Raw genomic sequence first — 72089 nt, forward strand, 5'->3', positions numbered from 1 at the left:
TAGAGAGCCTCTGAATCATCTTTTGTTCCACTGGAGTCAGATCAAACTAACTTCCCTTGGTCAAAAAGATTTGAGACCGCTCACTTCAATGTCACTCATATTAAAAAAAGACAAAGTACCACGAGAATGCAGCTTTTATCGCCCAATTTCTTTACTTAACATGGACAGTAAAATCCTTGCCAAATTGCCTGCCCGTTGCCTTGAGACAGTTCTTCCCTTCATTATTTCACCCGATCAGACAGGATTTATAAAAAAAAAAAAAGTTGTTGCAGAAATTCTGTATCCCGAGATAATTTTTTTTTAGACACTTACAAATTTATGGAAGTGATTTATATCCAGATTTATATCCTCCAATTTGAGCCTGTTCCCCTCACAGCCCCCGGATTCACTCCTAGACTTTATTGTTGAGATTCATCCAAATGGTTTAGGTATTATAGGTTTGGTATATGTGTTGTTGAAAACATATAATAACAGCTCCCTGAGCCCCCTCAAGGGCCAATGGGAGGGGGATCCTCAATCTGTATGAGGCATGCTGTTATTCAATTTAAGATAGTCCACCGTTTTCACTGGTCCAAGGATAAATTGTCACAAATTAAACCTGACCTGGACCCTACATGTGACCATTGTAGAAAGGCTCCTGCCACCCTTATTCATATGTTCTGGGACTGCCCCAAACTTTCAAAATGTTGGTAGTCTATATTTGACATGGCTGGTTTGGCTCACTAAGGTAATTAATAAGCCCATAGAACCCTCAGCTTTTACTGCACTATTCAGGATAGTAACACAAGATATTATTCTTAACAAGAACCTAATAAGTAATCTTATTGCTTTTGCCACTCTACTGGCCAGGCGCCTTATACTTGGAAATATACGCCTCATAATGGAAAGAGTGCTCCCCTCCAACATCTACTCACTAGGTAAGAGAAGTGATGCAATTTCTTAAACTGGAAAAGATCAGCTACACAGTCAGAGGCTCAACATTAAAGTTCACTCAACATGGCAGCCTTTCCTCTAATGTGTGGATGAACTCAACTCTGATGACTTCAGTACCCCTTAATGTACATCTGAAATCATACTCTTTTTTGTGTTTTCCTTTCTTTTGCTCCCTTTTTTGTATGTATTATTTATTTTTATATATTGCATACATTTCAGTATATATGGTCCCAACAGGAATCAAACCCACAACCTAAGCATTGTTAGCACCATGCTCTACCAACTGAGCCATAGAGGACCACACTGAGCCACAGACATCACTGTCATTCTCCCAGGGGAAAATAAGTACCTTACTCTGTGTGAGGTGTACAGTCAGACTAAATAGAAAGATCCCAACCATCCCTCAATGCCCCCACCCTCAGTTGGCTCAAAATAAGCCAATATACATGTGGCCATCTCGGACTTCATGACACCTTCATAAGGTATTGTAGGCTTCGCAATGGGTGGTACTGAATTGGTGTCAATAAATATTTGATTCCATGAATCTTGTTAGCATTTTTTTCTTTGCGTTGACCTCCCTGTTAATGGCTTCTTACACATGATCAATCAGCTTTATTTGATGCACTATTAATCAAAAACTGTTGATAAGAACACAGGCCTATCCCCTAAAAACTGGCACTTTCTTTTATGTACCTTTTATCTAGCCATATGAGAATTCTATTTGTATGACTGTAACTTGTGGCTTTGTGTACTGGAATGATGTAACAGGTGAAGAAAAATATTGATGCCACTTGCGGGGTCAATGACTTTGCGGGGTAAAAGTCAATGAAATAAAAAAAATAAAAAAACAAGCTCTGCTCAATAAACTAGCCAAAATAGCTTTACTTGCAATACCAACTTGCTTCAACTTGTTGATATTTATGTTGTCATGGTTATGGTGCAATCACAGCCATATTATTATATATTACTGTAGGTACACACAACCCACATAACCCTAACCCAAACATGGAAAATGGGGTATGTTATTATTCATGTGACACTGCTCTCTTTGTGGACAGTAACAGCTTTGATAAGAAGTTCAATGACATAGTCTTGAATGCCATTTTTGAGTAAATCATTCTCTCGTTTTTTGTCAGAATTAAGTTCGACTGACCTTTTAGCTGAGCTTTTGCTCTTATAAGAACCCTATAAGAACAAATGACCATCAATGCAGAGCATTAAAAAACAGACACAGTAAGTTCAAGCATTTATAACCTATTCAGTATTCAATATTTTAAATCTGTGCTTATCTTCCATTAACTAGCGTAAGATATAAACAATTGACTGGTTGAGAGCAGAACAATTGACATTTACATTCACATTTTTGACATTTAGCAGATGCCTTTATTCAAAGCTTATAACAAGTACATTTGTCTAAATTAAGTGAATCATCTGTACATCAATCATCATAAGATGAACCTGTTACCTGTTATATTGTGTGCAATGTAGAGTAAGTTCATTAGGGTAGTGATGAACATACTATGATAAATGTTTATATATATATATAGAGTATATATGATAATAATGAAATTACCATGCAATTACATTCCCTGATCGCTAATGATTTTGCCCACAATTATTGGTGTGTTGGTGGTATTTTCTATATGGACAGAGCATAGAGCTAAAAGAAGACAAAATGCTTTCTCTTTCCATTACTTATGGAGAGCACTGTAAACAGCATGAGACCGAGCACGAGTGGAAAGGTCCAGAAAGAAAAGAAAGGACAATGTGCCCTGAGTGAGGTATCTGAAGAGACAAAACTGATGCCAGAGAGGTGAGAGCCGTGGACTGGTGGGCAGCAAAGCAGTTCTTGCCCACATTGCTTTTCTTTATCCATGGCTCCCCACCACCTCTGTGGATGTTGAGAAACTCTTTCCACAGTACCAGAAACTGTTGACTCAGCACAGAAGAGGTCTTACTGAGAAAAATGTAAAGATGCTTCTCATCGCCAAGTTCACCACCAGAGAAGATCCCCCCCCCCCTTCTCCAAGCACACACACACACACACACACAAAAGCAGATCAACATCAAATCTACCAAGACTGCTTTAACAAAACAGTTCAATACTAAAGCATGGAAATAGCTGGGGTATGACCACTAAATGTGACTCTGCTCTCTTTGTGGCTTCTTTCTTGACAGTAACAGCTGTGATAAGACATGGTACATTCTTGTTTGCCTTTTTTGAAAAGCAAAGAGTTGTTGGTCCTTTACAAACAAGAAAGGTCCTTTGCTCAGAGGTCAGTGGCCCCTTCCTCTCAGAGCTAAGTTCGTCCCCACCAATGCAGAGCATAGAAATACTGACACGGTAAGTTCATGCATTTATAACCAATTCAGTATTAATCATTTCATATTTTTCTAAATGTAGGAGAATGCTTCACATATTTTATCTGTGCTAATCTCCCATAACCAAAATAACACAATTTTTAAACAGAACAGAAAAATCTGTAATTGTAGAAAACTGGTTGAAAACCGAACAGAATCTGTTACATGCACATTGCATGCTGCAAGTGCGTGCACGTCAAGTGCTGCAAGAGTAAGTTCATTTGGGCAGTGATGGCAATACTGTGCTATATGTTTTTCAAACATGTGGTAATCATACAGATGGTTTGCTAAGATCACTCGATTTTGTGACCATAGAGTTTTTTATTTTGTATTATTTGTAATTGTAATATGTAATTATTTTGCAATTTAAAAAAAATAAAAAAATTCTCATCCTTATTTGTATTTTCCTTTAAAATCTACCATTTTGGACAACCACTAGTATACTAATCAGCTGGTACAGTAACTACTTCCTCATTAACAAGAAATATGAGTTTCTTTGTACTGTAATTGGTCTTCAAATTAATAATTACATTTTGATGTGACGTGTATAATACGGAGGCAGCAAATGTTAACATCACTCCTTTTCTCTATAAGAACGATGAGAGGAGCTATTTTACTGTTCCTGCTTGGAATTCTGGGAATTGGACGGTGCTCTGAAGGAGATACTACTTTAGGTAAATTCATTTCCACATCGACTTCATTTCATCGTTTTCTATGAGATTTTAAATGGAGAATTGTTAGTTCACAGATGAGCCTCGCCACAACAACAAAAAACATAATTTCAGACCTCTCATCCTTCTTTGTTTTTATAGACAGGTACACTGGAGACCCAGTCCTCCAGACATTTTTGGGCTACACTTTGTAACTCAAAATATAACAAAGATTGTTCTTCTCAATCTCTTTTGAATTTTTCACCAACTCTTTTTTTCCATTTTGTCTCACAGTGAATGTTGCTATGAGGGGCAGAGCAGACCAGTCATCTACTTACTCAGTGGTGACTGGTGACCCTATAAATGCCATTGATGGAAGACGGCAGTCCAATTATTACAAGGGCTCTTGCTCCCACACTAAGGGAGAGACCAACCCCTGGTGGAGAGTTGACCTAATAGGCATGTATACAGTCACTTCTATCACCATCACCAACAGAGACTCTCTCCCTGAGAGAATCAACGGGGCTGAGATACGCATCGGAAACACCCTGGAAAACAATGGCAACAGTAATCCCAGGTATGACATTTGTCGCCAAAATAGCTTCATTTCATAATTAAAGACACATGGATTTATTCTGCTGATTAAAGGAGTACCTTTCTCATTAGTCCACCATAAGTATGGTGCCAAAATATCAATATACTTGAAAATTATTTCTGTGTATACTTTACTTGATCAGTACTACTTTAATGACCATTTAAATTAATGATATTTAGCCATTAAATTAGGAAGAATATGACTTATCTGCGCACTGATCATAATTTTATCATAACAGAAAATATAACGTTGTTTTGTCTCATTGTTTGAGGTAATGATGCTTTATTACAGAGATTATTAGTGCCGACAACTGCGAAAGACCCTCCCCAGATGCTGTTGCCATCTTTAGCTTGCTGAATAAGAGCCTTTGGACAACATGAGGCTGAGAGGTCTGTCTGCACCTCCTCCCAGTAATTCATCTTGATATTCCATCCAGGTGTGCTGTGATCTCCTCCATTCCAGCAGGGGGCTCCACCACATTTCAATGCAATGGGATGCAGGGACGCTACATCAATGTGTTCCTCCGGGGGTACAAGCAGTACCTGACTCTGTGTGAGGTGGAGGTGAATGCTTATCCTACTCCTGCGGGTATGGACCTAAACATGATAAATACATTGACAACTTTTAAGTTTGATCCAATCACAGTTTTCCAGAGGTTTTCAGACCTCAAATTGGTGTTAATTGTGGCATCAGTTGATGTCCCATGACATTTGTTAATCTAACGGAGAACCTAAATTCCAAATGATCTAAAAAGACTCTAAAATGTAGATGATTCCCACAAAAATGTAGATGATGCCCACATTCCTCATGTATTTGGTATTGGTACTGTGGTTTCATCTATATGTTAGTACTTCTGTTGGCACCCTCAGATTGTTTGCTGTTTCTTAAAAAATGAGTACAAATTCAACAAATGTTTGTTCTTCCCATGTTTATAATTTAATGTACAATTGTACAAATAACTTGACAAGACAGATTTTCTTTTTTTTTTTAAATACTTTATTTGGTCATCAGTAAACATAGCGCTGATCTGCATTGCCAAAGAGCTCTGGATACAAAATTAGAGGTTATGGTACGATAATGTAGTGGGCTTTCACTGCTGCCTCTGGAACTGAAGGCCTTGAACATGTTTGTTCAGGGCATTTCAGAACAAAACGTTCAACCAGTGTCTGGGTCCCCGTCAATGTCAGGGACCATCCAGAAGGACAACGACCCCAAACATACATACATCCAAACATCCATCCAAAAGCAACCAGGAACTGTTCAAAATGAAACACTGAACAACTCTGGAATGGCCAGCAATGATTCCTGCTCTAAATCCCATCGAAAACCTATGGTGAATTCTGAAAACAGCACCTGGTTGAAGGAATTGGAGTGGTTTGCAGTTGAAGAATGGAAAGCATGGAGAAAATTGTCAGTTCAAGTTCAAATACCCCCACCCGCGCTGTTGAATTGCTATCTTTTCAATAACATAGCTGGTTAACGTCAGGTATTTGAGGAGATGGTCACGTGTGTTGGCAAGCCAGAGGTCGACATGAATCCAGACATGATCGACGGAGCCGAGATCCGCTTTGGAAACTCACTGGAGAACAACGGCAACAACAATCCACTGTGAGAAGCCACTTACAGAATTTCAAAAAAGTTCGAGGCTTGGTCAGAGCAAGTCGAATTGCAGGGCTATTGTTTGCAGAAAGCTAAAAAATCTGAGGGAGCCAACAGAATTGGCCACAACTGTATAGCATATGGTGTAGGACACACTAGACCATCTTAGAGTTGACAATGTGTGATTTTGGTTCAATAATGATATCCTGTCTTTTTTGAAGTTCCTCTCTATTGGTGTTGACTGCTCATCCAATATATACATATATCTCATTGTGTCCTTTATACAGCCGTTACACCAACAGAAGCTTCAGAACAGGATTTAATTAATCCAGATACAGGTAAGCCTATATGGATCCCGCATACTTATGTTTTCCACATAAATCAAGAAATAGGGGTGACATGTACATCATAATTGCATAGACCCATTGACTAGCATTATTGCTAATCTGTGTTAAACATGGTCATTGTCACAAATCAAAACGAACATAACTGTCCGGAAATGTACTTACATGCTTGGCCTGGTTATTTACTTCACTTCATTGCTCATATGTTGTCTAAATCACTCATTGGTCATGAAATGTTTTCTGTAGTACACAACTGGAGTTAATGGAATGTATCTGGTACAACACACGCTCTTTAAAGATTTTCAGATTTCTACATCCACACGTTCAGGGTGGAATCCTCACTCGAGATCTGACATTTGTTTCAATCTGGTATTGAAGTCAATGGGAAATTTGAGCGGTGATCCAATTTACGCTTGTGGATATCAAGTTAGGATTCCACCCTCACTGATATAAGTGATAATACACTGGTAAAGTGGAACGTCACTGGAGACACCCAAACCAACATTTAGCACTGCAAAACTGACATGAAAATTGTTTATACAGCTCTGGAAAAAATTAAGAGACCACTGCAAAATTATCAGTTTCTCTGGTTTTACTATTTATAGATATGTGTTTGAGTAAAATTAAATTTTTTAAACTAAACTACTGACAACATTTCTCCCAAATTCCAAATAAAAATATTGTCATTTAGAGCATTTATTTGCAGAAAATGACAACTGGTCAAAATAACAAAAAAGATGCTGTGTATTCAGATCTTGAATAATGCAAAGAAAACAAGTTCATATTCATTTTTAAGCAACACAATACTAATGCTTTAACTTAGGAAGAGTTCAGAAATCAATATTTGGTGGAATAACCCTGATTTACAATCACAGCTTTTATGCGTCTTGGCATGCTCTCCACCAGTCTTTCACATTGCTGTTGGGTGACTTTATGCCACTCCTGGTGCAAAAATTCAAGCAGCTCGGCTTTGTTTGATGGCTTGTGACCATCCATCTTCCTCTTGATCACATTCCAGAGGTTTTCAATGGGGTTCAGGTCCGGAGATTGGGCTGGCCATGATAGGGTCTTGATCTGGTGGTCCTCCATCCACACCTTGAATGACCTGGCTGTGTGGCATGGAGCATTGTCCTGCTGGAAAAACCAATCCTCAGAGTTGGGGAACACTGTCAGAGCAGAAGGAAGCAAGTTTTCTTCCAGGACAACTTTGTACGTGGCTTGATTCATGTGTCCTTCACAAAGACAAATCTGTCAGATTCCAGCCTTGCTGAAGTACCCCCAAATCATCACCGATCCTCCACCAAATTTCACAGTAGGTGCGAGAAAGGTCTCCATCTAACCATTAGATGACCAGGTGTTGGGCAAAGCTGAAAATTGGACTCATCAGAGAAGATGGCCTTACTCTAGTCTTCTACGGTCCAATCCTTATGGTCTTTTGCAAACCTCAGTATGGCTCATCTTTGCTTCTCATTGATGAAGGGCTTTTTTCTAGCGTGGCACTTCAGCCCTGCCCCTAGGAGCCTGTTTCGAACCGTCCTCACCGTGCACTTCACCCCAGCTGCCGTTTGCCATTCTTTTTGCAGGTCACTTGATATAATCCTACGGTTGTTGAGTGACATTCAAATGAGTTTGGCCGTCATCCCGGTTTCATTCACCCCATCATCCCAGAAACAGAGACATTGTGAAAAAATGTGCAGGTTAGAAGATGTATTTTCAAAAATCGATTTTTAGCTATATTAGCGAGTAGTCATATTAGCCATGTTACTTTACCAGTATACACGTCTCAAATATCAAATAAAAATATGTTATCACGTGGCCTGGGGTACACGTGATATTTGCACAGGCAATTTCCATCAGTCTTGTTTCTTACAGGTTTGCGTTGATTTCTCAAAATATTATTCCCAAATTCATTAGCTAAAACAAAATGTTTGCACATGCGAAGCAAGGTTATACAACTCTGGTTTCCGTATTAAATGATGCTGCATAACACCACACACACACACACACACACACACACACACACACACACACACACACACACACACACACACACACACACACACTGCCCATATTCAATAATAATAATAATAATTAATTAATTAATTAATTAATTAATTAATAATTAATTAATAATTCTTCTGTAGATGTATTTTTTAGAGAGGGCAATGAGACTTGTGAATATTATTGAGTAACATAGGAACTTGTCTGGTGTTTCCTTTCTGTGTGGTAAACCCCACTGACTGTTTTTAGCCATGATCACCCATATGAACAAATGTTCATACAACGCAGGTCAGTGACACACATACATTGTTTTAGGTTTATATGGTTTTGGACACTTTCAAAAGCTTTGGCTGGCATTTATTCTTCATTTGAGGTCCAGTTTGATTTTGAATGTGGTATCTGAAAATATGTATCATTATCAAATTATGAAAACATTCTAATGCAGTCATACATGTTTAAAACAATTCTTATAATTCACTATTATAACGATATGCTCTAAGTAAAATGTTACCTCCTTTATTTCACTCTAGACAACCTGGCTTTTGGAAAAGCAGCGAACCAATCATCACAGTACAACTACATGGGGAACGCCGGCAATGCCGTAGATGGAAAACGCCTCTCCTGGTACAATGACAGATCATGCAGCCGCACAAAGACCCAAGCCAACCCATGGTGGAGGGTGGACTTGGAGCAGGCTTACAACATCACGTCTGTAACAGTCACCAACATGGAAGACATGAATCCAGACATGATCGACGGAGCCGAGATCCGCATTGGAAACTCACTGGAGAACAACGGCAACAACAATCCACTGTGAGAAGCCACTTACAGTATTTCCAAAATGTTACATTTCATACATAGAGCACAGTTGATATTTGACATGGGAACTGATTAAGAAAACTCACATCAGCGTTATTGTGTTGATGAAAAATCATCTCCATATTTTTGCATAAAGAAAAAAAACAATATTAGGTACAGTATGAGGAATATCAAGAGTGTTCTAATAAAAAACGACTAAAGATGTATCCTGCCAGGAGTGCTTGTCCAGCTGGATGACTTGTGTTTGGCTCATCCTCTCCAGGTGCGCTGTGATCTCCTCATATCCGGCGTGGGAGGACATGACCTTTCACTGCAGAGGGATGGAGGGTCGCTATGTGAACATCTTCTTGCCAGGTTGTGATAAATACCTGTCACTTTGTGAGGTGAAGGTTAATGTGGGTCGCCACCTCGGTGAGTATAACATCATTTTCAAAACTTAAAAACAAGTCAGTACATTGTTATTACTGTCCTCAGCCTTGCATCATCAGTAAAGACCCTGATATTGCACATGGAACCAAAAATGTTTTTTCAAAGGGTTCTTCCTCAGGAACCCTTTTAGGTTTGAGTTAGAATAATTTTTTAAAGAGGACACTGCACTAGTCGACTTACCCTTGATTTCCCTCCTCATCATTTTCAAAAAATACAAGAGACTTGTTTCTTGGAGGTGTGGTTTGATGTAACAGCCAAAACATCAACCTTCAAAATTGCTCAGGGTGAATCAGGACGTTACAATTCAGCACCAACCTACTGAATATGAGTTTATGTTAGTTTTTTTGTCAATTTTGGGCCTGGAATTTATGTATATGACTACCACAAGGCCACATAAACCATTTTCAACAGGAAAAGTTTTTTTTTTTGCTTCAGTTCCTCTTTAATAATGTTGTCCTTTCATATATATATATATATATATATATATATATATATATATATATATATATATATATAGATGGATATCTCTCCTCCAAAGCCAAGGAAGACTCAGGTATGTATAGTACTGGATACAGTTACTATTCTTATTGACGTGTTAACTGAGTTTTAAACATGTTTTGCATTGAAGTTGTTGGCACGTCAAGTCAGTAATGAGTTGAAAAACAGCTTCACAAATTGCAGATTGTGGCTGTAAAGGGATAGAGTTCAACAATTTGGCAATTAAATTTTTCGGTGTCAGATGAATTAATCGATTTCATTTTTATGTATCTGTCTAGTTTGAAGGTAATTACGGAGACATTGCTAAATGCCTAAACAATTACCTAACCCCTCTCAAAAGCAGGGAATTGCTTCTAAAACAGCTAGAATCAAAGTATCCAGTATAATATCATTTAATACATTGCCCTGCATAAATAATAGGACAATGAAGCATTTTTTGCTTCTTTTGGCTCTATACTCTAGAGATTTTAATATGTAATCAAACAATTACTGTGAGGTTAAAGTAGAGATTCTCAGCTTTTATTTTATGGTATTTGAGGACACTGTAGGAATGACACTTTTTATACATAGTCCCCTCTATTTCAGAGAACCAAAACTCTACTTACAATCACTCTGGTACATCCTAATATTCATCTTATCTGTACACAATACGTTTTCCAAACATCTGCAAGATTTGTAGGTACTTTTTTGCAAACCATAACCTGACCATCCTTTTGAGGGTAACTAGTGGTTTGCACCATGCAGTGAAGTCTCTTTCGTTCGGCTTGGGTTTTTTCTTGGTGAGCATTCTTTGGTCATCCACTGTAGAAGTCTTCCTTGGCCTACCAGACCGTTTGTGATTGCTGTGCTCATCAGTGCTTTCTTTTATTTCGAATGGTGTTCCAAACTGTTGATTTTGGCAAGCCTAGCAAGGTATTGGCTACTGTATGTTTCAGATTTTTTCAGATTTTACAGCCTAATAATGGCTTCCTTGACTTTCATTGACATCTCTTTGGTCCTCATGTTGACAGACACCGATAGCAGACTCCAAAGGCAAACGCAAAGCTTAGAATCAATAATAGACATTAACAGCTCTCTTATGCTTGCACAAATGAAACACACCTGTCAAGCCAATTGTCCCATTACATTTGGTGCCCTGAGATAGGAGGAATATGTACATGAAGTGTTGTAGTTTAGAATTGGTGAAACCAATATGTACACAAATACCCTCAAATAAAAGCTGAGAATCTCTACTGTAACCTTATAGTAAGTGTTTGTTAATTGTCTCCAAATTTCTGGAGTACAGACCCAAAGGATAAAAAAAATGCTTCACTTTCCCATTACTTACGCAGGGCACTGTATGTACATGTAATAAATTACATAGAGAATGTGCTAACCCCCCCCAGATTTGGATAAGTTAGAAGGTTTGTCCCTGCTTTTGATAGGAGCTAGCTAGTTGTTCCTGTAGACTTCCATTAATTTAGCAATGGCTCCAGAACTAACTTTGAACTGCACGCAGAGACAAAAAAATAGTATCGATGAGTTCATCTGACTGTTTCTGAACTGATTCTCAGCATATATGTGATGCCTGCTGTGACTTTCTTATTACTGTATGATGTCTCTTATAGAGAGGAGGATGCAGGATACGATGAGAGGGCAAGAAGACATATTATGCCCAGACTACAAGACACTAAATGGTACATATTTTTTATGACTGTTGCAGTTGATCACAGAGTTCTAAATCCCGTCTGAGTTTAAAATCAAAACATTCGGGTGACTCGCTTTTGAGGTAATTTTGTTAACAACCACACCAATTAACACATTCTGGCATTCGTGTTGGTAGCCTCAGGCCATTGTAATACAGAGATGCTAATATTCCAATAATATGTACTGCCTTTTCACTGCCTGTTCTTCATTTACCATATCAAGAGAATGCAGCCACTGACGGAAAAGCCAAACAGTCATCACAGTGGGATGAATATGGAAATGCCAGGAATGCTATCGACAGGAACAAGAAAAATACATATATGGGGGGGTCCTGCAGCCACACAAAGGCAGAGATTGACCCCTGGTGGCAAGTGGACCTGAGGAAGACTCACAACGTCACCTTCGTCAGTGTTACCAACAGAGGGGATTGCTGCTCTGACAGGATCAGTGGAGCAGAGATCCACGTTGGGGAATCCCTGGTGAACTATGGCAATAGCAACCCACTGTAAGTAATCCCTGTTACACAACTATATGAGACTATACAGAGACAATACCTACCCTAACCTTCCATGTTTTAGCGTCCAACTCATGAGGCCTCTGTCTGCAGGTGTGCTGTGATTCCGTACATCCCTTTGGGCCAAACCAGGACGTTTCCATGTGGTGGGATGGAGGGGCGCTACGTTAACATTCTGCTTCCAGGAAGAAATAAATACCTTACTTTGTGTGAGGTGGAGGTCCATGCAAGCACATTTCATCCAGGTATGAGCTCCATCCTTTCAGTAATCCAGTGCAGGTCGTTTCCAGGAAACACAAATATTAACATATTGCTCCTTTCACTAGTGCTTAACTCAGAAACCTCTGCAACAGTCCCCAACCCATATTTTGCTTGGCTATGGGAGCCTCTTCGACTGCTGAGACAACCTGCCATTAGTAGAGGTAAGTTATACCCACAGCCACCCAATCATAGGCCCAATTCCAAACAATGCTATCAATGCTATGTCCCTATGCCCTACATTCTTGATGAGTTATAGGTCATATTTTCCCTCTGGTAGTTTAAGGAGAGTTTAGGATACACAAGAGGGATTCAACAGGAGTGGACTAGACACTTGTTTTGGTCGTTTTGGACCAAGTGCAACCTCAGATGGACCAGAAAAAAAAACTAAAAAAATGTCCACTGCTGTGCACACCGGCACCTCATATTATTACAATACTCAATATGACTGTAGCCTATACTCAGCCTACAATCAATGCCTAATATCCGCAGAGCTCAATATTACAGTGTTACAGTAGCCTACTCAAACTCAACAAATGCCTTATTTTCAAGACGGGTTCATCTGTGGGCATCTGAAGGTTAGAACTAAATCTTATCATTGTACACCCCATGTCTATTGTATCTTTGACACCCCTGGTCTACAGATTAAGGCAAGTAATTGGTTTGGGATTGGGCCATATTCTCAGAATAGTGCATAAGGAAGTGAGACAAAATGGGCTAGTGGTAAGGGGCAGAAGTGATGTTCTTTCAGGAAACTTTGTTGTATGAAATCTGTAAATCTGATGTAACTGAATCATTGAATCAGTGTAGAGAAAAGTGTGCCACCCATACCCTATTGTCCTCTGGCAGAAAGGAACGTGGCGCTGATGGGCAGAGCCACCCAATCGTCCCAACTGAACAGTTTGACCAACGCTGAGAATGCCATCGACGGTCGACTGGACACAGAGTACCTCTCTGGCTCCTGCACCCACACTCGGCTCCAGAGTGACCCCTGGTGGAGGGTGGACCTGCTGGCAGTCCACAGAGTCACCTCCGTCACCGTCACCAACCGCGAGGACTGCTGTGCGTGGAGGCTGGACGGGGCTGAGATCCTCATCGGAAACAGTTTGGAGAATAACGGCAACAGCAACCCAAAGTACGCTGAGCAGAAGAAGTTTATAAGATGATACTACCAATGCAGTACTACTACAGTACTTTACATCATCAATACAGTGCTACCAGAAACAAACTACTGCCAACCTGGTGCTGCTTAAGTATTATTATATGACCAACACAGGTAGTATGGTGGTGGAAAACCATATGCTTGCTGAAATCCTATCATCACACATACTAGTATCACTCAAGGACTACTTCAGAATCACTAACAAATAACTAACCCCATAAACAAAACAACCATCCATATAGACCTAACCTTGCAGTAGCATTACCACCACCACCACTACAGCGAAACCACTGGTCTAGCGGTTAGTGACACCAAATCAAACACATACTGTATGCCTGTGTCTGCATGCGTGGGATTAAATTCTGGTCCCTTCTGACATAACCGTCTCTCCTTCTTGCCTGTCGTTCACTTAATAAAACATGAAAAAGACTAGGAATTATCACTGCTTGATCTCTGCACTCTAACCGATGTGCCAGGTGTGCCGTGATCTCCTCCATACCGGCTGGGGACTCAGTCACCTTCCAGTGCAACAGAATGGAGGGGCGGTACGTCAACATCATCCGCCCAGGCTGCTACAAGTTCCTGTCTGTCTGTGAGGTGGAGGTGCATGCAGAGCCCTTACATGGTGTGTATATGGAAAACCAGAATCCATAGTGGTCATCATATCAGGCCTTAACTGTGGGTCTTTTTACTGATGTGTGTTGCTAAGCATCGATAAGGATTACATTCGGTAACACAAATTCTGCAAGTTAAACTCAGTCAATTTATGATGTGCCAATTCATAACTTGAGGTCTTTGCATAAAGAAAATCCATGTTATGTGCCCATATCTTAAATTGGATGGATATGAACTTTAATGTATGTAGAGTATTTCCAACCTTGCTATTGCATTCACTTCATTACGTCTTGTTTCCTTTTTTTGTCCACAGTGGGAGAGAGACTTAATCAAATGCACACAGAGGCAGATGTATTTTATCCTGAGGACACCTTTGAGACACAGTGTCAAGTTGATACAGTACCTGGTAAGGAACAACCACTGTCTACCAAACCAACAGTTTTACCACAGTACAGTATGTCCCTATTACTACACTAGACAAGTTCCCCACTGTCTGTAACTATGCTGTATCTACTGTATGAATCATCATACCCCACCCATATTATCAATTCATCCACTTTATCATAGTCTTATCAGATCATCAATAGGAAATATAAATAAAAAAGGAAAAAATATCCTTAGTAACTTAATAGGAATAATAATGGATTTGCACATTTGCGTGTGTAAGGTGATGCCAAGGAAATGAGAATAGAACCCTAACCCTAACCCTTTAGAAACTGCATGATAGGTAATTACATAATTATAACTCATGGATTACTTCAGAGTAAATACTACATCAATATGAGTAAATACTACATCAAATACTACAAAATAAAAAAAACATATGATACAAATTCACAAATAATTTCCTCATATGTGTCCCAGAGAACCTAGCCTCTGCTGGGTCAGCAAGCCAATCATCCCAGTATAACATCCGCACTGCTGCTGACAACGCCATCGACAGGAAGCGAACCCCACTGTACCACGCTGGCTCCTGCACCCACACCAAGGCAGAGACTGACCCCTGGTGGAGAGTGGACCTGCTGGACGTGTATAACGTCACCACTGTCACCATCACCAACAGAGGGGACTGCTGTCACGAGAGGATCAACGGGGCCGAGATCCGAGTTGGAAACGACTTAGATGGCGCCAACAACCCACTGTGAGAGGATAAGTTGACCAGGGCCTGAAGTTTTACCTGACCACTCAAAACACATGGCCCTAATCATGACTCATGAAGGGTGGGGTTAAACATAAAACTATAGTGGTAAATGTAACAGTATGTTTTTGTGTTTCAGCTAATTTGACTGAAATAAGTTGGCACAGAAACAAGTGTGTCCTCTAACAGCTGTGAATGAATGTGTGTGTGTGTGTGTGTGTGTGTGTGTGTGTGTGTGTGTGTGTCCAACAGGTGTGCCGTGATCTCCGAAATGAGAGAGGGACAGACCATGGATTTCCTATGTAAGGAGATGGAGGGGCGCTACGTCACTGTCATTCTCCCAGGGGAAAATAAGTACCTTACTCTGTGTGAGGTGGAGGTGTACAGTAGCACTAAAAAGGAGGTTCCCAGCCAACCCTCAATACCCCCACCCACAGAAGGCCCAAATCCACTTTAACAAAATGGCTTCCTTGACTTTCATTGATTTCTCTTTGGTCCTTAAACCTAGAATCAATACTAGACATTGACAGCACTAGACATACTTGGACAGATTATGTGACGGAACACATCTGACTAACCAGACATGTGTTAAGCCAATACTTTTGGTGAAATAGGGGGACTATGTATAAGAAGGGTTGTAATAGAATAGATTCGATAGATCGAATAATCTGTACAGCCCGACAATAAATATATATTTGATTCCATGAACCTTGTTATGTCTTGTTTTCCGATCATCCTTTGCATTGACTTCTCTGTTAATTACTTTCGCACACACAATCAATCAGCATCCGATTTCACTATTGATGCACTATTAATCAAAAACTCAATGTACACAAACTGCTTATAAGAAACATTTTATTTTCAAAATACAGACAAAATAGACAAGTATTAGAAAATACATCTTAAACAAAGCTAGGCCTGTCACAAGAAAACCAATTATTTGTTAAATTAGTGACCCTATCGAAAACCCTATCGAAATATTTCAGCCCGTGTGGTCTCCCTAAAACAGAACTTTCCTATCAAGAACAATTCAGTACCTTTTATCTCAAGTAGTCATATGAGCAAGGGAAATCAACAAAATAAACTAACCATCAAACATAAAAAGCCGAGTCAAGTAATACATTGCTAGCTTCTGCCTTGCATTTGTTTGATACCTTTGCTTGTTATTATTCATGTGTGTTGTACTGTATGTGTAAAACAAAATCCTAGCTGCTTGTGTTTATTGCTAAAAAAAGCCCCACCTTTACTGGTGAGATGATCTTGACTGAACTGTACTGTAACTTGTGGCTTTGTGCACTGGAATGATACACTGGAATGATAGAGGGTTGCTCTAACAGATTTAAAAAACAAAACAAAAAACAAAAAACAAAAAAACAACAACAACAAGGAAAAGGCCCTTGAAACTGGTGCCACTTGCGGGGATCTAAGCTTGCAGTCAACTCCCACTCCATTAATTCCAGTGCCACACTGTTCAAAAGATATAGTGAATCGTTGCCATAGTGAGGATACTCGAGTACAGCAGCCCTTTACAGCTTTTGTACCAAAATTAAAGAAAGAGTCACTCTTGACTGCAAGCCATTGATATATATATATAAAAATACTACAAGCGCATTTTAGTTCAAACCCCAAAAACTGTGTGTGTGTGGGGGGGGGGGGGGTAATACACTATACTGTAGCATTGGATATAACTCTTCTGACCGCATTATGAATGTGGCTAATACAGCCACAGTGGCCTTAATCAGGGCATTTGCTAAGGCCACTGTTTGAGGCGCTAAATGCAACAAATTCAGTAACATAGAATGAGGCCATGACTAAATTGGCATTGAATTAATTCAAGAACTCCAACCATACCTACAATTTGCTGACTTTGATGTCAGAACAATAGCTTGTAACCACCAAATAATGATGTTAGAGGTACAAAATCTATATGCTACCACTTAAAGGGATGTTCCACCCAATTAAATTTTTTCATAACTTGGCCCTGACCTTGGCTGTAGTTGACCAACCTTATTTTTTTCAAGTCCTTTTTCTACTCTGTTACCATGACAACAAAATGCAAAAGTGTATGTAACAAAGTCACTTTTCAGAGAGGCATTTTGTGATATGAGTGTTTGCAAGGCATTTTGGACATATTTCCATTATGAACGGGGCCAAAATATGACTGCTCAGTATCTACGGAAGAAACATGGGCCAAACCAGGAAAAATTATAACTGGGTGGAACATCCCTTTAATAAACTGTACTGCTACCAGTTGCAATGGGATGTTGGGAAACGTAGTTCACAGATGTTAAGCTTCATATTCCGCATAACTAAAAAGGATATATTTCAGGGTGTGCTACATTTTCCTGAAATTTGTAGCTGTAACACCTAAACTACAATTTGCTTTGGCAACAACAAAATTAAAACATATCGGTGAACCAGAAAATAACACTGTCTAAATACCCACAACGCTTTAGAAACAGGGCATCAACATAGATATGCATTAAAAAGGCATACAAATGCAAACATTATGTCTGTTTATGACATCCAAAATATACCACAAGTTAACAATTTTCACTAAAACAAAAAGGAATTCAGTCTCTAACAACAACTTTCAGTACAAGTTTGCATAAAATCATAAAAATAAAAAAAACCTTATAAATTATAAAAAATATAAATTTAACGATGAAAACGTTTTTTTTTAGAGATTAGAATGAATACTGAGCATCAAATATTTTGAATGTATATAACCGTTGCCAAGTTTGCAAATGGTATTCCTACATTAGACAGACATCTTTGATAGCTCCTGGCTGACAAAATGTACCTTTGTTTAGAACAAAAATATCCCAAAAAAACCAACTCATTATGAGTTTTAAAACTTTCAACCTCATGAAAATGTTGACATCTTGAACCAAAAGTGGCAAATATCAAAAATGAACTGAACACTCACATAACATATCTCACAAATTAACAAATAGAAATTCAACTCAACTGCTTGAAAAAAAAAAAAAACTGCCTTGATTTGTCCTTGCTCTAAAACAAAGCAACAAAGTTGTTGCATTGTTTAATTAAATGTGAACATACTGGACAGGCAAAAATGCAGCAACAAGGATGACAGAATTGTCAGGACAAGGGCCTTATAAGTCACAACACAAGTGAGAAACCAAGGGGTCCTCATAAGTCACAATTACAAGAGGGGACAGACACACTCTTATCCCACTCACATCATATCAGTTCGCTGCGCCTCCATATCAGAGCCTCACAAAAAAATGATAAGTAAAAAGCAGCAGTGGTGGCAGTAGTTCCTCCAATACGGAAACTGACCAGCGGAAACAAGGGTAACTCTATATAAAAACACACCAGGTTGTTGGTGATGAAAATACTAGGTGGTGTCACTAAAAACAAGGTAGACACACTGCTGTTATCTGACGTCTTTGGCTGCTTTGGGAACCTTTAAAACTTTGTAAACGCTGTTGTGAAAGACTGTGGAGAAGTGGGGCCTGGAGTCCCGGGACATGAGTGAACAGAGGGGAACCTTGCCAGCGTTCTGAGGGTCTTCCACATCCCAGATCTCAGGCATACTGCAGCCAGGCCTGCAGAGAAAGATAGTGAAGAAGGGAGAGGTAGAGAGGAAGAAAAGGAGGGGTAGAGAGTGAACCAGAACACAGTTTAGCAAACAATAAACAATAACAGCAGAAATAATATATAGGCCTATCTTTTTGTTCATATTGTGATCAAGAGAAAGTCAGGAAAAATAGGATAATGGTTTGGGGGTCGGTCATTCTCAATGTTGTTTGAAATGCAGGAATTCTTGATGAAAAAAAATCACGTCCCATTAGGCATTAGGTCTCTAACAGATGACTAAGCAAGATCTCTAAGCAAAAAGTCAACAACCAAATGAGATTGGTCAAGCAAGTTGGAAAAATGCCCTGGTCAACTAGAATCTGAGTCAACATTGACTGGCAGTGACGCAAGTATAACAGTAAATGCACAGTACGACAGTAGTTGGGATTAGGCCCTCAGGGTCACCTGGTGCGACGGGTGCACCACGAGTCCTCCAGGACAAAGTAGTCCACCTCCAGCTGCATCAGGTTCCTCTTGACAGCCTCGGGAGACTTGCGGCTGTACATGGCGTACACCAACTTAGTCCTCTCCCTGGGTAGAACAGAGCAGAGCAACGTTCCCACAACCCTCAGAGAACTCTTAGATAATGTTTACAGAACAGGGAAAATCACAAAGCTCAATGGATAAAAAGACAAACAGAAGCCCCCCCAAGATATTCATACCTGAGGTAACCAGGTAAATATAGCAAACATCAACAAAAAGCATCAGAACACAGACTCTCTCAAACTGAGAAACATCCTCACAAAGTGACTGACTTATTTCTCCATGGTTAGAGAATGAAAACCATGAGGCCAAAGGTAACTGAGCCTGCAGAAGGCTATTATCAACTGCGTGATTTCATGAAAGGAACAGAAAGACATCATAGCACCTAGATTCATAGAGGATAGTTCTACATCTATGCCTAAAACATACAAACAGTTTTCAAGAGATGGTAGACCTACGAATAATATCTTGAACAGGTCCTAATGTTTGAGTAAATAAACTAAATCCACAAAACAAACATTTCCACTGACACGGGCTTTCGTTTAGCTTACAAGTGGCACAATTCTACAGCTCTGTCCTCACCTTAGTCCTGCGTCCTCGTAGTGGGGGTGGTTCACGATGGGTCGGGTAGTAGACAGCTTCACGCTGGCCATGGTGGGCATGGCACCAGCAAACACAGCATCTGTACCACACAAAGCAAAACCACGGTGCTTCTGAGAGAATAGTGCACAAAGGACAGTGTGTTGGGCACACAAGTAACGGTTGTGATCTCTGATCTGCAAGACACCGGAGGAGTAAAAGCAGGGTCACCACCCTATTTCATTCCAGTGTACTTTTTGTCTTACACCCCCTTGTATCCCGGGACACATATGACAATAAAGTTGAACTTGGAACTGTTGCTTGTCTCGTTCACTCCCCCTGATTGATTTAAGAGGACCGGACTGGTGTAAGGACTATGGTGGACTCCTTTAACCCCATGCTTAAACCAATCCCAAACGTTTAAATAAAGTGGACGAGTGCACACTTCTGGGAGAGGGGTAAAGAACCGGACCACAGCCTGGGACTTTTTTTTCATTCCAGAAAGTTATTTCCCATTTTACCTTCCTTCACCGATCTGATAAGAATGGGAGATGCACAACGTAGATCTTTGGCTAAGCACGGGAGCCAAATACCAGAGGGGTGCATGTCGATGACATCACTCACTGGGCCGGGTGTTGTCTCGGATCCAGTCCAGCAGCTGCTCCTGGGGCAGGTTGCTGAACTCTCCCATGATGCCCCACTGGGCCTGCAGGTTGGCTGCCCCCTGCATGGCCATGATGGACAGGATGGCGAAGACCAGCATCTGGAGCTTGAACTTCTCCCCAATCCAGCCAAACAGCTGACATACACAGATAGAGATCGACAATCAGGAATGCCCTCAGGCGTCTGACTTTTGGTCTCAAGGTTCAGGAATGGCTGGCAAAAAACAATATTAGTCTCAAAATAACTCTACAAAAAACACTATTGGGTGACTTAGTATCCGATGGACAATCAATAATCAATTAAATTATAGTCTTAGCAAAACAATACATTTTTATCTTAAAATCTGTGCAAGCTCTACAATTAGAAATTTTCAGGAACTATGCAAGACATCACAGCACAATTGAGAAATATATGGCATAAGGAAAGGGTTCATATGGAAATGAGAAAGTCAAATTCAAGGACTTTTAAGGACTTTTTCAAGCACTTAAATTGTTTTCATTGAAACTGCGGGAATCAAAAATGAAAGTGGCTATATCGCTCACAAAAACTGATTTAAAATGATATCCCAGGATAATTATACTGGAACTGGGGAACTTCTAAATCAGCTCTAACAATTTTCAAGTTTTTTTTTTATTGATTTGACTTGACTGTGCTTACGGTGTTGTGTTTTTTATGTGTGTCTGTGGTACCGGTAGTGGGGGGGACTGACTGACCTGTCTGGAGCAGATGAGGGAGGCCATGATGCACATGTGAGGGGTGAGAAAGAGCTTCAGCCTCATAATGAGCACTGCCAGGACAGCAAACGCTATCAGCTGCAGACTGTGGTACACCAGCTAACACAGGGAGAGGGAGAGAGACTGGTAAGTTAGTTGTGTGTGTGTGTGTGTGTTTGCGGCAAAAATTGAGAAAGCAAAGGTTTTTGGAAAGAGAAAGAGTGCAGAGTGGAGCAGCAAGAGAAGATCGAGGCAGAGATGGCATAATGTCAAGAGACAGAGAGAGAAACGTCGTGAGATAAAGGTTGAGAGAGAGAGAGAGAGAGAAAGAGACAGAGAGAGACAGACAGAGAGAGTCAGAGAGAGAGAGAGAGGCAGAGAGAGAGAGAGAGAGAGAGAAAGAGAGAGTTACAGGTAATAAAGTGAGCACAATTTACTGCCAGGAGAAAATTGCCCTTCATTTCCAATAATGACACAAGTACTGAAAATCACTTAGGAGATCATTACTGTGGTGACTTGAGAATTACCGCATTAGAGAAGAAAAAGGAACATTTGACTCAGATTAGTGAGGTTGGCTGTGACAGAGACAGAGAACGGGAGTTGTGTGTGTAGAAAAAGGGGGTAGAGTCACACTGAGTTAGTGTGTGAGAATTTTAGATATGAAACATGCGGTAGGTGCATGGTAGGGAGGTGTGTGTGTGTGTGCACATGTGTGCATGGTAGGGAGGTGTGTGTGTGTGTGCACATGTGTGCATGGTAGGGAGGTGTGTGTGTTTGTGCTTGCGTGTATGAATATCAGTATTGACCATGCACCATGTACACAGCAGAACCATTTAAGGGATATGATTACCTCTCCTTTCGCCAACATTTCCGGCCTGCAAAATTAGATAAATTAGAGAAAATGTCAGTTATCACAGTTCAATGTGAATCGGCAAGTTGCCAACATTCTTCAAAAATGCTCTCTGTGAGATTCACTTGTGGGAACAAGTAAAAACTATGATTTCAGAAAAGGAAATGCTCTAGGCAATGCTTATCATTGGGAAAAGGAGTAAATACCTAAATTCAGGGTTCCTACACATTTTCCAGACCTACATTTTCAGACTGCGTAGTTGATTTGTGGGTTTGTGTTTCGGCACATCTGTCAAAAATGCACGTGTGTAGCACCTCTGTCAAACATATCACAACAACATAGATCTGTATAAATTATCTGGCTTTGAAAAAATATTGAATACAATTCTGAACTCTTCTGGTACGAATATGGCACAGGTCTGGAATCACAGATTTTATTTCCAGAATGTCAATAATTTATTTTCCCTTTTCCATACTTATCCAGGTCTGGAAATTGTCAATATTTTATTCCAGACTTCCAGACCTGTGTAGGAACCCTGTAAATCTCACATCTGAAATATTCTTAGAGAAAGTCTCACTGTTTAAAAAGGTCCAATAAAACCCATCTCATAGTTCATTAAATGCCAGGAATGGCAGTCTGTAACATCCCCATGGGAAGTGTAAATATACTTTTAAGCTTTATATATTTTGTACTATTTTGTACTTTATATACTCTGTACTGAGATCATGAGCCATCTATAACTTATACTCCTCAAGAATCAATGGATATATCTCATATTATTATTATTAATGTAACCAAAAACATATTTTTTCACTACCAGACCGACCCGAACAATACCGTGCTAGCTCAGGTATTTTATTCCTTTCACATTGTCCTTTCCAGCGCTGTTACAGCAAATATTATGGATGCGTACCCCAGGCCAGACCAGAACAGTTCAGCTCAGTAGCTTGATGAGAGTAACAGAGGCCAGTGAGACTGAGATACTCACTGTTCTGAGTTGTCCTCTGATTTGATTGCTTTCCTTCCCCCTTCCCTCAGGAACTTCATAACATCCTGGATAGTCTGTACAGGGCGGGAGAAGGGACAAACAGTGTCATGACAACAAACAACATCGCAAAGGGGATATTCTGACATTGCTTATTCCTTCTTCGATTCCTCCACTTGAAGCACATTTCAAATCATTAAACATTTCTGAATTTAATGTCACTTTTTTGAAGCCTTCCTTTTTCCACAAGTCGTTGAGTCAGGCATCACTGAAAGGGCACTTATCATATTAGTTCCACATTGTACAAGTTTGGAGAAATTCTTGATGTCAATTTCTGTGCACAATTCTCTTTATGTGTTTCTTCAAGCTGCCTAAAATAGGACAATTTGATCTCAATGTGCGTGTCCAATGCAGAACTAATAGGACAAGTGCCATTTCAGTGAAGTCTGATTCAACGCTTTCTGACAGCGAAAGCATGTGTAAAGTGCTGGTGTGTGTGTGTGTGGTAGTGAATGGAGTCTTTACCCGTCCAGCAACAACAGCAACGACCAATACGTTGATGGGGAGCAGTAATGTCTTGATGTAGCGCAGTGGGGTCTGAGAGGAGAAATATTACATGCTTCATTTTGACAGGAGCACCAGACAACTGAAACAGGACAGAGGAGCACCAGACAACTGAAACAGGACAGAGGAGCACCAGACAACTGAAACAGGACAGAGGAGCACCAGACAACTGAAACAGCGGGAAACAAAACTAAAGTGGCTATATCGCTTGCAAAAACTGATCTGAAATGATATACCAGGATAATTATATTGGAACAGAGGAACTTCTAAATCAGCTATAATAAATTAAAGGACGTTTCAAGGAGCAAATTGAGAACATTTCTGATCAAGGTATTCTAGTGTTTACATTTTTGAGCGTGAAATTCATGTACTTTAAGCACTTTTACGCAAAGCTCTGCTGCATCACTTCCATGGCATTTACTGAACGAGCTGCCAAATACTATGGAAGTCATTTGGCCTTCAAATACTCCTTCACATATACATACATTCATCATCGAGCCTTTTATGTTCCAACATTTAAATGGCCTTAAAGATAGTGTAACGATGAAATGAAGGGTGACATTTTGAAGGCAAAGAAAGAAGCATAGGACCACATCACTGCAAATATTCAGCAAAACACTTATTTCAAAACACAATTTTAATGCAAAGAATTGTAATGATAGTGATTTTAAACCGGCATAAATGATTGTGGCCTTTCATTTGAGAAAGGTGGGTTCTGAAGTGTCTCGTGTCCTGTTTTGAAACCAGTGCTACTTTTTTTTTTTCTTCTTTTTACTGAAAATGGTGCCGACTGTGTTAAAGTGTTCCTGATACACAGCACCTTACCTCAATCTCCATGAAGTCAAACTCGGCAGCACACGTGTACATCATGGTGTCAAAGTCCTTGTAGCTGGAGAACTTGGACTTGATCAGGCTGCTGATGTGAGCCTGGGAAATTGAGTTTCACAAAGTCAAGTGAAGTCAAATTTGTGTTTTACAGCACAATTCCTACATAAAATGCAAAACACACAAACTGTTAAAAAAAAAAATAATAAAAAAAAAAAAAAAAAAAAACTGAAGGGAAAGGGCAATACATTTAAGAAGATTTGAAAATTCAAAATTCATGTCTGTTGTAGGCTATAGCTTGAATCAAATGCATATGCCGGTTAAAAACGGGTACCACATTTATGGCTAATGGTTAAGCTTGTTTCAAGTGTGCATGGATACTTCACTAACATCATCTGCAGCTCCAAAGATTGCTGACAGCATGGATTTGAAGATGACCGTGGAGATAACCCAAGCCAGGCCCTGCATGACCTGAGAGAAGTTGGGCGGGTCAAAGATGGACAAACGCACGCACACTGGAGATGTGCTGGTCAGAATTTTTCCAAAGAATATAGGCCACACACACACACACACACACACACACACACACACACACACACACACACACACACACACACACACACACACACACACACACACACACACACACACACACACACACACACACACACACACACACACACACACACACACACACACACACACACACAGTCCTCTTACCCATGTGACAAGTCCAGGTTTGAAAGTTTCAGCAAATCTGTCCCTGAGAGCAATTATTCCCTGCAAAAAGGAAGGAACAGCTTACAACATCAAACCTTTTTCATGATCACACCACACAGGAGACGAGGACACTACTGACTATTGAGATGCAACCCAGAACAACCAGGTCACACTTCAAGCAAAGTCTCTATAAACCCTTTCATAAATCATTCATGAGCAAATGTAGTGAGATATTTGGAGCACATCATGATATTGTTCTCTTGTACGACAAATGCAGTGTCCCACTTTTTGCAAAATCTAGTGGTGAAAAGATGTCTCTTTGTTTCACCAGCCCGTTTACAAGACCAGCCATACACTCAATGAACTATATTATGGTATAGCATGATTTCCTTAAGTAATATTGTGAATACACAAAATCCATGCAGGCTGTATAAAGGGTTTATGGATGCTGCATGAAGCCTTAGGAGTGGTAACTGGTTGAGAGTGGGACCTGCCATCTACTACCTCCACTCACCCAGATGGAGACCAGTGAGGAGGCGTAGAAGGACGTCAGCAGCATGGAGTTCCCGAACATCAGAACAAAACACACACCCAGCGTGATCTGGAGAGAGAGAATGGGAGGGTTGGGAGACAGTTATTTTTAAAACCAAAATGTTTCAATACAGATATTTGTTTGTGCAGTGTACAGGAAATGTGTATGCTCTATTGCCCACACACACACACATTACACAATGGGGTTTTATGAAATGGGCTGCAATAAAGTTAGGCCGCTGATACTGGGGTGGTCTAATTCACTCACTGACTCACGCACTTACACTTACACATTTCCAATTGTATAACAGGGCTCTCCCCAGGATTTCTGAATACAGTGGTGCTGGATTGTATTATCAAAACCATCTCATGTTTATTCATGTCAAAATGAGCTGAAAACCCCCCCACTAAAAAACACTGAATTAACTAATACGCTTTCAAAACAATGTCATTGGCGATCAAAGATAGAGTAACTATCATTACTAAATATCAGTTTAATTTGCTCTGAAATGTTGACATAGTGGTGGAGCCAAGACAACAAGGTGGCACAGCGACCCTCTTACATTATTTGGGGAGAACCATATTATATAATTTAACCCAGCGCTATAGTGCCTTCCATTAGTATTGGAAAGAGGAAGTATTTTCTCTTCTTTTAGCTCAATACTCCAGCTGTTTGGATTTGAAATCAAACAAGTACTATGTGGATAAAGTAGAGATTCTCAGCTTTAATTCAACATTTTCAGATTGGTTTCACCGTTTAAAAATTACAACCCTTTTAATACATATTCCCCCTATTTCAGGGAAACAGTAGTATTGGAAAATTGGCTTGACAGGTGTTTCTGGTTAGTTAGGTGTGTTCCGTCACATCATTTGTGCAGGCATAAGAGACCTGTCAATATCTAGTACTTTTTCTAGCCTTTACGTTTTTCTTTGGAGTCTGCTATTGGTATCTCTCAACATGAAGACCAAAGTGTTGTCACTGCAAGGAAGCCATTATTGGGCTGAGCAACCAGAAAGAAACTATCATAAAGATATCCCTTAGACTTGCCAACAACATCAGTTTGGAACATCAAAAACAAGAAAAACAGCGCTCAGCTCAGCAATCGCAAACAGCCTGGTAGGCCAAGGAAGACTTCTACAGTGAATTACCGAAGAATGCTCACCATGATTAAGAAACCCCCCCAAAATGACTGAATCACAAAGATCAGGAACACTCTCCAGGAGGTAGGCGTGAATGTGCCAGAGACATCTGCAGAATACATCACCAGCAGAACTACAGAGGCTACACTGCAAGGTGCAAACCACTAGTTAGCAACAGAAACCGGATGGCAAGATTATAGTTTGCTAAAAAGGACCTAAAAGAGCCTACAGAGTTGTGTTATGGCTTGAGCTTGTATGGCTGTCACTTGTCTTTATTGATGATGTAACTGTTGATGGCAGCAGTAGAATGAATTCTGAAGTACGAGCAAATGCTCCCAATCTCATTGGATGGCGCTTCTTCATACACTAAGACAATGATCCCAAACATACTGCCATAACAACTAGGGAGATTTTTAGGGCCAAAAAGTGTAAAGTTCTAGAGTGGCCAAGTCAATATCCAGATTTAAATCCAATTGCATTTAATTTGCTGAAGAGGGAACTTAAGGCAAAAAGACCTCAAAGCAAACAACAACTGAAGAGAGGAAGAGAGAGATGGTGAATGAGAAAAGAAGAGAGGAAAGGAGGCAGAGATGGCGAATGAGAGAGAAAGAGAGTGAAGAGGAGGGAGGGTGAATGAGAGAGAAAGACAGAAAATATAGAAGAAAATATAACTTTACTCTGATGCCAGGGAACAGTAGTGTAGTACAATCCTAAATTACTCATACACATGGGCACACACACACAATGCTGTAGGTCGTTTGGACACTAGCCTAGTGTGTGTGTCATTTTCTTCACACCCTGCCACTTCTTTGCCAGTAGTATGAATTATGCACAGCCATATGCCCTCCTCTCACACAAATCTCCATCCACCACCTCAACACAAAGGGCCCTATCCCCTTATCTATGGAGCACTCACACCAGCGCCAGCGCTACTGACAGGATTATGGAACAATCTGGAGAGGGATGTTAACAGCCAGAATCCTACCACCACGGACAGACACAGACAGACAGACAGACAGACAGACAGACAGACAGACAGACAGACAGGCACAGAGACACTCCTTCTTGGTAGAGCTCAAGGCCCTGGTTTACTTTGCACACACACACAAACATGGACACACACAGGCGCGCGTGTGTGCAGGCACGCACACACAGGCGCACTCACACACAGGCGCACGCACACACACAGGCGCACGCACACACACAGGCGCACGCACACACACACGTCCGTAATCACAATTAGAAGCGTTCTCTCTTTTCTGTGGGGGTTAGCGCTTGGTTGCAATGACCTGTTAAGGCCACAGGCGTACCTCAAAGATTATTGAAACACAAAAAGAAAAAAAGCAATCACAGCGAAAATCAAAGGTAGACATAAATAAGCTATTTTACATTCATACAGATGAGGGGAACACTCTCTTTTCCCCTCAAAAGGGGCGTTTCATCTCCGTGGATATCTACGCTTTGAGGCATGAATAAGTGTAGGTTAGGGCATGGAGATGAGGCACGCACCATGTGTGTGACCAGGAGGGACTGCATCTTGGAGGGGCTGAGGTACCCCAGGATGTACGAGGCAAACAGAGAGGCCACCTGAAACACAAGAGTAAACAAAACAACAACTAACAATCAGTTGACGGCACCCATCTCTGAACTTCGGCTGTGATTCAACCACGTTTTCTTGGTAATGACGTTGTGGATTCATATCGTTTCATATTGAACATGCTTTCTTTCTGCATAATAAGAATCATATTTTGGAGTCATCTTTGAAAATGTAATGTAATGGATTGAATCTCAGTTACAGTAATAATGCCATAGTAATGAGTTAACAGATTAATCTTCTACAGTGATACACATTAATGGGTTATAGATAGATAGATAGATAGATAGATAGAAACTTTATTTATCCCAGGGGGAAATTCAGGATATTATAAGTGGTTTATAAGCACTAAGAAATGCATCCTAATGGTTTACGAGTGCTTATGTTATGTGAAATCCCCATACGAACGGTGGTAGGGCTGTTCAGATTATCGTTGGTAACTGGAGCGAGCACAATCGCTATTCTCTCGCCAGATCGGGAGCAAAGCTGTTGCTAGGCAAAGACGCCAGCAGATCCTGTTTGTGGGAAAGACTGTAACCTTCGGTGCTTGTTTGTCTCCCTCCCTCTCTTCTACAAACTGTCTCATTTTCTCTTTATTCCTCTACACACCAGCTCTCTCTTTACACGATCCTCCTTCACTCTTTGTTTGTCGGTTTGATTCACTCACACCATCTTTCTTTCTCTCTTTCTCCGTGTCGCTCTCTTATCAGTCTCTTTGTTTCTCTGTCTAGCTCTCGTACTTTTCTCTCTCTCTCTCTCTCTCATTCTCTCTTACCTGGGTGAGAAGGACAAACTGGGCAAATTGCCAGGGCAGCATGAAAAACAAATTGGAGACGCCCAGAGCCACCATGGCCTTTTTGCTTGGATTCGGGGTCCTGGAGGGAGAGGGAGGGAGGGAGAGAGGGAGAGAGAGTGAGAGATAAGGAAACGTATTAAACACACTATCACACACATACACCCATTCGGGCTACCTCTCTGCTGAGACAGAGTGTGTCTGACACCAGCCCCAACACAATGACTGCCTACTTTTACTAGATTCTTTCTAGTGGCTCAGGCTTTCTTGTCGCCTTAGATAAAAGTCTCTGCTCACATACTATATTCCAACCAAGTGAGCTGCTACTGAACCACAATCAACTCCTCTACATGACATATCGTCGGCATATGAAGAGGCATCTGAAGAGAGAGAGACTTGAGGGGAAAGGGGGGGATAGAGCGAGGGAGGGACGGTGAATGAGAAAGGAGGAAAGACGTTGTCTTGCGACAGATCCACACTGATCTGTCTGATAACTTGCGATGCAATTTTGGGAAAAGATCAAAAGTAGCTGGGCTAAAATATGCGCTGTCAAAAACCTTACAGCCTACTTTTCAGCCTCAAACCAGTCATGACTATTCAACAAAACAATAAATACGTAAGCGATTTTCTTTCCAGCAAATGTCTTAATTAGATTATATGACTAGCAGGAGTTTTGAGGGAGGTAGAGAGGGATGGTGAATGAGAGAGAAAGAGAGTGAAGAGGAAGAGAGGAGGGAAGGGTGATGAATTAGAGGAGAAGGGAAGGAGGGATGGTGAATGAGTGGAGAGGAGGCAGAGATGGTGAATAAGAGAGGAAGAGAGGGATGGTGAATGAGAAAGGAAGAGAGGAAAGGAGGCAGAGATGGCGAATGAGAGAGAAATAGAGTGAAGAGGAAGAGGAGGGAGGGTTGGTGAATGAGAGAGAAAGAAGGGATGTGAATGAGAGAGGGAGAGAGGAAGGAGGGATGGTGAAGGAGAGAGGGAGAGAGGAAGGAGGGATGGTGAAGGAGAGAGGAGGGAGGGGTGGTGAAGGAGAGAAAGAGGAGGGATGGGTGGAGAGTTACCGGAGGATGTAGGTGAGCAGCAGCATCTGCAGGACCAGGAAGGGGTAGGAGAAGCTCTCCCTCAGGGGCGGTGTCCACATGACCCGAGTGCTCTGGGAGACCGAGGGACGGTCACACACACACACACACACACACACACACACACACACACACACACACACACACACACACACACACACACACACACACACACACCTTTAACTTGTGACAACACATTGATGGCATCGTGGCGTGGGAAGGGATGTCCTGTACAGTAGTGCCGTGTGTGTGTGTGTTTGTGTGTGTGTGTGTGTACCCTGCATTCTGATAGATAATCTCATAACAACCATACATTGAGTCATCATCCTACAGGACACAGTCGTGATGCAGACACATTCCCACCACAGCCCTCTTGATGCTAAATCCCAGATGCTGCTAAATAAAACATCAAAAACAAAAACAGCAGAGGGAGGAGGTGAAGGCAACACAGGCGTGGGTGGGGTGAGGAGGAGAGCGGAGAGTGTGTCATTGAAGATGTCCAGTGTATTGATCTGTGGGATGTACACAGGCTTGCCGACAGAGGTACTGAAGCACTGAAGCCAGGGAGGAAACGGCTCTCTCACTGATGCTGGCTTCAAGGCTTGTTTAGAATTGGCTGCAGTGTGTCTAGCTACCTAAACACCCTCTCTCTCTATGAGACTATAGGGCTGTGTGTTTGTGTGTGTGTGTGTGTGTGTGTCTCACCTCGCCATGGTTGAAGAAGAAACACAGGGCAGTGACCGTGCCGCCCAGTCGACTGCCACTGAAGATAGGAAGAGGAGGACAGAGAGAGGGATTGGGAGAAAGTGGGAGAGAGGGAGAGAGAGAGAGAGAGAGAGTCAAGGTCAATTGTGATGGGGTCTATGCGGTGCATTCATTTGACCAAAGAACACAGAGGTGACAAATAAATCACTCACAAAATAAAGGAAAAATAAATGTCAATGATTTCTTTAATCATACCACTCCTTCTAAAAAGTCCACTAAATATTCATGCCCTAACCGGTTCAAAACACGGTTCAGTTGAGGTTACCTGAGATAGGTCCCGTAGATGAAGAACAGACTCATCATCAGACCGTTCAGTAGGAACACAAAGGCCACATAGAAGTAGGCCGGGTCCCCCATACCTGACACACACACACACACACACACACACACACACACACACACACACACACACACACACACTTAGTGAGCCACGGATGTGTTGGAATGAATACAGTCTTTTCAAAGTGTGGATTGTCAATACAAGTCAAGTATTGGACTAGATACAGACTACAACATTGTACAATGCAACCCGCTTTTTTGATAGACTTCTGAGACGGTAACATCGTGACTTCTGTAAGGGCTAAAAATAGGATTGCGGTTAGACGGTGTATGTACAGTATATAGATTGCCACCTACGTGTTCATAGTGAGATAGAGACACAATAAAAACCTCCAAGAGGCCTTGAACCACCATTTTCATGCTTCCCTGAAGACAGGCCTCTCTTCCTTGTCCCACTTCACAATAAAACTGCTCACCAGACAGCTATTCTAAGTTCTATTCTGATTTGCTTTGAACTGCAAACAGCTATTTGAGCAGCAGAGTAGACTGCACAGTACGCACCAGACCTGGGTTCAGTGAGTAATCGTCTCTCCAATACTTGTGTTTACGATTGATTGAGCCTGTCTGGAGTGCCAGATTGCCCAGGCTTGCCTTGCACTTCTGGTTCCATTGCGCCAGGCCAAGCTCAATCAAGTGTCAACAAAGCACTTGACACAAAACAAAGTCTGGGGCCCAATTTGCTGGAGCAAATAGTGCTGACCAGAGCAAAAAAATAACTAACCACTCTGCAGCACGATGAGAGACTACACGACAGCATGGTTTTTATTGTACCTTTAACACTGTTTCTGAGAAAACGCTGATTATTCAAGGTGAGTTCTAGTCAACAGTCTGAAAATGCATTTGCGTATCATGGGAACGCTAGACGCCGTATTCAAAACTGCCATTGGATTATTTCTCATCGCGCTTCTTAGAATACCCATTTTAGCACATGCAAATTGGAGCCTCGTGTACGGTTTGAACCCAGGTCTGGTCTGCACTTTCTCATGAACAGAAGTAACACATTCAAGCTTCTGTGTGAGAGTGCTTGCTTTGACATTTTGACACTTTTAAAGAAGTGGGAATTGCGCCACTCTTGACTACCCCGCCTTATCATGTGTACACAGCATGCTGCTGGAGAGCTAATGAGGCCAAATGAGACACATATTTCAGCACCTGACAAAAATTAACAACTTCCTCTCATAATGCAAAATACCTTTCACAGGAACATATATTTGCATGTGTATATGTGTGAATATTATCACGAGGAGAGAAAACAAAGTGTTCATTTCTTATAATAGTTCAGGGACACTGACACTGACTATGAACTGCCCTGACATGCGATAAGAGGCCTGCTGAATAAACATTGTGTAACGTTTGAGTAAAACATTCACAAAGACATTTATGCAGCAAAGAAGTAATGCCTAATTTTACGGAAGGTCTCCTGTGGGGCTGGTTTGATTGCATTCGGGAAGGGAAGTAAAAAGCCATCAAGCTCTGTGGGGCAAATTAGTCCTGCAATCATTATGTATGTGCATGCGTGTGTGTGTGTGTGTGTGTGTGTGTGTGTCCAGATCAAACAAGACCGCCTTAGTACCTTCTAGGGGTGTGAACATGTGCTTGAGTACTCGTACATGGACTCATAATTGATTAGGAAAATATCCCTACTCAAAAATGTTTTCCTTTTTGCTTTGCTCAGCTGTGAGAGAGCACAAGAGGGAGGTGCTGGTGCGCTCACTCATGCGCTCGCTCACTCACTCACACACACACACACACACACACAGCACTTTTTTCTATTTTTTTTTAATTTCATTATAGATGATTAAGTTGGTGAAGTGACTGAAATCTTTTGTTTTGCCAAGACAGCACCAGTCACCCGTGTAAAAAATTGCTAGCTTTCCAGCTGTCCCTGACCCGCCCCCCCTCACATGTCTAGTACCTTCACAGCTGTCCACTGGGGCCAACCCCTCTCCTCTGTTGATGGACCAGCACATCTTGGTAGGGATTCCAAAAAAGTCCATTGTCCCTGTGTAGATTCGGTACCAGCTGGCCAGGACCACCTAGGGAGCGCAGGGGGGTAGTTTAGCGTGAAGACCCTCAACAAAACCATCAAATCCCAAGAGTGCCCAGCAGACTACATGCAAAAGCTGTGACAAGACCCCACATCATTTTGAAATAGGTTTAAGTACAAAGAAGATTTGCAAGATTTTTCTGTGCACAGATCCGCTATTCTTCTCCGTTCTTTTCTCCCTCAACTGCAGTCTGCTACGCTCCTCTGAAAACATCAATTGTCACAACTACAATGGCCTACGCACAGGGAGAAAATCAATTGCGCGCGCTCTCTCTCTCTCGCACACACTTTTCATAATGAACTTTATCGTTATAAGTCATTATGTCTTTATTGTTATCAGAATAATTAAGTAATAGTTTTATAGCACAGCTCTACTGACAAAAACACTAAAACTTACCTCTGGGTACAGATTGAACCTCTTCAGTGTGTTTATAACCAACGGGTACTCTGTAAGCCGATCGTTCATGATCAGATACACTCCGTTGAGGAATGTCGGGGCCTCAGTGATGGTCTTGAAGTAAGAGTAGTATAAGCCCTGAAACAGGAAGCACAAAGCAACTAGGGAAAAGGTAATGGCTCTCACAAAGAAGTCATCATCAGGGTCACAAGGGTTTATCATGTCTCAATACATCTGTGGAGTCAATTTTAATTGTGAACTCAAGAATAGGCCTACTTGATACGGTACAGACTGCAGAGATGACATATGTCTGAAGGGGAAAGATTTTATAGAAAACACATGGACCACAAGACAACTCAGACTTACCATTTCTGTTCGAAACGCCATTTCCTTTTCCAATGCAGACAGATGTGAAAAATGTCTGTCATTCTCAAAGAGATGTGTGAGATGGTACCTACACAAACCAAATAATTAAGTTACATCCTCAATGTATAGGAAACAGTTCCAACTTACAGTAACAGTTCCGACTTACATATATTGAAGCACAACACCTTATACAGATGGATACAAACAGACTACTTACCAATGGAGATATCCAGCCACGGCAGCTATTAAGAAAGAGAGATAACTTTAGCTGCAGTTAAAATCTGTCAAGTCTGCTTCATCGTATGATTGTGCTGGTTTTCCAAAACAAGCTTGAGAAAAAGGCAATCAACACATTGCAAAAGTGACAGTGACTGTGTATGACAGCTGTTTATATCAACTCTCTTGGTAATTGTGAGGTCTCATTGCTTATCAATGCTGTCTGGCAATATAGGTACATGCTCATATAAATTAGGAAACTCATTTATATGAGCATGTACCTATATTGCCAGACAACTTGGTAGACACTGTTACTGTTAGCAAACGTTGTAGGTAGCTCGCTAGCTACTTCGGCTTGGATTGCGAAGTAGCTAGCTAGGTTAGCTACCAACTGGATGAGTTTTTAGTCGACCGAAATAGCATTGCGTGGCACAACCGATGACAGTTATGAGCTGTGAGAGTTGGCTTAGTAGCTAGCTAACGTCGTTAACCATTTGGATAGCATTAGCTTGCTACGTACCGTTAGCTAGCTACTATGATGGGGCAAGTGACACATCGACTTACCAAGGATCAGAGTGATTCCAATCTTGACAAAAGCAGATGGAGTAAGTCCAAGTTGGCTTCTGATGAATGAAAACCGAGCAGGAAATACTCCATTCTTGTTTTGGAGCAAGCTGTTGAAAGTGCCTTTGCCATCTTTGCCTGGTCGTCTACTTTTCCCAGTTCCTGGTGACACAAGCGGACTCCTGTCTCTGTCGGTGCCCTGCGGCGTTTGGTCCTTTTGTTTTCTGGTTTTTACAACCATGTTTTCATAATCGTAAATCGAGGGCAGAGAAATCCGCGGCAGAAGTACCTGGATGGGTAAACTCAGTTGTACCTTATGTCCACCGCTCAGGGTCTGCTCCTTTTTTACCTGAGTGATGCTGTGTGTCTTTTCACTCTCAGCGCTGCCCCCGACTGGCGTTAGCTAGCTACTACAAACATGCGCGCTTTGGTAACCATGGTTACCACATGGCTGTGTCAGTTGGTACTGTGGCTCGCTAGCTAGTGCTAACAAACCTTTTTTAACCTGCACACTTAATTGATGTTGTTTAGTTCCTAACAATAAACCAAACTGTTGTTTAAAAACTATTCCGGTTCAAGCTAACCTTGCTCACATTAGTCGGCGGTCAAACGAGCATACAAAGAGGACTTGTCTAGATTCTGCAGAACACTCTCTGAAGTTTCAAATCCAAACCGTTATAAATAGAATCAAGGTTACGCTATGTGATAAATGTACATTTTTCTTTCTTTCTTTCTCCGATTGTGAGTGTGATAAATAACTGTAAATTCTGCAAATTACTTAATAGTGTTAATGAGAACATTTCTCGCTCTCTTTGTCCTGCGCTTTTACCTGACCGCCCACACAGACGTTTACCATCACCAGCCAATGTGGTCACACTATAGCATTCGTACTGTCTCCACTTCGATATTTCCCTGCCAGAAATGATATACGGTATTAACCAATATTTCAGGGTTTATATTTCGTAGATGTTTTTGTTAACTATTTCAGCATGTACTTGCTTGCTTCTCTCCTCGGATGTAGTGGCCTACCCGCGGATATGTGAGGGGAGATTAAACGCATGGACGTGCAAGATAGTGGAGGCAAATAAGATTTCTGAATTCTGATTAAATCTATAATTGGATTGCATTGAGCCATACTGCCATACCAACAGCCATACTGTAGATCTGAGGCGTGCATCTCTGCGTTTAATCAAGTCTTTAAATGACCAAACGTTTTTTTTGTTGTTGTTTTTCTGACATTCTTGACATTCATTGACACCTCTTTGGTCCTCATATTGACAGATATCATTAGACTCCAAAGGCAAACACAAAGCCTAAAATCAATACTAGACATTAACAGCTCTCTTATGAGACAGCTCTCTACAAATAATGTGACAGAACACACCTGACTTACCAGAAACACCTGTCAAGCCAATTTTCCAATACAGGTTCCCTGAAATATGTAATTTCTAAATCAGAAAAAAGAAAACATGAAATTAAAGCTGGGAATCTCTACTTTAACCTCATAGTCACTGTTGGGAGTACAGACCTAAAAGAAGACACAATGCTTCCTCTTTCCAATACTTATGGAGGCTACTGTAGTACTGTGTCCTGGCCTAAAGCCTGATTGAAATGTGTTCAAGATACCATTCTGGGACAAGAATGGATGAAGCCGAGAGTTGACCAAGGATTCAAATATTTTAGCTTCGCATGAAAGCTTGGAAATTGGACAATTTATGATTATTTATTATTTCGGTCGCTGCAGTCCCCACCCTTTTGTATTGGTAGCATATGGGCTGCTTTCCATATCTTGATAGTCCCAGAGCTAAGCAAGATATACAAATATGAGCTAGGGGCCTAGCTATAAGAGGCGCCGCAAGCTTCAGCAGACCAGGGTTCAGTAGGTCAGCCCCCATTGACTTCTTTACATTTATATTTAATAGAGCATCAAGCACTTCTAAATCGGAGAACTGTCTAAAAGAGAATATGGGTTTAATGTCACTGCAAAGCTGGCAGACAATTGTAACCTCCTCATTCCCCACAATTTTAGGGGCACCTGATAACTTAGCAATTTTATTTATTCAAGTGTCCTGTGGATGTAAAGTGTTGATTAAAAGCATGACTAATTTCCCTGTTGTCATTTATGGGGCCAGAATCTGACATGATTTGTTGGGGCAGTGCAGGGGTGGAGCCATATTTTAGGAATTTAACTGTTTTCCAGAATTTAGCTGGGTTTCCAACACTACTATACAGAGAATCCAGGTAATAAGCAGATTTTGCTTTCCTGGTCATAACAATGCATCTATTCCTCAATTATCTAAATGGCTGCCAGTCCACAGCAGAGTCAGTGTGTCTGAACCAATGGAGAACCAATGAGACCGCATCCTATCTATTCTATTCGGATAACATCATACCACATTCTTGAGCGCTTGTAAAACTAGAAGAGGTCACAGCCATTTGTCCCATCGGGGAAGGGTTATTTGGAAATAGGGTGGCAGAATTTATGTTTTCCTCTTTCACTCATAAATTGTTTTATCTTCCTCCCTAATCTTGAACGGCACCAGCCACCACTGTTATCAACAGACATGTCCCAAGTATTGTCTCCTTTGTCTTTTATTTTTGCCTCATGCCCAGGTGTGATAAAAGGTAGCCTACGTGTCTGTTCTTCACAGACTGGGTGCACGCTGAGCGGGCTTCTATCTGAATAGAATTAGTGGGTTGGAGGTGAGAGAATTGTAGCGTATTGGGCATTCATAATCGTTTCCCATTAACAAACAAAAGCATGAATGAATAAAGAATGAAACTGATGCAGAAACAAACATGCTGAAAAAGTGTTTATTTAAGGTTGTAAATAAGGCATACAGTGCAATGTGTGTGTGTGTGTGTGTGTGTGTGTGTGTGTCCACTGCTGCCTCAGGGAGACAAGCCGAAATATCTGCTGTGTTCAGATACCTGAGCACAGGGTGTGTGCACTGAGCAAAGTGTGTGCTACTGTATAACTAGTCCTTCTCATATGTTTCCTCCCAATCTCTCCGTTGCATCTTTACATAAAGCTTTCTATATCTCTTCTAAAATTTCTATTGTATTTACATTCTCATGCCCTTTTTGATTTTATGATATTTATGTATTTTTAAGGTGTCTAAAGGTTATGGTAAATTTAAAGACAATTGCAAGGTTAGCAATTCCACACCCAGTGAAGAGATCAAAGGACAACAGATAGTTTTAGAATAGTTGAAGCGTGCAATAAATGAGGGGTGAGGTTAAAGTGAGAAGTCCACTAGAGGGTGTGAATACAATGAGTACAATTGATTGGCAACTGCGGAAACAGGATAGAGTGATCAAAAGACAGGATAGATGAGTAATTAACACAGTTGTAAACAGCCAGGACAGATGACTTGTGTAAGCAGCCTGGGCCAATTGATCTTTCATCAGACTGACCAACGCTAGGTCAGATGGGAGGAGCCCACTGGATGACGAAATGTGGTTCTTGAATGTTATTGGTGTATGTATACAGGAACTAGGAGTTTGTTGAATGAAGGGCGTTGACCTATGTGATGGCTATAAAAAGACAGGTAACGAAAGTGGAGGGAGTTCAACTTTGCAAATCTGAACCGGCTTCTTTCTCTGTGAATAAAGTCTCTGGATGAATCAACAGCTCTGGTTAATGGTATTTTATTTCAAAGTACCATTACTTAAATTCCACAACAAGGTAAATGGTCCAACACTGGGGGATGACATTTCCCTATGTTCTTTTGAATTATATCCATAATGAATGTTTATGTTTCCTGAGTAATCTGTAACCCACCTTGTTGTTTTGTAATCTGTATTTTGATTGTTTATATTCATTACCCTAACATCTTTTCCTGTACTTGACACTGTATATTAGCTTCAAAACACGGTGTACTTAGAGGCTACAGTAAAACTGCCCCATTTGGCTCTGACAAAGGTATATCTTCTCATGTGAGATCCTCCGTTCGCGATGTAGCGATTACAATTCACAATATATCACATTACGGGTGAGATCACTAGTGATCAAAACAATTGACTAAAACACTTTCCAGAAGTTGAAAATAATCCAATGGTGGTTATTGTTTGTGTGCGCTGTCAAATGCAAGCTAATCACAAATTCGTCGGATACCCAATACAGGCAAAATTTAAGATAAAGTTAAGCTGCTGTATAAAAGCTAGACTAACCATTTTAGCCTACCGAGGCTACGACATACTGTACATACTGTACAACTCATACATCAACCTACAGTACAATACTCTTGCAATGTAAACATATCCATCATGCTCAACGATGCCTCCTGTTGGTTGTTTTGCCGAGGTGAATGACCTGAAATAAAACTCATGGGGTGCAGTCGCGAAAGTCCTGCGACATCGTCACACCAGGGGGGCCAATTCTAAACTTCTGCCAACTGTATGATGGACAGGGGCGAAAAAGAATAGTCAAATAGAGACAGTGCGCAACTACAAATGACTCGTTGGATACGGGCATTAAAACAGTGCAAATATAATTTGTTTTATTCACGTCATTGCACATGATTCATGAAAGCTCTCATTCCAGTTATGTGAAATACGTTCATTATGAAACCGCGGTGCCAGAGCGGAAAATTATTGACACACACTGCGCTCTTTGCTTTGTAAGCGCGCTCTGTCCATATAGCCTACTGCTGAAATCAACTGAGAAACATTATAATGCTATGAGTTAATAATATGCAATTTCGCGGACACACATTCCATGTCTGATATAATTTTCTGTAGTGTCCATGAAGACATGATTTGTTCTAAATTAAGGTTTATCCAAGGACATAATTTCGAATTTCTCCACCAGACAATAATTTGTCCTTTTCCAAATGGAAACAATAAGCTACTCTTTACATAATTGATCAGGTGGCAATGTTTGTAAACACACTATAACACATTGTAGGCATATCCATTAGAATTGCTCAACGATGCCTCCTGGTGGTTATTTTGCCAAGGTGAATGACCTGTAATAAAACTAACTCGTGCCGTCGACTTACGTCTGCGACATCGTCACAACGGCGGCCAACTTTTAAACTCTGGCCTACTGTACCTGATGGTCGGCAAAGAAGCAGCTAGACATAGTTTCGAGACTTTGGGACTTTTTTCTGATGTATTGCCGAGAGAGGCCTGATGAGCCTGATAAGCGCATCAGACATTTTTCGTAGTTTAGACACACATACCTGGCAAACTTATGTCATTTCCACTCACCAAACACTTTATTAGGAACACCTGTACACCTTCTCTTGGTGGAGGTGGTGTAATGGCGTGGGGAATGTTTTCTTGGCATACTTTGGGCCCGTTAATCCCAATCAATCATCGCTTGAATTCCCACAGCTGTCGAAAGTCTGGCCCTCCCCCAACCTGCATCTCCACCTGAGCATGCCGCTCAGAACTTCCGAAGATTAAATCATGGCGGGCTCCCTCATGGACGAGCGGGGATGCGTGGTGTCACGTGGGTACCGGTGGATTCCTGATGGAGCGCCTAGGCGTGGGGGGCTGGCTCCATCTAGTGTCCTAAGGCTAGAAGTGTCCGGGGAAGCTGAGAGAGAGGTTGTTGAGCCCGAGGGAGGAGAGGAAGATGGTGATGTCAGTGTCTCTCCTGGGGACCTCCCTGTGACGGTTCCCGCTCCCGCTCCGCTCTGTGAGGAGGGGCGGGTGGGGTCGGGGGAGGGGGATAGGGCGGTACCGACGGAGGCTGTGGCTACGGAGGAATATGTCGTAGGGCTCCTTTGTGACCTGGAGTACCCGTTGATGGATTTTGATGCTGAGAGTACTATTAACACACAGAAACATAATCATAATGCCAAAACATACTATATACTATTGATGGTATGTGCTACTAACACATTGACATATAATCATTTACGAACGCCATCATTATCGCCGTGTACATACAACCCCGAGCTATGGCTGAAACTGCGTGTGACGTCATCCACTCTAGCATCGCGAAACTCCAAGCTCAGTACCCCGATGCTTACATTGCCATATCAGGGGACTTTAATCATGTCACATTGGATTCAACACTGCCCGCCTTTCACCAGTATGTCAACTGCCCAACACGACAGAGCAGAACAATTGATCTTCTGTATGCAAACATTAAGGATGCCTACACCGCCACATCACTACCACCACTGGGGAAATCAGATCACAATCTGGTCTCCCTACAACCACTGTACACTCCATGTGTTCGGAGAGAACCAATCAGAACACGCACCTTCAAGAAGAAGTCCCCCGAGACGGATGAGGCCATGAGGGACTGCTTGGATATAACAGACTGGATTATTTTCCAACAATCATATGGTGATGACATTGATGGGCTCGCACATTGCTACTCCGACTACCTGAACTTCTGTGAAGACATTGTTGTTCCCACAAAAACTGTTCGCTGCTTTCCAAACAACAAGCCGTGGATTACCAGCGATGTCAAGGCCCTCCTCAATAGGAAAAAGAGGGCGTTCAAAGAGGGGGACCTAGCAAAGCTGAAGCACGCACAAGGGGAACTCAAAGTCAAGCTGAAAGAGGCAAGGGAGTTATACAGAAGGAAGGTAGAGAGGAAGTTGCAGCAGAACAACGTGCGAGAGGTGTGGGATGGGATGAAGATGATGACGGGCATGAGGAAGAGCAGTAGCTGTGTTGAGGGAGGTCGGGACCGGGCCAATGAACTGAACCAGTTCTACAACAGGTTCGACCACCCAGCTGCGGCGGCCTACCCCACCCCCTCTCCAGGAGCTGTCTCTGTCTCTGTCGGCGTACAGGGCCATTCTACACCTCTCCCCCATCTCACACACCCCCCCATCTCCCAACACCCATCATCAAAGGCGTCACCGACCTCAATCACCAGCCATCAGCCACTGTCTACTGGAGCGCCCAGGGACAAAGAGCCACCCCACCACCCACCCACCCCTCCCTCCCAGCCCCTCCCCCCTACAATCACGGCAGACCAGGTGAGATCGGGACTTAAGCGACTTAACCCCAGGAAGGCAGCGGGTCCAGACAAAGTGTGTCCCAGATTGCTCAAGACCTGCGCTGCCGAACTGGGAGAGCCGCTGAGGTACTTATTTGACCTGAGTCTACGTCTTGGTAGGGCCCCAACACTGTGGAAGACATCATGTCTCATCCCTGTCCCAAAGGAGCCACACCCAAAAGAACTCAATGACTTCAGGCCTGTAGCACTCACCTCACACATAATGAAAACGATGGAGAGACTGCTTCTACATATACTCAGACCCCAGGTTAGCCATGCACTGGACCAACTACAGTTTGCATACCAGGAGAAGGTTGGAGTGGACGATGCCATCACATATCTACTGCACAGGACGCATTCTCACCTGGACAAAGGGAAAAGCGCTGTGAGAATCATGTTCTTTGATTTTTCCAGTGCTTTCAACACCATCCAACCCCTCAGATTGGGAGACAAGCTCCTGCAGATGGGTGTGGACGCCCACCTGGTATCCTGGATTACTGACTACCTGACAGGGCGGCCACAGTTCGTCAGACTGAAGGACTGCCTCTCGGACACTGTGGTATGCAGCACCGGAGCACCACAGGGAACTGTGCTCTCTCCTGTCCTGTTCACCCTGTACACGTCTGACTTCTGCTACAACAAAGAGTCATGCCACATGCAGAAGTTTTCGGACGATACTGCAATTGTGGGGTGTATCAGAGATGGGCAGGAGGGGGAGTACAGGAGCCTGGTGGAGGACTTTGTGCAATGGTGCAAACTCAACCAGCTACAACTCAACACTACTAAGACCAAGGAGATGGTGGTGGATTTCCGTAGGTCTAAGCCCGCTCTGCTACCAGTCTCCATTGAGGGAGTCAATGTGGAGGTGGTCAGCACATATAAGTATCTGGGGGTACACCTGGACAATAAACTGGACTGGTCAGCCAACACTGATGCAATCTACAAGAAAGGACAGAGCCGGCTGTACTTCCTGAGGAGGTACAATGTCTGCAGCAAACTCCTAGGGATGTTTTACCAGTCTGTGGTCGCCAGCGTTCTCTTCTATGCAGTGGTGTGCTGGGGAGGAAGCACTAAGAAGAGCGATGCCGGGCGACTGGACAGGCTGGTAAGGAAAGCTGGCTCTGTTGTGGGAGCTGAACTGGAGAGCATCACTTCAGTAGCGGAAAAAAGAACTCTGAGCAAACTGCTCACCATCATGGACAATGATGGTCATCCACTGTACAACACCAACATCCAGCAGAAGAGCTTGATCAGCTGGAGACTACGAGCACTGACATGCAAAACTGACAGACTGAGTAAATCATTTGTCCCCAGAGCCATACAACTATACAATATGTCAATCAAAGGCAAAGAGATGGACTTCTCTGCATAACCTCCACCCTCTGTATCACATTACTGTCCTGTACCTTACTGTTTCACCTCATTAATTACCATGTTTACTGGCTATGCTAGGCCTTATACACAGCCCCTACCTCCCTCCACCAGCCTGGACTAAATGCACTTTTTAAAAATAGTCCATATTTATTTAGCCCATATTTAGTATTTAGTTTTTAGTATTTAATGCTGGTCTCCTGACCTATAATTGCACTGTCTTGCCTTACCTTTATGCACCTCACCAAATCATACTTGAACCATCTTGTACCACAGGGTCAGTCCCTGCCCTGTCACCCTTATCATACAGCCTCAGCACATCAATGTGGACTTGTCTGCTACTTAGTATTTAGTATATTTTTCTCAGTATCTTTATTCTTATCTGTCTATAGCGTTCATATAGACTTCCTGTTTACAATCCTGCTTATGTTGTAGGTTGTATGTTGTATGTGTATGTTATGTGTGATGTCTCTATGTCTTTAAGCTACTTGGAACCTGAATTTCCCCTAGGGATAAATAAAGTTTCTATCTGTCTATCTATCTATCTATAACCAGCAAAGAAGCACACTATATACTACTGATGTTATGTACTATTAATATGCTAAAGTATAACCAGCAAAACATATTATATACTACAAGTGATATGTACTACTAAGGTACTGAATGTCTAATGACAATAACTACGATTCAAACATAAAACTGATCAAATAACTTGGGGTTGATTTGTGTTGAAAGGAGGTTTTGCCTGTTTTATGATATGAAGGATGAAACTGATCTGTCTAACTATGTGTAACAAATAAAGTTGAAATGTAATAAATTGGAAAGGGAAGAGAAAGGCGAATTAAGTCAAAGTTGAGAGAGGTTTGGGTTGAGTCCAGAAGGCAATGGGTTCCGATAAAGTAAGAGTCAAGGACGGACGACCCAGAGGGGGGGTAAGGTGGAACTGTAAATGTGAAGGGGACCTAGAGGCTTTGCTCACGTGAAACAGTTATGCTCAGAGGAGCTCATGAAGGGGGTTATACTAAACTGGTTGTTAGGCGTATTTTTATGGGCATTTTCCACAGATCCCAGGAGGACGGATCCCTATAGAAACCAGGAGGTCTAGCCCAATCGGGGTTCCACGACCAAAATCCTCTCTGGAGAGAGTTTTCAAAACGGAAAGCCCCCAGTCTGAATTGCTGTTAGAATCAGAAGTAGGCTCACTCTTTTGGCTGCCTATATTCAGCGAAAGGGATTGCTAGGGGTTAAGTGACCACTTCATTTGTACTGGGAGGTGGGCCATTGTAGATCCTCGGTTGAGGGTACAGTGCTGCTTCGGAGAAATCGGCCAGGCTGATAGAGGATTCGAGAGTATTTTGGCACTATTATAGCCACTGTTGATACTGTATGGAGCCTCTCTAAAGTTATTATAAGTTAGACAGACTAGGGACAGCTAGAGCGAGACTTATTTTACTTATTTTACTTCAAGAATTATAATGTCTATCAGTATTTGGTTTTATTTCCTTTAAATCTTTGGTAAGTCATTTTACTCCAATCTATTTACTTTCACTTTAATTTCTTTTATTTTACTTTACTCACTTTAGTATTACACTTTTGTTATATTTTGTTAAACTACTTTACTCTGTTGTATACTCATATGTATACTTTATTTTACTCTAATTACTATGATTACTTTGAAAAGATTTGATTTCTTTTATTTTAGTTAATTTCGATAATTTCTTTAATTCCTTTGATTTTTGGGGGGTTTATTTTAATTACTTGGCATATTCTATTTTTATTATTTTTTCCTTAAATATTTATTTTTTACTCTGAGATCGGGAATCCCTCGGCTGAGGCTGCGGTGATCGACCAGAATCGCTTTTTCGATATCTTTTGTTTCTTTTTACTTGGAGATCAGGATCCATCGGAGTCCTTCGGCTGAGGGGGCGGTGATGGACCAGAGTGAGAGAATTTGTAACTCTTGGTATTTAGACTTAGAATAATTACTTTTCATCTTCTTTTGTATTTTTATTCTTATTCCATTAAATCACTTAATTGATATCTTGTATTATCCTGCTGTCATGCTTAATGCTTGAATAAAGAACAACTGCAAACCAAGGAAAGATTTTAGTAGATTTATACTTAGTATAGTACTTACCACCTGAAATTATGTATTATCCTCCTTGCTAAACATAAAACGATAGATTACACTGTGCATATTACACCAAAGGATCTGAATGGTTATTCTAGCCTCTGTATTGAAATATCCCCTTTGGATGAATTGTCCTCATCTATCAATCCGATTCAGGCACTTTTATAAGAATAGAGCCGTCGTTAACCATTGAGGCTTTCATATGCTGAGTTCTGATTTGAAGGTCACTTACAAGGCTTGGTATGAAGCGGTAGCAGGGGAAACTGTTCGACACTAGCCTATTATTATCTTCTTGAATCATAGTAGGGTAAGACCCTTTAGGTGGAGGATTTAACCTGTTAGTTGGAGGGCTCGTCCGGTACCCTGTACGGGGTAATTTTATTAATTCACCGGGAGACACAGCCTATTTGAGTATTGTTGCTGACCATGTGGATCCCTTCATGGCCACAATTTACCCATCTTCTAATGGCTACTTCCAACATGATAATGCACCATGTCACAAAGCAAAAGTCATCTCAAACTGGTTTCATGAACATGACAATGAGTTCAGTGTTCTTCAGTGGCCTTTCCAGTCACCGGATCTGAATCCAATAGAACACCTTTGGGATGTGGTAGAACGGGAGATTAACAGCTTGAAAGTGCACCTGAAAAATCTGCAGGAACTGCGTGATGCAATCATGTCATCATAGACCAGAATCTCAAAGGAATGTTTCCAACATGTTGTGGAATCAATGCCACGAAGAATTGAGGCTGTTTTGAGAGCAACGGGAGGCCCTACCTAGTATTAGTACAGTGTTCCTAATAAAGTGTTCAGTGAGTGTATGTGTGTTCTCTACACTCCTACAAACATTATAAACCATAACTGGTCTTACTGGGTGAATACTTTATTCAGGTATGGCCATTCAAAATAAGCGTGGCTTCAGCCTTGCATTTATGTTGATAGGTAATGTCTCTCTTGCTTAGAAACACGATCATGGTGTAAACACATACACCCAAATCCTGCACACAGACTCACCCCCCAACGTACTTGCAGAATGTCTTAAGATAAAGTACAACCAGAAACACACAACACATACAGCCACGCACATGTGCACATGTACACACACACACACATACATTTGCCCACACTCACACAAAACAGCATTTGTCTGGAACACTACACAAATCTTAGATGCTTCATTTTTTCTTTTATCATGCATAAAGAAATTAGAAAGATGTATAGGATAGAGGGGAACAAATTAAATGAAATAAATGTAAAACGATGTAAAACGATAAGTAGAGTGGCCATTCCACCATCAGGACAACAGAAGTTTCTGAAAAATACAAAAATATTGCTGTTAGTGGGATACATGAAATTCTGTCTCGTCAAAAATCACTCCAACTCTCAGCTGGTGCCTTGGTTAGTAAGTTTTTTCTACTCAAGCTGGAGCTATTTTTGCTCTTAGTCCACTCTTACCTTTGAACTCGGGTCGGTTTGCCTGTGGAACAGAGGAAAGAAAGTGAACAAGCTGAACAAAAATAAACACCACAATTGTAACTCAAAATGATATCTCAAGTAATTGTGTAATTGGACTCCACTCACTCACGTTCACTAATTACCTTTGCACTGTGATTGGCTCTTTTGCTTTGCTCCCATGTTTTCTCCACTTCCTTCCTTTCTTTCTTTCTTTCTTTCTTTCTTTCTTTCTTTCACCTGCTCCTCCTCTTCACAGTATATTATTCTTTTTTTTTCTTTCTCACTTCTATTTTTGGTGTCTTATTCTTCATCAGTCTGGGGGAACCTCTTTCTTTTCATCATTGTGTAGTGAATGTAACTTACATAATTCACCCTTGTTCTTAAGTGTGGTTCTACACACTGTTATTTCATGCAGTTGTTTAATGTAATGTGTTATGCATGTAAGTATGACTGTTCCGGGATCGTGGTCCCTTTAAATAATCTGTGTGTGTGATGACGTTGAGCCCCATGCTTGTTTGGTTACGGGACAGCGCCATCTTACGCTTCAGTGGTTTTTTTCTATAAAAAATAAACGAGACACGCATTCGTGTGCTCAACTTGAGAAATTGTCTCTTGCGATTCAATGCAATTTCCACACTGGTGACCCCGACGTTAGTTTGCTGGACGTATCCAGAGACACGACACGACCATGACCGCGAACGCTGTTACCCTCAAACTCCCCGAATTCTGGGAATCGTCAGCATCGGCGCCCTCTGGGTCGTCGTTTGCCCAGACTGAAGCGCAGTTCGCGTTGCGTGACATCACCGCGGATACAACACAGTACTACTACGTTGTGTCGGCTCTCGGAAATTCAACAGCATCCAGAGTGGTGAGCCTCCTTAAAAATCCTCCGGCAACTGAGAAGTATACAACAATCAAAGCCCACCTGTTGAAAACTTTTGAACTGTCAGACGTTGAGAGAGCCAGCAGGCTTTTCTCCCTTCAAGGGCTGGGCGACAGCAAACCGTCTGAGCTCATGGACCGTATGCTGGATCTCCTGGGCGAGCACAGACCCGATTTTCTTTTCATTCAGCTTTTCCTGCGTCAGCTGCCTTCCCAAGTAAGAGCTGCATTGGCCAACACCACAATCACTGACTATCGGAGACTGGCTGAAGAGGCTGATACATTTTTCCTGGCGAGTCAAGGGCACTGTGTCATGGCCGCGCTTCTTCCCGCGCACGTCGCTCCTGTGACACTGGACGACTCCACGCTCATCGCTGCAACCTCTTCTCGTCGGCAGCAGTCTTCAGGTCGGCAGCAGTCTTCAGGCCCCCAGCAGTCTTCAGGCTTGTGTTTTTATCATGCAAAGTTTGGACCGAAGGCTCTTAAATGCCGTTCGCCATGCAGTTTCGGCGGGTTGGGAAACGCCAGGGCCGGCGCTCAGTAGTTGCCATGAGCGTCGGCCGCGTAGGCAGGCTACTTTTCATCCGTGACAGCATCTCCGGACGACGTTTCCTGTGTGACACTGGAGCACAGAGGAGCGTACTACCTGCATCCCGTTTGGACATGGTGACCGACAGCCACGGCCCCTCTATGGAAGCTGCTAACGGGAGCCCCATCCGCACATATGGAACGAGGTACATTGAGTTGTGTTTCGGAGGGCATCGGTTTGGCTGGGACTTTGTTACAGCAAAGGTCGCCATTCCCCTCCTCGGCGCAGATTTTTTGTGTGCACATGGACTGTTGGTGGATGTTAAGAACCGCCGTTTGATTGACGCCATCACGTTTTGTTCTTATACGTGCACGCTCAGCGGGGCTGACTCCATACGACTGTCGAGCATGCTCTCCGCCTCAGATGACTTCCACCGTCTACTTGCCGGGTTCCCAGCCCTCACTCAGCCCACTTTCTCTGCGTCTGCCGTGAAGCATGGTGTGGAGCACCATCTCGCCACTACTGGTCCACCCGTCTACGCCCGTGCTCGGCGCCTCGACCCGACCAAGCTTGCCGTGGCAAAGGCTGAGTTTGCTAACATGGAACGCCTGGGTATAGTCCGCCGATCCGACAGCCCGTGGGCATCACCCCTCCACATCGTCCCCAAACCTGGCGGCGGCTGGCGCCCGTGTGGCGACTACCGGCGGCTTAATGAGGCAACGACGCCTGACCGATACCCAGTCCCGAACATACAGGATTTTTCAGCACACCTGGCTGGTATGGTGATTTTTTCTAAGGTAGACCTCGTCCGGGGATATCATCAGGTGCCTGTACACTCACTGGACATTCCCAAAACAGCAGTGATCACGCCGTTTGGTCTTTTTGAGTTCTTGAGGATGCCTTTTGGCCTTAAAAACGCCGCCCAATCTTTTCAACACCTCATGGACTCTGTTTTACGGGACCTGCCCTTTCTTTTTGTGTATTTGGACGACATCCTGGTAGCGAGCACGTCCAAATCTCAGCACCTGGCGCACCTCCGAACACTTTTTGAGCGGCTCAGCCAACACGGGCTAATTGTCAACCCCGCCAAGTGCCAGTTTGGTCTCTCCACCATCGATTTCCTGGGACACAGAGTCACTAGAGACGGTGCAGTCCCTCTCCCATCAAAGGTGGAGGCGGTCGCACAGTTTCCACGCCCGCTCACTGTCAAAGCCCTGCAGGAGTTCCTCGGCATGGTGAATTTTTACCACCGTTTCATCCCTCGAGCCGCCCAGCTCATGCGGCCCTTGCACGAGGCCTTGAAAGGTAAGCCCAAGCACGCTGTGGACTGGACTGAGAGCAGGGACAAGGCCTTTGCTGACACTAAGGCAGCCCTGGCGAACGCCACCATGCTGGCACATCCTTCTGCCACAGCCTCTATCGCCATCACCTCGGACGCCTCGGACTACGCTGTCAATGCCGTCTATGAGCAGTGGGTAGGCGGGGCCTGGCAGCCGCTTGCCTTCTTCAGCCGTCAGTTGCGCCCCAGCGAGCGGAAGTACAGCACTTTCGACCGGGAGCTGCTTGGTCTCTACCTCGCCATCAGACACTTTCGTTCCCTGCTGGAAGGTCGACACTTCACTGCTTTTGTCGACCACAAGCCGCTGACTTTCGCCATGGCCAAGGTGGCTGATCCGTGGTCCGCCCGCCAGCAACGTCATCTGTCCTACATTTCCGAGTTCACCACGGATTTACAGCACGTTGCCGGTAAGGACAACCAGGTGGCGGACTGCCTGTCACGGGCCGTGGCAGGAGCAGTCCATCTTGGTTTGGATTACAGCCACATGGCAGCGGACCAGACCACAGACCCAGACGTGCAACTCCTTAGGATCTCGACTACTGGGCTGAAAATAGAGGATGCGTGTTATGTCCCCACATTTGTGTGCGTGTGGTGTCGTTTGTCTGTTTGTTTTTCCCTCTGTCTCTCTCCCAGGTATTGGTTCATCCCCCTGTCAATCATCGTTTCGTCCGACACTCCTCCTGTTGCCTTTCGACCAATGGCTTCACCTGGCGGCCTCCATCAACGTATCAGACCATTGTCCGTCTCTGTTTAAAAGTCCCGCGCACTCTTCAGGAAGAGAGAGGGGTGTGGTAGCATCGTAGCGGTTTTTTTTCATCTGTCAATTGTAATCCTCGTATCCGACTGTTCTGTTAGTGTCTGTCCTACCATTGTGTCCGCTGCCACACCTGTAGTTAGCCCCAAGGGAGGGCGAGTTAGGCAGGTAAGACGCCCATGGGCTTACATCTCCATCACGCAGGTTGGTCTTGTTATATACATTAGGTTAGTTTCCCCAGGCGGGCGCCACCTCTTGTATTTTGGGTCTAGGGTAGGCGGGCAAGGTTTAGTTAGTTAGTTAGCCGATGTTTCGTAGTTAGAACAGATAGGACTAGAAATTAGCTTTGGGGTTATTTTTGTTTTAATTTATTTGGCGCCGTCTGGCGTCCTCCCCTTAGTTCCCTCTCTATGTTTCCCCCGTGTTGTCTGGTTGTTTGTTGTATATATTTCTAATAAATCTGTCTTATTTTCATTTTATACTCAGTACTTTTTTCAGTAGTTTTATACACCAGCGGGTCTCAGCCGCATACACAGATACAGTATGTTACGTTTCTCCCCCCTTTTATATCCCTAGACGTAGTATCTGGCGGGGGTTCGTAACAATGTGGTTTTTGGTGATGCCGGCACCACGCTCCTGTGTGACGTCTCCACAGGCAGTCCTCGGCCAATCATTCCTACGGGATGGAAGTTTGTATGGCACGGCCTCAAGAAGGACGTTCGGGACTGGGCTAACACCTGTCTTGAGTGCCAACGGGCCAAAGTACACCACCACACTAAAGCCCCGTTAGAGTTGTTCCCGGTGCCAGAGAGACGGTTTGACCATGTTAACGTGGATCTGGTCGGCCCTCTGCCCTCCTCTCATGGTTTCACCTACCTGTTGACCATGGTGGACAGGACCACCCGTTGGCCTGAGGCTGTGCCACTGACGTCGCTGGCATCTGTCGAGATGACACGGGCATTTATCAGCACCCGGGTTGCCCGTTTCGGCACTCCTTCATATCCTCATATCCTCTGACCGGGGCGCGCAGTTTACGTCTGAGCTGTGGAACGCTGTCGCCCAGAGCCTCGGAGTGAAACTCCACCGCACGACCGCATATCACCCGCAGGCTAACGGACTCTGTGAGCGATTTCATAGGTCGATGAAGGCTGCTCTTCGTGCCAGCCTCAAAGACAGCAACTGGGTCGACAAGCTCCCGTGGGTAACGCTGGGCATTAGGACTGCACCAAAGGAAGACCTACAGTCCTCATCCGCAGAGCTTGTCATGTGTCGCACATCCCCGCTGGGCTTCAGACGGCTGACTACGTTTTCATTCGCCACGATGCCCACAAGGGACCGCTACGCCCGCGCTACGAGGGCCCATTCCGTGTTTTGGAGACAGGGGACAAACATTTTGTGGTGGACATGGGCAGCAAACCGGAGCGACTCTCCATTGACCACCTCAAACCAGCTCATTTGGACGTGGCTAGGCCCATTGAATTGGCCCAGCCCCCACGACGCGGGCGACCTCCAGCTCTGCCCCCACCCCCTGCTCCCCTCCCTCCCAAAACCCCCACACTCCATGCCCCACACCCGTGTACTGGTGGGACACCTGCCGCAGTTGTGTCTCCTCGACCTCCTGTACGGCACAGCCGTTGTGGCCGATTAATACGACCACCTCTCCGATGACTGTTTTTTCTTCTGATATGGTGAATTCTGGGGGACGTGTGTAGTGAATGTAACTTACATAATTCACCCTTGTTCTTAAGTGTGGTTCTACACACTGTTATTTGCAGTTGTTTAATGTAATGTGTTATGCATGTAAGTTTGACTGTTCCGGGATCGTGGTCCCTTTATGTGCTCAACTTGAGAAATTGTCTCTTGCGATTCAATGCAATTTCCACAATACTATATTTTGGTTGTTTCTTTTAAAGCCATAGTCCACTCATTCCATCATTATTGTATATTTTTCTTATTTTGGAAGAAGACTATGGGCCAGGAGCATCTGTAACCTTTGATAAGCCTTTATCACTTTGTTACAGTACTTGGTTTGAGGTTACTTTTGATTGCAAAATAATGTGGGCAACATTGATTTCCATTGTTGTGGCAGTGAATGCCAATGTCTGCGATGGCTGTAGCAATGTAAAGAAGGCTTATTATAGGTTGCAGTCACTCCTGGCCCATACACTATTTCCAATATTAGACCAAGATGAAACAATGACAACTCCCCACACAATTTTCCCTCTCCATGTTTTTGTCTTCTTTCGCTAATATCTTCCTCATCTGACCCTGTTTCATCAGTGTGGAGATCCATTTTCTTCTCTTCCCCATTTTTATCTTTTTTCGTGTCATCTGTTTGGACACTCTCACTGTCATCACTCAGTCCATTCCTTGTGGTTTGTGTCTTTCTCCCCATCACCCTGGTGGTCACCTCCCTTTTCCTCATTCCTGTCTTTCTTATGGCTGGTTAGGAAGGCCCAACAGCGGCTGTACTTTCTGAGGAGGCTGAGGAAGTTTGGCATGTCGCCCAAGATCCTCAGCAACTTCTACAGCTGCATTGTTGAGAGCATCCTAACTAGCTGTATCACCGTGTGGTATGGCAGCACTACTGCTATGGACCGCAGACGCCTGCAGAGAGTGGTGAAGACTGCTGAGAAAATCACCAGGACTCCACTGCCCTCTCTGCAGAGCATCTACCACCGCAGAGTCCACAGGAGAGCCGCCTCCATCCTCAAGGACCCCACCCACCCCCAGCTCGGACTGTTCACACTTCTACCCTCAGGCCGGAGGTACAGAAGTGTTAAATGCAGGACCACCCGACTGAAGAACTCCTTCTTTCCCACTGCCATCAGACTCCTAAACAACCCATAGGAGATTAATATAACCGTACTACCTCAATAACTGAACTTTCCAGTTTGCATAATTGCACTGCTACATTTGCACTGTTTTATTATTATTATTGCTGCTATTTTATTTTATGCCTTAAATTTTGCTGTCTTGTACATTTGTTTAGTATATATTGTATATTCTTTAGTATTGTATATTTTACACTGGTTGGCATTCTGCGGACAGCAAAGCAAGAATTTCGTTGTACAGTGAAACATGTTTTCTGCTGTGCATATGATAATAAACACTTTGAATCTTGAATCTTGAATCTTATCATCCCTTTGGTATATTTCCTCACTCATGCAACCCTCACTGTCTTTGCATTCCTCCACACCGTTGTAATATCATATCTTATCAGCGCTAGTTTTGTCCTCAGCTTCACCATCATCATCGTCATCATCACTTTGGTCACTCACACTATAGTCAGTCTCTGACCATTCTTCATCACTTTCCAGCTTCTCCTCCTCCTCATCAACTTTCTCCTTTTTCTGTCTTCTCATTTTGTCCTCTGTTCTTCTCCTTCTCTCCTCCTCAGTCTTCTCATTCCACTGTCTCCCTTCCACTAGGTCTCCCTTTCTCCTTCTCTCCTCTTTCTTTCTTTCCTCTCTCTGTCATTCTGTTTTCCTTACGTATCATTTTCCTATTTATCTCTTCTTCCACAATCTCCTCTATCACCTTCCCCTCTCCTGTTCTCTCCTCCTTCTCCCTTTGTCTCTTTTCATCCTCTCTCTGTTATTGCTGATGCATCACTCCCTTCAATTCAGTCTTTCTCTGTCTCTCTCTTTGCTCTCCTTCCTGCAGATCTCTTTTTCTTTTCATATGCTTCCTTCATATGTTCCATGACATTTTTAAAGTATATTTTAAGCATCCTCTCTCTTCTCTTTTCCTCACTCTGTCCATCATGCAGACAGAGTTTCTTCATCTTTGCTGCCTTCTCTCTTCTTTTCCCCTCCATTCTTTCCTCTACCTTCTTTGCCAATTTTTCCTTCAGACTTTCTTTCTGCGCCCTGATCCAGTCTTGCCACCACCCTACATCCCTCCGTCCTGATCTCATACATCTTTTTCCTCTTCTGGATCACCATCAGTTTCTGAATACTCTCCCTCTCCTCCTCCAGCTCTCTCTCGATCCCTCGCTTTCATATCCTCCACCATCAATTCACCTCTCTCCATCTCCCAGCTCTCCTCCTTCTTCCCTTTGTCCTCCTCCCCCACCGTATCTATTCTCTTCTTCTCCTCTCTGTCCTTCATTTCCCACTCCTCCTCTGTCCTCCACTGATTCAGTGACACTCTCTTCACCTCCGTCTCCATCTTTTCTCCCTCAGTGTTCTCCTCCTCCTCTTCCAGCCTCATATACCCCTTCTTTCTACCTCTCTCTCCATTTCTCCTCATGCCTTTCACGAAAAGCTGGATCTTGAGTGGTGCTGTCTTTGCCAGTTTGCATATTTTTTCTATCTTTGTTTTCTTCTGCTGTATCAGGGCAACTTCATCATCAAAACACCAGTCTTCCTGACCAACACTACTCGACCCCTCCATAGTGACTGCTCTCTACACAGTTTTTGGATGTAAACTAGCCTATATCATGCTGAAGATCGAGTGCAAATGCTTCAAGAAAATGAAAAAAAAAAAGTGGAAGTGGAACTGTTAAACAAAAAAACTATTTTATAAGAAAAATGCAAGGTGTTTACATATTTATAATTATATAATATTTCAGCCTTATACATATAAAAACATTCAAAGATATCTTACTTATTCATCTAACCTCTTCACAACAATGTCTGTGCTAACTGCTAGACTCTAACCTTCTATACCTCGGACTTCAGGCACAACACAGACACTTGCCATCTGCAGAAGTTCTCGGACAATTCTGCTATTGTGGGATGTGTCAGGCCCGGAGACCGAGTACAGAGGACTGGTGGACAGTTTTGGCGGTGTACTTTAGGAGGACTAGGGTCCCCCTGTCTCCTGTTTCCATCCAGGGAGAGGATGTGGAGGTGGTCCAGAGCACCTGGGTGCACCTGGACAATAAGCTGGACTGGGCTGGTAACACAGATGTCCTGTACTAGAGGGGCCAGAGCCGGCTTTGTCTTCTGAGGAGGCTCAGGTCCTTTGGCATCTGCATGACTCTGCTGAACATGTTCTACCAGTCAGTGGTGGCCAGCGCATTGCTATACACTGTGGTATGCTGGGGGGGTAGCATCAAGGAAGTTGACACCAAGAGGCTGAACAAGCTTATTAGGAAAGCTGGTTCTGTCCTCGATGTCACCCTGGACACTGTGGAGGAGGTGGCCAATACGTGGATGAGGACCAAACTCCTGGCCAACCTGGACAATCCCTCCCATTCCCTAAATGACACTGTGGCAGAGCAGAGAAACTCCTTTAGCAACAGATGATTACAACCACGTTGCACTAAGGAGTGCTAAAGGAGATCTTTTCTGCCTGCTGCAATTCCTCCTCCGGCTGGCTCGACGGGGGTGATCAGAGTCAGGCTGGGGGATGTTGAATCATACTGGACTGTTCTTACTCTACATAACGTTTCAGATGTCTATTTTATTCTATTATTCTATTGTCACTTTATTTTGTTGTTGTTGTTTGTGATGTGAGCTGCTGTAACGCCTTGATTTTGATCTGATTAGCAGGGTCGGGGTCAATGGTAACCTTTCACTATGTCCTGTGTCTGTCCTGTGCCTGGATGCTAAGGAAGTCATGTTGGTTACATACAAGTGGTGTGACTGTGAGACCAGCCTGATTTGTCAACACACGTAACAGACAGACAGCGTGAAGACACCATGATGGATAGACCTGTTATTGTGAAACAGTGGAAGTTTCTAGACAGAGGGACAGCAGGTGTGTGTGTGTGTGTGTGTGTGTGTGTGTGTGTGTGTGCGCGCGCGCACACACACTCTTTAGACTGTTCAATGTTAATGTTATCTCACACCACATACATCCTGTGTGACGTGAGGCATGGAGATAAACAAGCTACTTGGCTGTGGTTCAGTTCTATCTACCAGTGTTATCTTAGTGTGTGTGAGGCTCACTGTAGCAGGGTCAGAATGGATCTATGGTAAGTGCTCTGTGTGTCACCCTCAATGCATTGACCCACAGAATGATGTAGCAGTAGCACCCTCTGGTGGTATTCAGCTGAAATTTAGGAGTATGTTCGATTCAAGTGGTGTCAATGAATCACGCTGTTAATGTGCATGATTAACTGTGAAATAAGAAAAGACAAGGAATACAATAGATTGAAGACAATGCAAACACATTTACTAAATCATTTAGATGGGCTTCTGGGTCTTCTTGGGGGTCTTCTTGAAGGGGTTACAAAGGCCTGACACCATCCTCCTGAAGAGGGTCGCTAAAGACACAGAGGGAGAGAAAGAGAGATTAACCTCAACAGGCATTTTGTCTAATATTGGATTGATACTTAATATAATAATATTGTTGATTAGCTGATTCATGTAGTTGAACTCATATCAACCCTATAGCAGAAGGATCTTCCTATCAGTGGACTTACAGATGCAGTGTTCAACGTCCTGCTCCTGTGCTGCCTCTGGGGCCTGGCTCTCCTTCCTGTTGCTCTTCTTGGAGCGCTGTGAAAGAAACAAGTATTACAAAACAAAATAACATGGCAATGATAGGCCTATCTGTCATAAATTGAATTGGTAAGATACTATAACTCCTAAAATATTGTGTATAAGTGGAGATTGTGTATACAGATGACAGATAACATTTAAGTCATAATCTTTACAAAGAGAAGTCAAACATGGACTGGAATGTATATAGTATAGTAAAACCTGGTTTACCTTGAAGCTGGCCTTAAGCTGGCTGATTTTAGGCAGGAATCTGAGGAATCCGCACCCTCTCTTCCCTTTGGGCTCAGCCTGGGTCTTCTCAGCCTCACCCTCAGACCCAGCCGGTGACGCACACATCCTAACTGACCCTGATGCTAAAGAGCTATTAGCCTTCACGCTACTCTGGCACCCACCGGTACCAAAGAGCGTAGGGCAGGGGGAACATCTGACAGACTGACAGCCGTCAATCATCTCACCCAGGGGTGTCACCCTCCCTGGCTCCTCGGGCAACTCTGACTCCAGAGAGACCGTGTCCATTACTTGGTGGACCAAGGCCCTCGTGAACAGATTCACAGTCCGGTTGTAGCTCTGTGAGCTACTCTTGGAGTCCATGGAGGTTCTGCGGCTGGAGGAGACACTGGAGGGGGAGGCTTTCTGATCCAAGCCCCAGGACGTGGGAGGGATGAGCAGAGGAACCAATAGACGCTTCACTGACTCCTCAGCGAAAGCGTGCATCAGCTCAGAGGGACAGAGCCCCCTTGTAACTCTCCCTCTCTGTGTGTATTTTAACAGCACAGAGTCTGAGAGACTTCTGCCAGCTCCCACATGGTGTAGAGAGATGTTTCTCTGTTCAAACATCAGGCTCTTCAATTGGTCGACCAGGTCACGGGATAAAGCCTGGACCTTCCCTTGGGATAGGAGCTCCTCCAGTCTACCCAGAGGGGCATTTGATGGGGAAGTGGCCTGCTGCAGCTCTGCAGGATTAAACAGGGTGTCCACAACGGCAACCATGGTGTTCCTAGCTCCAGCCAATGACGATTCCAGCACTGTATCATTCTGATGATTGTCATCATCATCATCGCTCATACCAATCATTGAGCTACGCACAATAGGACAACTTTTTACTTTTTGCAGGTCAGATGGAGAGGGGGTCCCAGGGAGTGTGAAAGACATATCTTCCAACGTCCTCTCTGACTTCAAAGTTTTCGAGGAGGACGTGGACATAGACGAGATGGTTCTAGGTTCACCGTCTTCACAGTAAACCTTCTCTACGTTCTCCAGCATAGTTCCCACAAAGCTGTATAAGCCAGAGAGCTCCCCTGTCCTATTCAACAGGTCTGACTTGGAAATTTCATCCTGAACTACACCCAGGATCTGGCTCACGCTTTTCTTGGCCTCCGCTAACGTGGCTACTTGGATTTTGGGCTTTTTATACAGAAAATCGCTCAACTTATGCTGCAGACTCTTGTATAACCTTAGTGCCATGGACCAAATGTCCATCTCAGACACGCGAACCCCACTCTCAGAGGCCTCTGGGTCTCTAAAGCTGTCCAGCAGAAGGACAGAGTCTGTGGGCCCAACAGTGTTAGAAGACCCGCCTCTCTGGAAAAGGCCTTTTACACCATCAACAATGGTGCCAAAAATATCCACTGCTGCAGCGTCCGTACTGGCTGTGGACGTGGTGGAGGAACCTAGTAAAAGGTCCAAATGGGAGCGGCTAACCCCACTGGTAAGGGACTCAGAGTCAAAGCATCTTGAGGACTTAATGAGGACCTTCCTCACAGCGTGAGTTCCCCTCCTCTTAAACCTATCAGCCATCAGCTCTCTAATTACCTCATTTGGAGTGACATTCACACCCTCCAATGACGTCGACTCGGAGGAGGAAATCTCCTCTAGCCAGCCAATAATACTCTCAACAAACTGTGAGATCACCAGGGATTCATTTGACCATGCCATTGACACAGAAGAGGACCCCTCCTCCTGGACAGTCTCATCAGACCTAACTAACACTACAAGCCTGCGGACCACCTCTTTAGTCTGGGTGTCCAGGAACACCTGACTGACCTGGGAGGACTCTCTGAGAGGCTCGCTACGCCCCCTACGGAGCTCCGCTTCTGAACCCTGACCCCTCATGACCCCTGACACCACCCCTGATAGAAGAGGCTGGCTCATGCTAAACTGAGGGGACTTTGCATTCACATTTAAAACTGAGGCAGTCTTAACTTCATCCGATGCCAGAGGCTCTTCTTCCTGAAGTGGGAACTGATCCTGAGCCATAACCCGCGCATAGAACCCTCTAACTTTATCCTGTAGTTTCTTAATGAGGCAGATAACTGCAGGTAAAGATTTGGTCTTTTTACCAGACTGAACTGACCGCGAAATCGACCTTACATCAGAGACAAACGTCTCAATGATTTCTGAGGCCTCATGTTCCACAACCAGGGGGCTCAGACTGGTCTGGCTGGGCAGACGGATTGACGGCTCAGACCTATTGGTGAACAAACGAGCGGATACATCTCTGGGAGATCTAAGAAGTACCTCGCTCACTGACTTAGTGGCCTTAGTTTTAAAACCCTCACTACAGAGTCTATCAATAGCTGGGATAGAGGTTATGGAGGTCTCATTGTGTTTGGTGCTGGTAGAACTTGGCTTTGCACTGAGTTCAGGGGACGGCTTGTACGAGAATTGAAGACTAGCAAGCATTTCCTCCGAGGGGGAGGGGCTGTTTGAGGGTGTGAAAACCCTTAGCTGGGATAGGACATCCCCCACAAAAACACCAGCCGCGAGGGATTCCTCAGAAGACCTCCTCCCGATAGAGGCCTCAGACTCCTCTTTTGCCATTAATTTGAATGTAGTCAGTATCCCCCCAATTACTTCTGTGGTGCTCTCAACAAGGCGAGTTTGGGAGTCACATCCAGCCCTCATAGACTGGGAACTCTCACTCAGAGAGAGGGTCTCTACATCCTCAGAGTTGACCTCCTGTCTGGGTTCCTCGAGGGGTGATAATGTCATCAAATCTGCTCCAGTGGTGGCAGAGCCCATGTTAAAGAACTCTGCCACGTTACTCTGCAGGTTGCTGTAGAGCCTCAACATGGCAGAGAAGACCCTCTGCCTCCTGCTGGGACGTCCACCGGGCTGGTTGATAAAGGATGCAGCGTTGTGATCTGTGCCTCCAGCCTGCACTGTACTGTCCCCCGCTTCCTCGGCATGTGCTGTTATGTCCTTCACATCTGCCAAAAATGTATCGACGATCTTGTTTGCCACAGCATCACAATCAGCATCGAAAGCATTAGTGGCAGATGTTGAAGTGACATGAGAACCATGCACATGGGTTAGGCTGGGAGCAGCACTGGCAGGCTGAGATGACTGCACAGAGCAGCTGTGAGAAGATCCACTTCTCTGGAGAATTCCACTGACAGCCCTTGATGCTTTTGTGTGGAACTCCCGACTCCCGATGATGGCTAGTTCATTCTTACTCACCATAGCCATAGAGGCTCCAGAATCACCGGGCGTAACTCTGGTCTCTTCTGAGGAATGTGAGCCTCCCTGATATGAGCCATCTCGGTCATCACTTTGGGATAACATCTTGATTTTCAGTGCCACCTCCCTGAGCATATCCGCTGCTGCGTCCTGTCCACCTCCCAGTGTCTCCCTGCAGCCCTCCATGGTCTCAACAAGGGCGGTCATTACTTCACCTGTCATCGGAGCAAGACTCTTTTCCCTTACCTCCATACTTACCTTCCCCGACAAACCCTGTCCAGTGACCCCAAACGCCTGAAGAGTGCCAGAGATCACACGGACCATCTCCTTGGTGGCTGGCACGGCGTTCTTCCTCTCAGTCATCACTGGGGAGGAGCTTCCAGAGGGGGTGTAGGCCACAACCACTGAGAAGGCAGAGTTCAGCTGGCTGAGTGTTTCCCCCACCAGAGCTCTGGTCAGTTCAGGTGATGAAGATCTGTCATCACCCAGTGCCTGGATTATGGTGTCCGCCGTCACCCCAAAGTAGACCTTGAGGGGGTCTCTCACAGGAGCCCTCTGCAGGGATGTCATGGAGCTACAAACACAAATATGAACACTACAGTCTGATGTCTGAAACATTATGCCAAACAATTATTGTAGCTTAAATTCACTAAATATGTTTACATTTGTAAATAATGTCTATTGTTCTGGATATAATGATAATGGTGCTTTCCTAAGTTCTATTTCGCTTCAGTCTTAAACCTCCTGAGCCTAATGAGGCCTAACAATGAGGGTCTTTCTATGCTGTAGTTGATAAACTTTTAAAACTGTGTATCACAAAAATATCCTCTCAGGGCGCGAGTACAAAAACGGTCCTCCAAACTGAACTTCACTGGCAAAGGATTTATGTATCCTACTACAGTTCAAATTCAATCTAAAAACTACAAACATAGGAATTGAAATTTCAATGTGGGTCACCTACATTATAAAAACACATATCTACCTTAGGCCCCCTGAAGAGTAGTTGGGCCCCTTCATAAGTGTAAATGAACCCTGGTTGACAACTTACCTCGGGGAAGAGGAGACTAAAGTGGGTATAGCCTCCTGGTCCTGGGAGTTGGTACTGGAGGAGTGCTCTGGGTCGGACCCGGGGGCTGAAGCCTCCTCCTCCTTGCTGTCGCTCTGCTCTAAGATTTGCACCAGGGCTGGCAGGAAGACCCGGAAGGCCGTCTCACAGATGACCTTCACCACCCTGCGGCACAGTCGGCCCAGCTGCATCCTCGTTGTCTGTGGTTCCACGACAAGAGAACGTCATCATATTGCATGTGTTAGTGAAGTTGTGATGTATATTATGAAAATATATATTTTTTCTTTTGTTCAATTTACAGAAAATAAACACAAATCAGAACTGATGAGATAAGGTGAGAATGTTTGATCAAAGCATTGCATTGTATTGCATTTGTGTATGAAATGTGCTATACAAATAAAGGTTGATTGATTGATCATCACCCATAATCACAACTTACAGGGTCTCTCATGCCCTTACGGATCACACTCCATTGCCTGAATGATAAACAAGGAAACATTTTCAGCAACATTTTACAGTGTTTCAGACATGGTCGATATGCAAGACAGTATAGAAAGAACAAAGCTACACACGTGTGTTTGAAACCATTCCTCATTCCATTCCATGCATTACAATGAGCCTGTCCTCCGATTTTAACCTCCACCAGCCTCCCCTGAGCACAGTCCCTCTACTGAAAGATACCTCCATTACAGAGAGACATTTAACATACTTATCAGTCAGACTCCTCAGGAAGTTGATGAGGATCGGATAGACCTCTTCTTCCTGGTCTGAGGGGCTGTTGGCACTCTGACGTGCCTTTTCCTCCAAGAGCTCAATCACTGCAGCTCGGTTCTCAAACCTGTCTGGAGACCGAGGCCCAGGCGGAGGGGAGGGAGCTGCTGGCAAATACAAGGAGAAATATAAAGTTGTATCTAAAGACTAAATATCTATGATTTACAGTATATGTTTCAAAGAGAAAATAAAAGTTTTATCTAAATACAATATATATATATATATATATATATATATATATATATGACAGAATACGTTTTGTATAAATACTGACCCAAATTGGTAGACAGCATTTCTTATAAACCTCTTTCATCCAACTGCACATCATTTGAATTAATAACTGTGTGCATTTTAAACTGTTTTAACACAATCTCCCCACCATAGGGAAGTGTTGTAACATTTTAAAGAGAATCTAACCTGTGTTGGTGGCCTTCTCAACCATGGTCTCCTTGCCGCTACTCTTCCTCTTTGCCTTCAAGAAAACACACGCATCATATCACACATGATAAGATCCAGTCACATCAACACAATAACACATTCACGAAATAGTTACCTCTTTTTTGTTCGGCATTATGAAATCAAAATATGAAATCGCCCTTGAACCGTAGAGAGTCGTCTTAGTTGAGCATAAAACAAAGCAGTGACGCCTTTTGAACCGCACGATTGTAGGCCTAACGAAGTTAAAGCAGGTGTCATAAAATAACGATGACGTCACAATACGGCTGTTGCCATGCTGACCACGGGACCACGCAACTTGTCTAAACTAATGCTTATGCTAATAATCATAATCATAATTATTTTTATTATTGTTGTTATCATTAATAATAATAATAATAATAATAATATACATGTTATTATTATGAATGCAAAATAAACATAATAGCCTAATAAGTAATAATGCTATAATAAAGTTATAATGCTAATTATAATATTTGGCAAAATTCCTGTAGGCCTATAAGGGTTGTCTTTTTTTAACTAACCACTATGTCATTCTCCCGTCAAAAGTTAGCAGAATTGCTTGTTTAACAGGTGACAGGCAACATTTTCGCTGGGTACATCTCTCACTATATGCGATCACTTTGTGTGGTGGTGCGCGTTGACATATCACCATCTAGCGCCTGCTAGATTTGTAACGCAGGTTTGGATGAGTTGGGACTGAAAATACTGACAACTGTATGCAACGCTCTCGTAATTGGAGCTGTTTATCGGGTCGTGTCATTTACCTGGGACTCGATCATTTAATGCATTTCATCCACTAACCACTACTTTAGTTTCCCATCAAAATATACAGCACAATTTCAATAATAGGACAGATTTGTCACAGGGCGCAAAAAGTGAAAATAAAAAGAGATCAAAGCTTTTTCAGTCTGAGTAGAGAGTAAACCTAAAATTACCTGAACGTTAGAAGCACTGTTGTTCAAGTCATGCTGCTAGTGGTTTGGCTTCTTGTCTCAGTCAATGTCTTGGAATCATTATTTGTCGCAAAGACTAAACTGGCACTTCAGACATGTTTAAAACTACAAATGATATTTAGAGAGAATGTTCATCTCATGGATGGTCAGTACTAAACCTACAGGTTATACTCCACATGTCAGACCACAGTATTCAGCATTCTAAGTCTGGAGCATTTGCACCACCCTATTTATCTAAACTTAAATAAGTCAACAGCTAGTCTGAGCTGAGCAGGTTTTCAGTGATAAAACAGACAGACATGTTACTGGAGCGGGTTGTCAGTAGTGGAAACAGACAGACAAATTGACTGTTGAGGCTCTGCAGGACTGTTTTGAGATGGGCTGGGAAGTTCTCTGTGAGTCACAAGAACATTGATGGTCTTTCACATTGCATCTCGGACTACATTAACTTTTGTGTGGAGAACACCGTACCTACTAGGAGGTTGCAGTGTTTTCCCAACAACAAGCCTTGGATTACAAGTGACCTAAAGGCCCTCCTCAACAACAAGAAGAGAGCCTTCAGGTCTGGTGATAAGGAAGAACTGAAGCGGGTGCAGAGGAAGCTCAAGGAGAAACTGAAGGAGAGCAGGGACGCCTACAGGCGGAAAATGGAGGACAGCCTGTAGGACAACAACACAAGAGAGGTGTGGGGCAGCGTGAGGAAATAAGGCTATAAGCAGGCTAACAACCCGCAAGTGGCTGGAGATCTGGACAGGACGACGAGTTGAACCAGTTCTTCAACAGGTTTGACTCGGGGGCTCGTTGTCTCCTTCCCCTCAGCTGCACCAACGACTCTCCACTCCATCCTTCTTCTCCTCCTCAGCTCTGCTACAGACCCTGATTTCTCAGAGCTCAGTGCGATTATTAAGGACCAGAATGATATTCAGTCAGAGGTCCAACTCGAGAAAGTAGCTGCAACCTTATCATCGCTGCAAATGCAGCATGTGGAGGTATCATCTTCTGATATTACTGGGATGTTCATCCAATGTGAACAGGCTCGAAAAAGTCAAGCAGCACATGTCAGTGCAAATCACAGTAAAACTGAAATCTCAGGCAGGTCTCACACCATCTCAAGCGTCACTGTTTGATCCTCAGAGTGGGCCTGAGTCATCCCAAGAGCAGTTCTGCTCTGCCGCCTCATTATGAGGCTCAAGGTGGACAAGTTTATTTCCCCACACCAAAAATGCCATTTTGGCTAAAGATGAGGTGACATATCCATCTGATGTGGCTTCTAAACCCATCAATGTAGTTGCCCCTTCTACTAGTCATGCACTACTTGAACCCATCAGTGACGTTACTATTACGGAAACTTTGAACAAAAAAGATCTGATCAACAGTGACACACTATTGTCCTCAAGAGGAATCAGAGTCAGATCATCCCCTGCTTGGACACAATGGCTTGGGTTCAATACTCGACAGCCATAATCTGAACCACCAAGGAAGTGTAAGCACCAGCACAGTAAGAAAATAAAGGACAGTAACAACTTCTGTGTTTAAGGAATCTTTTACTTGTTTATGAGGCAACAGAGCAAGTTCATACTCTGAGTCAAGCTTTCCATCAGCTCTTGTAGTGTCTTACCCTTTGATCCATCACCCAGTCTGAAGCAGTATACAAAGACATTGTTATGTCATAGCAACCTGTATGTTAATTGGTTTGATAGTTCTTGTCACACTTAACTTGATCACTCACCATTATAGGGTGCATTGAGAGCCGATTGAGTCCTAACCTGTGCACCTCCTCATCCACGAGAATCATTAACCGTCCTTCGTCAGATAAAACACCCTCCCCTGTTGAGAACGCTAATGGTCATAGAAGCCTAGAAGTTGCTAGAAGTGGCAAAAACAGCCCTGTGTTCAGGTCAGAAGGTTTAATGATTGCTAAAACTGCAGTATCCAACCTAATGGAGCGGATGCTTATTACAGGGGAAGATGCAGTGAGAAGAGCCTGAAGAACCTTCTCGCCAGCAGCATTGTCAAGCCATACATACCCCAGCTTTGTTCAGGAGAATAGCAGTCATCAGTGACCGGCAGGTCTGTCTCTGAATCAGCTCTCCCTGTTGCAAGAGTAAGAGGTGAAATCTAAATAGAGGTGTCAAGGTATGGATACCTATGGTGACCTGTATTGTGATTCAGGGGTGGAGTCACTCATTGACCCGTCTCATTCAAACTAAATCAGAGATAAAAGGTAAGGGCAGGAAAATGTCTTGTTTTCATATCGCTATAAGTTCAAATTGGGGACATCTATGGGTAAGTGATTGTAAAACAATCTGCCAGCGGATTAATACGAGCACACCGCCGCTGCAGCGGGGTACACCTCAATGCCACCAGTGTACGGTGTGAAGTGCTGCTGAAAACCAATAGGTGGTGAGAAGAGCTGTGAAGGATGTTTGAAAAGAGAACGGTTTGCCTTATCGGATAAGATTGGCAAAATCAAGTTTATTAAAGCAGCTCATTAATTGTATATCACACATTCTCTTACAGCACTGAGAAATAGGGGGAAATGTTTTAGCGCAGTCTAACATGAATAAACGCAAGTCAGATTTAATAATGTAACAGAATGAAGTTCGGAATTATCATGCGAGACAGTAGTAAGTATGTTGGGTTTCAGTGGGATTCATAATGAGTAGAAAAGTAGTCTACAGTTATTATTAAAACTGTCAATAGGGTGTGAACATCCACATTTTCAGCAAGAACAGCCTTCTCTCGTTCACACAACATAATAATAATAATGCACTTACTTTGTATAGCACTTTGAGGGAGAGAGAGTTCTGGAGAAATTATCACGCTTTTGCTTGTTAATCGGAAACGATCAAGAAAAAGATTACCCTCCCCCATCATTCATACAGTATATCCTAAGATTAAGCGTTCAACTCCTGGCTGACTCGGGAACTTGTTGTTTCAACTATAAAACAATTACAAAAACACATCTCACTCCAGTCACACGGGATTTTAGATGGCCCTAAGCATCCACTGTGCGCTCTGTACATCCTCTTTAGCGAGAGAGGCAGTCTGATATTTTTGGTGTCGAATAGGACACTATTGCGAAGGCGTGGTGGTAATTTGGCCACAACCTCTCTTCAATGTCTTCCACAGCAGAGGCGTGTCTTTTTTTCTGTATAGCCGACTGGAATGGATATTTTATGATAGTGGAGATGTATTCCCCTAGGTTTCCCTAATTCCATATTGCTGCAAACATAAACAGCCTTTTGGAGTTGCAATGACTATTGAATACCTGAGGCTCTCAAAACGCAAATTAATACAATGCGATTTACACTAATCATCAATAAAGACTGTATACATCTGACTGCAACCATGTATTTCCTCCGAAATATGTAGCGGAGAGGCTCGCAAGGACCGTGGTACAATGTATAAGGCCTGCCACTGTAACTTCGACTGAAGAGACACGCCAAAAGTGAGAAAATTTGTTGACACAGGTCTGTTTGCTATAGTTGTCAGAGAACAATTATCACCAGTCGGCTAAATCTCGATTTTTCTTAAAACATGGAACAAATTAAATAACGTAATCTTGTTTTGTGCACAATGTTTTTTATCATAAGGCCATTGGAGATTTTTTTATGAGCATGGCGTTATTGATATTACAGCATATTGGATAACTGTCATTCATATTCCATTCACCCAGCTCAAGGCTTCACTTTACTTATTGTATTATTCATTATCGCAAAATATACTTACATTTTACATTTACATATATGGCATTTAGCAGACACCTTTATCCAAAGTGACTTACTTAAACAAATGTATTTGTTGTAAGTGAATCATCTATCCATCAGTCATCATAAGAAAGTAATCAATGCTGAGACCAGGGGACATAGGCAGTCTCAATGCTAGAAGGATTTTTTTTATTAAACAGGAGAGAAACTTGTACAGGGGGGTAGAGGGGGTGAAGAGGTCATTAGGAGGGACCGTTATGATGTAGCCTGAAGAGATGGGTCTTCAATCTATGGCGGAAAATTGGTAGTGACTCTGCAGTCATGACAGCAGTGGGAAGCTTGTTCCACCAGCAGGGCACCAGGACAGTGAAAAGCCGTGAACCGAGTAGTGCGGCTGCTGCATCCACGTAGAGGCGGTGGTGCCAGGTGGCCAGCCAAGGTGGAAGAGCGGAGTAATCGGGCAGGGGTTTGGGGGCTGACCATTGCTTGCAAGTAGGGAGGGGCTGTTCCTTTTGCCGCCCGGTAGGCGAGCACCAGGGTCTTGAATCTGATGTGAGCTGCTACCGGGAGCCAGTGAAGGGTGCGGAGGAGGGGAGTGACATGGGAGAATTTGATTGAACACGAGACGGGCGGCAGCGTTCTGGATGTGCTGCAGAGGCCTGATGGTGGAGGCAGGGAGACCGGCCAAGAGTGCGTTGCAGTAGTCAAGGCGAGAGATCACAAGTGTTTGGACCAAAAGTTGTGCTGCTTCTCTGGTGAGGAATGGACGTATCCTTCTGATCCTTCCTATGTACCGTCCCCCAATAATTCTATTCAAATGCATTTGAGGAAAATGGGAATGAGTAAGTGTTAAACACTCTTTGCTTTGTGAGAGCGCAAGGTCCCGTGATCAGAGCTGTTTATACGGTAGGCCTTGTGTCATTTAAGTGAGACACGATCAATTTCATGCTTTTCGTTCACACCAACCACCGTCATTCTCCCATCAAAAGTCACCAGTATTGTTGGATATGGGCAGTAAAACAGTGAAAATATAATTTGTTTTTATTCTTGTCATTGCACATGGCATGTAAACATTTTTGATTGATTCATGAAAGTTCTCATTTCAATCATGTGAACATACGTTCAGTGCCAGAGTAGAAAATTAATGACATGAACTGCGCTCCTTGCTTTGTAAGGAGCGCAGTGTGTCCATATAGCCTACTGCTGAAATGCACAGAATCTACTGAGAAACATTGTATCCAAATTGAAAGAACAACTCAAAAGCTACTCTTCACATAATTAATCAGGTGGCAATGTTTGTAAACACACTATAGAACATTGTAATCTTATCCATGATGCTCAACGATGCCTCCTGGTGGTTGTTTGCTGAGGTGAATGACCTGAAATAAAACTCAAGGGTGCCGCTGCGACAGCGTCATACCGGTGGCCCAATTCTAAACTTCTGCCAACTGTATGACAGTATGCATCAACCTGTCATTGTAGAAATCCTTCCACTGTGGCTAATTGGATAAGAGATAAGCTAATCAACACATTTATCAATATGTTTAGTAGAAAACATATTGATATACAGTTAACATTGTGATATTGGTTACCTGTGTGAAATGTAAGTATTTGTATTCAGTAATTATGTGCTCTTTGCTCTAACAAATCATTATTTTTCCAGTGGTCTGTGCTATAGCATCACCACAGGAGAACCTGGCTTCCAGCTCCTCAAAGCAACAAAATGCAGCCTGGCCTAATCCTTTACTCTACAACTGCAAATCTCACTAGAGCAGTGCTTTTCATACACAAAAACAACAAACAGCATACACAAAAAAAAAACTGCACAACATATGCAAAGACAATAACATACACAAAGAACTTAGAACATACATGTAGCCTGGCGAACTTAAACCGACACAGGACACACAAATATCTAGGTAGCTAGCGCCGGTAGCTAGTTGCCTTTGAGTAGTGACACATTTGAGGTATTTTGCTATTTCTGACAACAACAATTTGAATTGCAAGGTTGACTTTTCCTCTTGCTTATCTGTTACTCAATTTAGTTTTGAACACTTTGAGATGCATCAAAAACAGGAAGATAGGGGTGATAGTCCCGGCGACGGCCGAAATAAACACTTTTTAACTTCGGTGCAGTATTGTCTTTACATGAAACAACACATTTTTCCTACGTCAATCTATGTTTTTTCCACTCAAATGTTAAAATATAATCATGTCTTGTTGAGGTGATGTTACCTTCCATGGTTTAAGTATTATATGCGTAAATTATTTTATTGTATGAAAGAAGGTGACAGCCGTCCGCGGGCGCACTAGTAAAATATAGAACGGCTGTCGACGGCTGCTATGGGGTCTAGAGGGTTAATAAACTGCACAATTATCTCAATTACAGTAGAGTGAAATAAAGTATTTATAAACCTGTTAAAGTCAAAAATCAAACAGAGTAGAAAGGTGTATATGACGTGTTCTTATGGAAACGCTAACTGCAAACTGAGGCATTCAATTAAGTGCACAAGATACGGCAGTGGCTCGCTTCTATAAAAGAAAAACACAAACACAAACACAAACAAACCACATTCACTGCTAGAATGGCGAGCACCATGTTATTACCACACGAAAATATTAAGTAATGCCATCTTCTAACTTAAGTATGATGTGGTGAATATATGATGTTAACTCACGTTTTAAATATATTTAGAACACGAACAACATGGCCAGCAGTGAATTGGATGCAGCTACTAGCAAGGCGCTAACACAGCTCGCAAAACAAGATGCGCATCTGCAAACATCAAGTGTCTAAATTACCCATCGTGAATAAATATTACAAAACGAACTCCTATACATGTCACTAGATGCTTAATTTGAAGTATTAATGTACAAAAATGGTATTAGAAACAATATTTACCAATCACAATGTTACTCAGAACCCTAGATTAATTGCAACATGTCTCCGATAAAATGGTTCTTTCTTTGTTTCCTACTACGTATGGGTGATCCCAGCACAACTTGCACATAGGCTATTAACTAAAGTGGACCAGGGACAGCGTCATCTAGTGGATTTAAAATATAACTGCATAGCATTATACCACTTGGCTACATACACAAAGTACATACACCATATATGCATACAACAAATACAACCTGACACACAACACATCAGACACAATGGCAACACAAACAAATCAAAACAGAAAATCAGAAAGAGTGTTTGTTTTCCCTTCAGTTGTCTTCTGTCTCCAACACTAGAACAGTTCAGTTCCAGATCTTCATGGGTGTGTCTACTTTATATGGTGTGGTCTGGATCATTCAATGAGTAGAGAGATCACCTTCAAGTGTGCATTGGTGCTATTTATGTGAAAACACATGTTTTCCAACTGTAAGGTTGTTTTTATGTATAGTAGGTAGTTATAGTAGGTATACTACTGTATAATATGTACTATTATGAATGTTACAAGCATTATTCTTTGGTACGCAGATATTAACCGATAATCATTTTGTACAGTTTATCAAAGACCTTTTTTATTGTATATTGTATATATAGATATATCATTTCAACTAATGCTACAAGACAACATAAAACATGGAATGCAAAATATACAGTCACATTAATTAGTTTAATTAATTAATATTTCCATTTCATTCACATCTTACCACAACAAATAACTTCATAAAGTTTCCATTACTGTCATATGCAGCATGTACAGTACATTGTCATCTGATTGTCCTCTCAGCAGACTGTCATCACATCTAGCAAAATACACAACAGCAGCATTTGCTCCTTTCTACTAATTTGAACTTGAATTCGATTTTTTTTTCTCCAGGAGTGTAGTTATATTGGTGAGATTTCCCTAGACCAGGCATAGACTTCAGCTGGTACAGGACTGGAATGACTTAACATGAAACCTGCAGTGTTCCTCAAACCGGGTCCAGGAAACCCAACCAGAGGTGCAGGTATTTGTTCCTGCTGAGTACTGGCACAACTGATTAAACAAATCAAGGGTTTTCTTTCATATCTGTCAGCTGACCTGTATAAGTGCTTGGCTAAAACAAAAGCCTGCAAAGCCTGTTGGTCTACAGCAGGGGTTCTCAACCTTTTGCAAGCTGGGCCCCCCCAAAGCTGGTTCATTGCAGTTGGGGCCCCCCCTCCTCCCGGTGCCACCCCCCCCCCCTTTCCCGGCGCCACCCCCACTACACCACCTTGCATAGATAGATAGATAGATAGATAGATAGCCCTAGGCTAGGCTATTATTGTTAGGCCCACAATATTATTATTATTATTATTATTATCATCATCAGTAGCGGTAGGTAGGCCTATTATCATTACTAGGCTATTGTTATAATTGGCAGTAGCACCAGACTTCTAATG

At 42.9% G+C, this 72089-nt stretch overlaps 2 protein-coding genes across 2 annotated transcripts; one reads left to right on the forward strand and one right to left on the reverse strand.

Moving 5' to 3' along the window:
- Positions 1-4249: 4249 nt before the first annotated feature.
- Positions 4250-16059, forward strand: LOC310811345 (uncharacterized protein; the record flags this gene model as incomplete). Its single annotated transcript, XM_083679465.1, has 11 exons — positions 4250-4521; positions 4976-5127; positions 9014-9296; positions 9565-9713; positions 11837-11905; positions 12138-12420; positions 12523-12674; positions 13537-13822; positions 14326-14474; positions 15329-15605; positions 15855-16059. 11 exons carry the CDS (start codon positions 4250-4252, stop codon positions 16057-16059), a joined length of 2277 nt encoding a protein of 758 aa, XP_083535591.1.
- A 420-nt stretch (positions 16060-16479) lies between these two features.
- Positions 16480-35774, reverse strand: LOC310810620 (protein C-mannosyl-transferase DPY19L1-like). Its single transcript, XM_083678454.1, has 22 exons — positions 35422-35774; positions 34859-34883; positions 34642-34729; positions 34276-34413; positions 33747-33867; positions 31758-31851; positions 31433-31490; positions 30710-30801; positions 29628-29727; positions 28768-28845; positions 26102-26188; positions 25588-25647; positions 25258-25338; positions 24868-24969; positions 24004-24075; positions 23482-23555; positions 22494-22518; positions 21644-21763; positions 20892-21066; positions 20271-20370; positions 19611-19736; positions 16480-19174 (listed from the first exon to the last, which is right to left on the reverse strand). The coding sequence occupies exons 1-22, from the start codon at positions 35660-35662 to the stop codon at positions 19003-19005; spliced, it is 2229 nt and encodes a 742-aa protein (XP_083534580.1). The 5' UTR covers positions 35663-35774; the 3' UTR covers positions 16480-19002.
- Positions 35775-72089: the final 36315 nt, after the last annotated feature.

Source organism: Argentina silus (assembly GCF_951799395.1).
Source record: "Argentina silus genome assembly, chromosome: 10".
NCBI lineage: Eukaryota > Metazoa > Chordata > Actinopteri > Argentiniformes > Argentinidae > Argentina > Argentina silus.

What these genes read in the sequence shown, in the direction of transcription:
- LOC310810620 (XM_083678454.1), bottom strand. Translation starts at nt 35,662, where the DNA reads ATGGTTGTAAAAACCAGAAAACAAAAGGACCAAACGCCGCAGGGCACC. An exon ending in TCTTCTTCAACCATGGCGAG is followed by an intron (nt 30,802 to 31,432) that starts GTGAGACACACA and finishes TCGGTCTCCCAG; the next exon opens with AGCACTCGGGTCATGTGGAC. An exon ending in CCCTCCTGGTCACACACATG is followed by an intron (nt 26,189 to 28,767) that starts GTGCGTGCCTCA and finishes CTCTCTCTCCAG; the next exon opens with ATCACGCTGGGTGTGTGTTT.